We start from the raw sequence: 70,728 nt of genomic DNA, 5'->3' as shown, positions 1-70,728 counted from the left end.
AAGCACAGATAGAGCACAGCAGCATCACCTAGTGTCTGTGTGGGAACATGGTGCCCTGAAAGTAGGCCTTTGCAGGGCTTTGTGGTGCTTTTACTGCCTCCCACACGGCTGTAACACTGCTGGATGGTACTAGGTAGTCAGATGTGGGGGGGTTTTCGGGGGTCTTTGCTGGGAAGAGGGAATGGGGCTGACAAGGGTAAGGCTAGGGTGGACGGGGGAACACTGTTGTGGAATGCAGTTGGGGGTACCAGGACGTAGGCACGATTAAGTGACCCCCAGAGTGGGAGCAGTATGGTGTATAATCCAGTCAAGGATACCAGAGTGTGGAGGTGAGTACAGGAGCCATTTGGAGGGACAGCATATTGTGAGGTGCAGTCAGGGATACAAAGTGTGGGGGTAAATAGGGAACCCCCCCCCAGAGGGGGTTGGGCAGCACAGTGTAAAACCATTGCTGCAGTTAAGTAGGGTTATCAACCCAAATCATTTTTTTTTCATCGATTATCTCCAAACATTTTTACTATGGTTTGAACCCAGCCCTTGTCTAGGGTCTTCCAGAAGGGCTACATTTATACTATGTAAGACATATATCAGTAAAATAGTTTGGTCATCAATGAAATCTTTGCAGTTTAACAGTGACAAATATTGAGTTGGCAACCCTGTTAACAGTGTTAACATTGTGTGGCACCCCATAGCACCTTTGAAAAGATCTCAAATCACCCCTGTCAGGGGTCCTAACAAACACGCCAGTCTATTTGCCTAGTTGGCTACACCTGCTTGGCTCTTTGACTACCAGTGATTCTAGGTGGCCACTGTTAGGCCCTTCTGATAGGCTAACTGGGGCAGGGAGGGGAGATTCTGCTCTGGTAAGCCTTTCTGATCCTATTGTCTTTGGTTTCTTGACCCTACTCAACTCTCTGCCCAGACTCTTGCTTTTTGGATTTTCTCTTGGATCTGATAACTTGATTTCTAACTCCTGAACCTTGATCTGGCCTATTACCTGGACCTGCTCCTGAATCCCCACCTGGGATTGGGTAACTTGGTATTTGACTTCTGACCCTGGATTTGGCCGGTGTTTTGGATTCCATCCCTGCTTCTGTCCCTCCTTTGATGGCTTAACAACTAGGTCAGACTGCCCATGACTCAGCCTGTTTCAACCCTGATTGTAAATCACTGATTTAAGAGCTTTGACTACAGACACAATCAAATGTTTGCTGCAACACTAAAATTACACCAGAAAAAAAACTTAAAATATGAACTAGACCCAATACTAGAGACTCAAAAGTAGTTAGCAGGCTCCAATTTTGGTAACAGCATTGCGTGTAAACAACAAATCTGCAACTGGAGTGAATAGGTGAATTCTCAGAAACTCACTGTCAGCAACCTAGTAACACTGTAAGGAATTTGCTTAAACCTAATTGGGACATATTAAAATTGCATCCAGGAGGAGCAGAAGGCACTGAAAAGAGTACCCAGCCTTCTTCACGCTGCTTGTTCACTCACAGTCAAACAAACTCTGCTAATGTCAGAAGAAAAAGGAACTGGGAAAAAGGGAAAGGAAATGGTATGCGTGTGTGACATTTTATTTGTGCATAGCTCATGGTTGATATTTTGCTTTCAAATTGACTTTGACTATTTCTCATCTGGTTCCCAAAATAACCTCTTAGCTGCTGGGGTTGGGTGCTTTCAAAACTTATTTTGAAAGGACGTTCTAGTGAAAGCAGGGCAAGACCTCAGAGATGCACATAAAAGGACAGTAGCTGCCTGTCAAACAGACCTCACACTGCTGGAAACAGTAAAACAGGTACAAATGTATTCCAGTTGCTCCAATTTTCCACTTCTGCAACTGAAGTGACATTTGGTTAAGATTTTATTATTGTCAACTCTTGCAGGTGTTTTCTTTCTTTTTCTTTTCTTTTTTTTTCTTGAGAATCTCGTGGTATTTTGAAAAGGATGAGGCCAATGTTTTTTAAAAAAAGGAAAGTAGAACACTCCAGCTTTCAGTTACAGAAACCTGAATACTGCGATCTGAATATACAAGGAAGACTCAAAATAAAAGAACCCCGTATTACTATTATTTTTTTGTCATGATTTTTAAGTCTCTCTCATCATTTTAGAATCCTGACTCATGATTTTTGAATGTTTCATCTTGGCAATGGCAGTAAAAGGTCACTACGTTCTCTCCTCCCAAATTTTAATTTTTGTTTCTAGTTCTCTACTACTTCAGGTATAGCAGCTGTCCAGCATTGGAAGTTATAGTGACCATAAGCTGCATACAAGTCAACAGTATGCCAAAACAAATAACAAAATAAATAACAAAAAAACCAGTACCATACTGGCTTGTACTAAGAGGAGTGTTGCAAGTTAAAGGAAGTGACTCTCCTGTTCTATTCAGCACTGGCGAGGCCTCACTAGGAGTACTGCATCAAGTTTTAGGCATTGCACAAGAAAGACACAGACAAATTAGAGTCCAGCAGAGGACAACTAAAATGATTAGACATCTGGCAAACCTGATTCACAAGAAAATGTTGGAAGAACTGGGATTATTTAGTTTGGAGAAAAGAAGTCTGAAGGGTAGATATGAAAACAGTCTTCAAGTACCTGAAGCATATTACCCTCCTCTTTGGTAATACACTGTTCTGTGTGGCTTCAGGGGACAGGATGGCTACATCTACATGAGATGCTGACTGTGCAGCGGAAGCATGATGTGATGCTACTGTGCAGCAGTCACGAGCTACTGCACAGTCAGCGTCATAAAACAGCCATTCCTTGGCATGACTATGCAGTAACTCCAGTTACTGCAGTCATTTAGTACTTGTTTCTACTTTTACAAGTATAAATAAGTACTAAATGACTGCGCAGTAATGAATACACAGTCAGAGTCTTGTCTAGATCCTGCGAATAAGAAATAATTGTTTTAAATAGCAAGAAGAGAAATGTAGGTTAGGTATGAAGAGAAACTTAGGTTAGGCATTAGGAAGAACTTTCTCACTATGATGGTGGTTAAGCACTAGAACAGATTGCCAAGCAAGGTTGTGGAATCTCTATCCTTGGATGTTTTGAAGAGTAGATCAGGATAAACACTTGTCTGAAATGGTTTAGACTGGGATGATTCTGCCTTGAGCAGGGGGTTGGACTGGATGAACTCCTGAGACCTTCCAGTTCTATTTATCTCTCAATCTAGCACATACACATTGTTCATGCCATTCAGTCATTGCCCTGCCTTCTATTTGCAAATGCACAAAGTTTCTGAAGTGGGACCAGTTATATTGTGTGACATGACTCATACCTGGGGCTGAATTCTTATTTCTGGGTGAGCTCTGCTTGGGACATGAACTACATTTGGGGACAGCAAGAATGCTTTGACACTTCCAGGGGTGTTGGTTGTAGTTGGTTGGCTTACGGACATAGGCAGACAAGGTTATTAAGGTAAACATGAAATCTTTTATTAGATCACCTCTGTGAATGACCACAACACATCATTGCTCTGACCATGCCCTTCTCTGTGGCAAGAGCTCAAATGGATGATATACTTACATTGGTATGGCCAGCTGTTACACAGATGTAAACAAATAGTGGATAGATGATGTGAACAGTGACTAAACTTACTGGAGTCCAGGGTAGAGTTACCATCAAAGGGAAACAAAGTATAAATAAAATTACACTGGTGTCACCTGACCTTAGCTAGGCCCTGGATTTACAGGTAATCCTCAGATTTATGACATAATTGGTTTCTGATAGCTGAGTCTTAAGTTGAAACATTGTAACTCAGAACTGTTTTTCCCATAGGAAACAATGTTATAAATGGGGAATGGTTCCTGAACCAAAGCCCAATGCCCTATTTTCACTAAAAATAACCCAGAATTTTGTACTCAGTCAATTATAGATGAATAATATACCTACATTAATGTATTTATATTGTAAATATGAATCATATTGATCTGGAAGGACTTATTTGATGTGACCTTGCTGGACTTTTTGAAGGGTTCTTGGTTGGACTTTTGAAGGGTTCTTGGCTGGAGTCTTCTCAGGAGTCTTGGTTGCAAGTTTTTCTGGAGCCTGTTTTCCTAAAGAAAGCGTCCAAGAAAGTTTGGACAGATGCTCTCCAGGAAGATGGATGATGCAGCAAACTTGTTCGCTGATGTGGCATCGCATCAGATCAAGCATTGTAAAGTCGACACTGACATCAGAAAGTAGAAACAGTGTCAATTTATAAACGTTGTAAGTGCAAAACGTTGTAACTCGAAATGTTGTAAGTCGGGGACAGCCTGTATTTGCTATCTACACATCTTTACCCCACTGCCACCTAGTGGCTAGACACTGTAATTGTGCCTAATGCAAACAGCTACCCTAAATGCCTGGTTGTCCGTCTACACAGGCATACTTTACATTGGTGTAAAAAACTGATGCAAATTACACCCATGTAAACATATCATGCATGCAGGACTTAGATACAGTTATTTTATTGCCCCTAAGGTCTGCTGGAGCAACGCGATAGAGACATAGGCTGGCAGAGAATCAGCTCCACAATCATGTTGGAAGTGTGACTGTGACTCACTTTCACAAATTATTGCTCCGGGTTCTGCTTCTAATAGCTTGTTCTTACAACAGTGATTTCCTTGTACACAAATAATGACCTTATCTAGGTGCTACAGTGATGGATTAGGTTTATTAAAAATTCCATAGGTCAAGACAGGCTAACCCAGAGCAGATTTTGTATTCAGTGCTGAAGTTTCCCTAGAGTTCTGCAATTGTCACAATGTTTTTCTTTTTCTGCTAAAAACTGGTGAAATGTAAGCTAACATATTTGTACAATTCCTATATCATGAAGCATCAAAGACTGCCATACATACATAAAACTCATCCTTTAAAGTCATGTTTTTTCCACCTGATTGCACCAAGGGCTGAACTTGACTCTCTACTACTGTCTATGTTGTGCTCACTGAGTACACTTGACTATGAGTGCCCTTTAACATGCTGATGGAAAAGTTATGTTTAGGAACGAAAAGCTTAGTCTCCAACAGTCCCTCACCTTGCTGATGTGCCAGCTATTGCCAGCAACATGGGCATTTGCCCACTACAAATTGTGCTTGATATCACCTACTCACATAGCAAATTGGACTAGTTATAGATTTCATGCAATACCAAGAAACCCATTATGACCAAAGGCCCAGTCCATGCCTTGGAATGATAATACATGTGGCCACATCTTCCTGCACCTACCACCATTAAAGAATGCTAAACACTGAACAAGAATATATTCATCGTCTACCATGTCATGACAATTTGGTATACAATCTTTCAGTGCAAAACAAAAGTGTGTGGCTCCCTCTTGTGGCAATTATACATGAATAGATATACTGTAATTCAGGTATCTAAGTTGCTTTCAGTAACTGTACAGTTTAATTTAGTTATCTTTATTTTAAAGGCATTCATTTAGCATATATGTATTTAATGTGCCAATAAGCAAGCCAGTTAAATGAGAATTTGAATAGTTCAGAATTTCTAATAGTTAAATAATTGGGCATGCTGACAGCCAGGCTAGAACAGTAAACAAGATGATGCTGTTCATTAGGGCTATGCGAAGCTTCGGTCTCTGATTCGATTCAGTGGAGATTCGACTCGATTTGGTGGCTGAATCTCTGAATCTATATTGAATCAGAGGACCCTTTAATTTCTCTGAATTGAATTGGAACCCTCTGAATTGATTTGTAGAGATTCAGAAAGATTTGGCGATTTGGACATAAACACAGCTTTAAATATTTTTTCTACAGACCTCTAGTTAGCAGGTGGCTCATGAACACTGCACTGCTGGGGTGCATGGAGTGTCCTACAGAAGCATGGGGATATTTCCCAGCACACTTGGCAGCAGACCTGGAAATTGACCACTTCCAGTGTCCACTTCCGGGTCTGCCTGGAAGCACGCTGGGGGCCCCCAACCCCCAGCTTGGTGACTGGTGCCTCCTGGGTCTGGGGGGGGCACCTGAGGTCCCCCTGTGGCCGATCACCAAGCTGGGGAGATGCAGGATGGGGGGGTCTCCTAGCACGCTGTCCAGCAGACCCAGAAGTGAATCAGAGGTACTTCCAGTCCACTTCCTGGTTTGCCGCTGAGCATGTGGAGGGCCCCCCCACACTACTGTGGGACACTTCATACGTCCTAGCATCGCAGCAATCACAAGCTAAACCTGCTACCTCAAGCTATGCAGAAAAGTCTTTTAAAGTTGTGTCTATGTCTGAATTGCTGATTCTCTGAATCAGCATTGAATCTTCAGATTCGGGTGTATTGAATCGGGGACAGTGATCCAAATCAATGAATTGAATCACTGTCCCTGATTTGGGTCAAATCTGAATCAAATAGGGCCCACTTTGCACACCCCTACTATTCATGCATCTGAGTTAAGGAGTTGTTCTGTTAGGTCAGCCACAGCAGGGTGTGAAGCAGTAATAGTGTGATCAGACCATACGGTGAAAAAATTGTTAAAAATAGAATTGTAATCTCTTTAAACAACCAGTCTAAGTGGTTTAAAGCAGCCTTCACCAGGTCCTGTGTTTGAGAAGTCACCAGACACCATTTAAAACAACAGTGCTTATATAGCTCATTGTAAGCAGTTAGTACGTATGGCTGTTTGGAACCTGGCATTGTTTCTTCATAATGTAACTCAGTGGGCATGTCTACACATGCAATTAATGTGAAGCAATATACTCTGGTGCTTATCACACCAGAGTATATTGCTTCCGGGTGCCATGTTTACACATGCGCTCGGGACTGCTGCACATGGAACTGGGTGGGAGCAACCCTGGCTGGCAGGAAGCCAGGGAGGGTCAGTCTGCCAGCCTGGGGCTGCTCTGACCTAGCTCAATGTGCTGCAAAGGCTGGGGCACAAGTGTGCTCCAGTGTGTGGCTAACTGGCAGGCAGCCCCTCACTGAAGCACCCTCATGACCCAGCCAGCTCCACTAGTGTCTACATGTGTGTTGCTGTACACTAAAGAACGTTGCTGTGGGTTAGTACTTGTATTTACAAATACTAATGCATGGCAGAGTTACTTAGTTTCTTGAGGCCTAATAGGGATGCACATGTAGATGTAGAGACTATACAGCAGAGCTAATTAGGCAGCTCCACAGTAAAGGTCTCATATAGATGCACCCAGAGTGTGAGGAACTCAAAGCCCCACAGTTCATAAGTAACTGATTTACCAACAAATGTAGTACTGATGGGTGTTACAGGACAAGTCTACATGTTCATGTATGTGCCTTAGATACTGTGCATTTAGTTCAGTACTTCCTTAATGAAGTATTAACTGAGGCCTTGCTTCCAGTGTTGCAACACTCACACAAGTGTACCTGTATTTGTATAGGTGGTGAAATGTGCATCAGCATAAAGCAGATGACAGCGGTGTACTTTTGAACTAAAACACCTCAGAGGTGCTTTAGTTCAAAAGTGCACCACTGCTGTTTTCTGCACATTTTGCCACTTATACAACTGCATGTGGTGTGTCACAGTGCATGTCAGCTCGTGTGTAGATTGAGTCTGCTACGAAGCGGCAGATCTCCAGCGCATCGCAGAACAATGAGGTACATGAATAAATGCCCTGAATGCGCAGTAACTAGAGTTACTGTGCAGTAGCACCAGTGCACAGTTTTTTAGTGATGCTTACTGTGCATTAGCCTAATGACCAGAAATCCTGTTTTTACGATTAAAACAAAATCCCATATTTTCTGATTTTAACAAGTAAACCAAAATCCACTTTTTCCCATGACTAAAATGGGATGTCACATATATATATATGTATTATATTACATTTTTGTTTTGCACTGAAAGATTATATACCAAATTGTCATGACATGGTAGACGATGAATATATTCTTGTTCAGTGTTTAGCATTCTTTAATGGTGGTAGGTACAGGAAGATGTAGCCACATGTATTATCATTCCAAAGGATGGACTGGGCCTTTGGTCATAATGGGTTTCTTGGTATTGCATGAAATCTATAACTAGTCCAATTTGCTATGTGAGTAGGTGATATCAAGCACAATTTGTAGTGGGCAAATGCCCATGTTGCTGGCAATAGCTGGCACATCAGCAAGGTGAGGGACTGTTGGAGACTAAGCTTTTCATTCCTAAACATACATTTTCCATCAGCATGTTAAAGGGCACTCATAGTCAAGTGTACTCAGTGAGCACAACATAGACAGTAGTAGAGAGTCAAGTTCAGCCCTTGGTGCAATCAGGTGGAAAAAACATGACTTTAAAGGATGAGTTTTATGTATGGCAGTCTTTGATGCTTCATGATATAGGAATTGTACAAATATGTTAGCTTACATTTCACCAGTTTTTAGCAGAAAAAGAAAGACATTGTGACAATTGCAGAACTCTAGGGAAACTTCAGCACTGAGTACAAAATCTGCTCTGGGTTATATTTTCTTATTTTGTATAAAATATGTTTATATATTTCATATGTAAAGAAATATTTTATATAAAATGTATAAAATAAGAAAACCAGGATCCATGCTAATAGCATTGCACGGTAGTGTGTCATGGCAAAAACCATGCTAATAGCTTACTGCAGCGTTATTAGGCTAATGCCCAGTAAGCATCTCATGTAGACGCACCCACAGACAGATATATTTAGTCCATCTTAGATAAAAGAGGCAAATAACAAAGTGGAGGTTCGACTGAGTAGAAAGAAAAAAGGATGATCACCTCTTTAAAAAAATTCTCAGTCAGTCCACGTCTTTAAATTGTCAGGTTTTTCAGAAAACATTAGAATTCACTACCAGTGGTGAGTGATAACAACTGGTGGTACAATTAAGGTCTGAGTGATATAGAGAATCACAGACTGATGATATGAGAATCTTGGTGTTAAAAGTTCTCCCACTCTTTCAAAAAGCATATACCTTATGCAAGTGTAATACATATGCCTGGTAGTCCCAAGAGTAGGGCATGGTAACCATAAATCACCCATCACTAGGCGTGTCCTCATCACGTAGAGTCACGGTCCCTCTTACATTATTTCTCTCTGGCCTCTTCAACTCTATATCCTTTTCTAAAAAAAAATGATTCACCTTTGATAACAAGGAAGAAGAATGACTCTTTGCCAGCCTGAGTGACAGGTAGGATGTTAGGACACTCAACAGGGAGATGGGAAATCTGGCAGGGGTGGTCTCCCTCAGTCCTAGCTAGCACATGAATTACTGCCAGGCTTCTCTCAGAGGGAGAGGTAACAGAGCATGTCACTCTCTCTGCATAAAGTGCCATGCAAGTTTATTCTACTCAGAAAAATGAGATATGTTAAAAATATATATTTGTCTTTCAGTAAAATAGATGGAACATTTTCATATGAGAAAATTTTATTTATTTAATAAAGTGCTTAGAATCCCCCATGAGCACTCGTCATTTATCAGCTGTGCATCATATGTGAGTCACAGTGATATATTATCCTCCTACACAGGGATGTATTAGTGTATATCAAGATATTAATTACTAATGTCTCTAGTATGTGTTGGTATTTTTTGTTTTTTTAACCTGATCAAAGTTCTTTTGAAAGCCTTCCTATTGATGTTAATAGGAACTGAGTTGAGGCTTCTGTCAATAAACAGATTTACAAGCAACTGAATAAGCAATGATGATTACTGATATTAAAATTATTTTAAGCTGTCTCCATTCTGCCATGTCTCCCCTCCGTCTCTTCTCCCTGCTTCTCTAACTCTTGTTAGCTACTTTTACTGTCATTGTTGGATGGTAACTCAAAAGGACTCACTGCTGGATACTGATTGAAAAGAGCGGGCTCTGTCCTTGTTCTGCCTTCTTTCAAGAGCAGAGAGTAATCTAACAACATTTTTTTTTTATCCAAGTGAAGTCAGTTGCTTGGAGGCATCTCAGCTCACACATCCGCTAAGTGTAGCAGACTGCTGGCTTGCAGAAGCTTGTAGCAGGCTGCATACATCATACTAGAAGTCTGCAGGTTTCCAGGGGCTACCACCCACCTGTGGGCAGTGAGACCTGGCTGCATGTCTGCTCAGGAGGTTTGGGCCAGCTGAAAGGAATAATTAGCTGGCTGTGACAGAAGTATCGCATTCGGCACCTTTCTAGGAGTGACTCTGCCCTCCTGTCATGGGCCAACCACCTGCTTACTGTCCTGCCACACCTTGATCTTAATTGATTGATGTAATTAGCGGGAGGCTGCCCACTTTATGTGCCCCGGTGCTAGGGGGCACTACCTGCGGCTCCTTTTCCTCCTCTACACCGCAGCCCAAGCCTCACAGATGGTACTGACATAGTTTGACCTGGGCCCTGTTACGCCTTGGCCCTCTCCTTTACCTTCTTGAGGTTCCTCACAGCCCCCCTTTTTTTGGGGCTCCTCACTGCCCCCCTTTGCTCTGGGGCTGGGGTCAATGCACCCCAAACGCTGTGCCCTCTCTGGCGCCAGGGTCCCCACGCTACCATGGAGCTCCTATGAGGCCTCCTCCAACCCCTAATAGCCTCACCCAGTCCTCCGGTCAAAACAGTAAACACAAGAACACAAAGCCTCTGGGCTACAACATAAAAGCTAGACCGTCTGGTCAAACAACATTCAATCCCTACCAGAGAGAGATCCAGCCCCAGCAGCAACCAGGGGATGCTCCCACCATCAGAGTTCTCCCCTTCATCTGTACTAGCCAAGCTCCTCCTCTCTCAGTTGTCAGAGAGGAACTGGCCTCCCGCCTGGCCTTTAGAAGGGCTAAGCCCTGCCCCTTCCTGTCAGCTGGTTTCACTGGTTGCCCTAGCAACCAGCACCTGTGCTGCCCTGGTGACTGGCAGCTCACCACTAGGGGTCTCTCCCGAGCCATTTCTGCTTTCAGGCGCAGGGCACCTAAGTGCTCTGCGACACTGGCACAAAGGGAAGTTAAAAGGCTCCCAGGAAAAAAGGGGATGGAAACCTAAGAACTGAGGGAGAGACCTACCATACTAATAGCTGCATTGCCAGGCCAGGGTATGCTCTCAGGATCTTTCAAGAGAAGCCAGCACCAGGGAGCTCACTCCAGACAAAGAGAAGGGAGACTTTGGGGCTGAGAGAGCAGCAGAGAGCCAGAGCCACCTTCTCAGGGTCTGGGAGAACCCAGTAGGGACTATGTTTATGTTTGTTTATGGACTTGAGGATTTATGTTGATATCATATACCTCAACTTCCAGAAGGCCTTTGACATGGTATCCCATGAGGTACTGATCAGAAAACTGGAAGATACTGGGCTCAACTGCAGGACTGTCAAGTGGGTGCGAAAGTGGTTGCAAGGCAGGACACAGAGAGTCCAAATGAATGGATCAGTGCCATCCTGGTGAGATGTGGGCAGCAGCATACACCGGGATACTTGGCCCAGTGCTGTTCAATATCTTCATCAACAACCTGGATGAGGAGGTGAAAAGCCCATTGGCCAAGTTCGTGGACGACACCAAGATATGGGGTTGTGTGGACACACCCACAGATAGGCTGCAGATACAAACAGACCTAGACAGGCTGGCATGTTGGGCAGACCAGAACCAGATGAGGCTCAACATAGAGAAATGCAAACTTCTGCATCTTGGAAGGAAGAACCCCCAGCACACCTACAGGCTGGGCATCACTAACCTGGCCAGCACTATAAATGAAACGGATCTGGGGGTTACAATAGACCCCAGTATGAATATGAGCTGGTAATGCTGTGCAGTAGCCGCTAGGGCCAATAAAACTCTGGCATGCATCAATTGATGCATCTCCAGTAAATCCAAAGAAGTGATTCTCCCACTTTACTCAACATTGGTGTGGCCACAGCTGGAGTACTGCATCCAGTTCTGGGTGCTACACTTCAACAAGGACTTACTAAAGCTCAAGAGGATCCAAAGAAGGGTCACCTGCATGATCAGTGACTTGCATGGCAAGCCATATGAGGAGAGGCTGAGGGATCTTGGACCCTTCAGCCTAAAGAAAAGAAGGCTGAGTGAGGACCTGATTGCGGCTTACCACTATATCAGAGGTGTGCATCAGGAGCTCGGTGAACAACTGTTCACCAGGGTGCCCTGGGGGAAAACTAGAAACAATAGCCACAAACTCCTGGAAGATAGTTTTGGCTAAACATTAGAAAAAACTTCTTTACAACTAAGGTGTCCAGACTATGGAACAAGCTGCCCCCAGAGGTGGTGCAATCATTTACCCTACAGATCTTTAAGAGAAGACTGGACGGTCACCTAGCTAGGGTTGTCTGACCCTAGATGTCCTTCCTGTTCATGCAGGGGGCTGGACCCGATGATCGTTTGGGGTCCCTTCCAGCCCTATCATTTTATGATTTTATGTTCTGGTGTTTCCTGTGAGGCAAGTGTGCACAGAACAATTAAGAACTGAGTTGAATTATAAAGAACAATCCCCAACTTGCTACTGTAAGGATCCTAATATTATAAAAGCCTTAGCTTGTCTGTCTGTCTGTCCACAATGCTTTATTCACACTCTGATTGGTTGATGGAAACAACCAATCAGAGTGTGAATACATTACTCAGACAGGATGTTGTGGCATGGTGGGGACACAAAGGATGGAGGAGGGAGGGGGCAAGGTCAGAGCAGCCTCCCCTTTGCTTCTTGGAGGTGGCAGCGGTAGCATGGGACAGACTGGGGTCAGGACTTCTGATCTCTGCAGGTGGTGAATATAGAATTAAAACTATTTTAAGCTGTCTCCATTCTGCCATGAGGGGGGCAAGGCCAGCTCTGCTCCCTCTATCTCCCATGCTGCTCCCTCCCAACATGGGGAATGAGGAGCTGTGGGCCTGGGGCCAATGCGGTGGGGGGGGGGGGAAGAGGAGGAGCGGGCCTGAGGCAGGGAGAAGCCAGCCCACCATGGCAGTGGGTGTGGGGAGCAGTGGGCTCAGGTCGATAAGGGGGTGGGGTGGAGGGATGAGAGGAGTAGGCCCAGTCCTGAAATGGTGGCAGAAAGCGGGGGGGCATGTACCAGGCCCAGCCAAGCCCAGACTGGCCCTGAAATGGAAGCTGTGGGGGAGCAGCCTGGCCCAGTCTGGTCTGACCCTGAAACAGTGGGGGGGATGGTGGAGGCAGGGGCAGGCCCAGCACCTGCCCCACAACGGCAGTGGCAGGGCTCGCCAGGTCCAGCCTGGCCCCAAAATGGAGGGTATGGGGGCGGGGGTGCACTGGGCCCAGCACAGCCCAGCCTGGAAATGGCAGTGAGGAGGTTGAGGGGGTGGGCTTGACCCCAAAACATTGGCAGTGAGGTGTGGGGGGCAGGCTCGACTCCATGGCAATGGGGGAAAGGAGGGGCGGTTCCCCCCGCTCCATGGAGGAGATGATAGTGGTACAAGGGGGGAAGTGGTGGGGTCACCATGGCAAGGTGGGACAGGGGGAGTGGCCCTGAACCTGAACTGCTTGGGGGGATTAGGCCCAAAGCAATGGTGGGGTGGGGAAACAGGGTCAATCCTGATTGGGGAGGGTGTGGCTGGATGATGGGCACAGGGGCACAGGGCTGGATGCTCGGCTCTGTTCCTGCCAGCCCCCTAGGTGGGGGTGGGGGGAGTGGCCTTGGCCCTAAAGTGGTGCGGGTAGGGGAAGTGAGCTTGGCCCTGGGCCTCTGTCCCCACCCCCCCGGCAGGTGGCAGAGATGGAGCAAATGGAGGAGTAGGGCAGCAGATGGAAAGAGGAATGGCCTGGCCTTAGCCCCAAAGCAGCAGGGGGAAGAAGGGGAGTTGGCCTGGCCCTGAAGGTGGGGGGGGTGGGCTCGATGCAGGCCACCCCCTCTCCCCCCTGTCATTCTTGATGGGCAATTGGCTAATGTACTGTATATCACCATAGTGTCTGAGCTTCTAGGAAGTCAACAGCAATAGTGGAGTCCCTAAACCAGGGGTGAGCAAAATATGGCCTGGGTGTTGCATCTGGCCCACCCAGCTCACAGGACCCCTCCAAAAGCTGAAAGACCATTATCACCAGCCCTGGCCATCAGCTGCCCCTCTGAAAGCCAGCCCCTCCATACAGGAGGTGCCAGCATCCCGTGTGGCAGCAACTTGGATTCTGGTTGCTAAGCAGCCAACTCCCACCCCAGCCTGGCCTGGTCCTAAGAGGAGTACATAATAACTCTTATCATATAGTATTCTCATCCAAAAGGCCCTAATTTTATGAAGTGTTTTAAGATCGCATCATCTGCATCAAAGCGTAGCTGAGACTTTGATCTATGTTCTCCCTAAAAAGCAGGACTGTGTCAGTGGTTTGTAGCTTGCCATTCAATCTTTAGTGCACTTGGGACTTCATTCACAGCATTGAAGGTCATGGACTAGAACAGTAAACCAGTATCTGAAATGACTGACAGCCAGTGGAGGAACTTGAACAGAAAAAGGCAGGCAGTCTGCCATGTTCTCTTTTAGTTGGAGTCTGTGCCACATCATCACATTCACCTTCAGCTACAGTGAACTGAAGTATTCCAGCTTGAAGACAACAAATGCATGGATCACTATAGATGGGTCCTCATCTGGAAAGAAAGGGCAAAGTTTACAGGAAAGCTGGCGAAGAGAGGTGGCATATTAAGATATTGTTGATAGTTGTCAGCCAAGCATAGTGAAAAATCAAAAAGGATCCCTGTGAAGGGGGAAAAGGCAGCCTAGCATGGTCTGCCCCTACCCCCCCCCACATTGTCTACCTTAGGGCAGGTGACAAATGCTGGCAGCAAGCTGGCTTTGGCATGCTACTTCAGGCCCTGCAAATCAGTGGGGAGAGGGGGCAGAGCTAAGCGGCAGAACAGTGTAGCAGGAGGACGCTGGAAGCAAGGCAGGGTCCGCCGAGAGAGACACGCAGAGGACAGGCACTTGGCAGAGTGACCTGGGAGACAGGGCAGAATACCACGGCCCAGACACGCCACAGTGCGGCAGAGAGGCCCCTAAGGCAGGGCTGTGTGTGACTGCTGAGAGTGTGGCTGCTGAGATGTGCAGCAGCAACACGTGTGGCTGAGAGGTGAGAGGTGCCACGGTGAGGCGCATAGTGAAGAGGCTTCTGAGGCAGGACAGGGTCCTGTGGCAGAGGACCCAGACAGGAATACAGCAGGAAGCTCAGACTGGGCCGCCATCACTGAGGGGCTGAGTAGTGGCAGTAAGAGGGCCATGCCCAAGGAAAAGTGGGCAAGACATCTCTGGACAAGGCCAAGGTAGGAGGGGCAGCAGCTCACTTGGGAGTGCCCCGATAATACTGTGAGGAAGTAGAAACGGGCTGGAAGGCCTGCTGACCCCTAAGTAACTGGGAAAAGGGAAGCCCAGAAAAAACAAAGGGAGGCTCCCACCAGGAGCAAGTAAATCTGGGGAAGTATCTCAGGAATGCTACAGCAGATGCTGATCTTTTTTATCATTCACATTCTGAGTATTCATTCCTGAGTTGTTATCTTCAGACAGAGACAGTTTAGTTTTCCTGATTCCAACTCAAATCAACAAGAGACAGCCTGTGCAGAATTGGCCTCTGATACGGGCTCGTACCAAAGACTGTTGATGAAGGACGAGAGAATTATTGTCTGTGGCCTTAAACATCAAGACGCTGACATCAGTTCAGGCCCTGGATGTCATAAGGGCATGGTATAGGAGAGGCTGGAGCACCATGAAGAAGCCAGGGTGTGAGGTCTGGAGAGTCACCTATGGGGAACTGCCTCCCAAAGAAGGTAAGACCAAGTCATGGCAGGTGATATTGAATAGGACCTGAATACCTGGGTGACACACAAGGATCCATCCTGTCATTGCCAATGAATAGAGCATTGGCCAAGAGGGGGCCCAAGCCCCAACATGTATCAGCAAGCCAAGGCCATGAACCAGTGCAAATGGGGGATACAAGCTTTCAGTGGAAGGTGTGTGACAGACAGGTGATAGAAAGATCTCCAAAAGCATTTTCCATATACCATAAGAAGTGGCTACTGAAGCAATTTCAGTCAGATGATAAATATCCATTTGTTCTCCAGATTTTTGGCATCAGAATAATTGATGGTGATGATCAGTCTAGGAAAATACGGAAGAATGAAGAACAAGTGTTCAGCACTGCTCCGTACTTTCCTCTGCCAGTAAACTGCTGCCAACCATCCTGTCCTTCCCACATGTGTTTCTCCCTCTTAGATATTGCTGGCAGGGTCCAGTTCAAAGTAACTTACTGTGTCTGTGGAATTACCAAAAGAAGATAAATGTTCTAAGCTGATTTGACAGCTGAGATGAAAGCCTAGGTAGCCTGGTCTTCCACTGAACAGACAGGGCTAAGGGAATACCGTAGAAGGCAGCTGAAGTGCAATACACATTCTATTTTATTGTTTATCAGAAAAGTAACAAGTGTGTGTGTGTATATATAGAACCAAACAACACCTCAGCCCATGACAATAAATCATACTGGCAAGATCAAGAGGTTAAACTGGGATTACTTTAACCTCAGTGCAATATTTTCCACCCTGTTGTCACTTTATAAATAGCTGTTTCCTTCCAGAGGAGCAAAAATCAGGCACAAGCTTGGTAAAGTCACAGGATAACAAAAGAGAAAGAGATGGGATTGAAGAGGGAGAAATTCTCAAAGACTGAAACAGTAAAACAATGCTATAGTTCCCATGAGATTAGTAGAAGTGCCCATTATTATTTCAGCCTCCATTTATATTAGGAAAAGACATACACTACTGCACATAGGAAATATATAGCATAAATGATTTGTCTCCTCTTTCTTGGAGATGAGTATTCTAATATAATAAAAGCTGTGGCACTTCTGGCTGTGTGTGTGTCAGTCTGTAATGCTCTGGGCCAACTGCTCATGTACGTCCCAGAGCCTTATTGACAGACAGACACACAGGTGAGCTGGAGGCAAAGGCAGAGGCAGAGGCAGTGGGGACTAGGCTGTGCTCCACTGTGCGGGGGGGGAGGCGAGGGCCATGGCTTGTGGCCCTGTGGCGATGTGTGGCACATGGTGGGGTATGGCGTGTGGCTGCAGGGTGCTGCAAGGAGCAGGTGCAGGGTGCTTGAGCAGTGCCTGCCAGCTACAACACGGGGCAAGGTGCGCCCCCCACACCTGCTTTCTGTGTGGCTTTTTTTTTTTTTTCTGTTTTTTTTGCACCGGTCCTGGAAGCACTGCAATACCAGGTCAATGCATGGAGTGGATGGAGCAAGCTCCAGTTCCACCACCCAACACCAAAAAGAATCTGCTCAATATAGACCTCCGATGGAGGACATATCAGAGACAATCACCTGCCCTGGGGAGCCCGCCTACATGGTCATGGTGCTTCCCCTGCCAGGTGATCACTTTCATGGCACCCTGTGGCTGTGTGCCTTGCCCACGGGGAGCAACTGCCAGCTGCAGCTGTGGGTTGGGAAGAGGAGGGGGCCACAGCGGGGACTGGGGCTGAGGCTGCACCAGGTTGATGGAGGGGGAGGGGGAGGAGCTATGCTTAGGCCGGGCTGGGCTCTGGGGCCAGGGGAGTCCGGTGGCTCGTCCAGGGCTTGGGGATGGGTGGCTCCCACTGTGAACACCTCAGAGAAGCTGGGGGAGGAGGGCCCATGCTGCCCCCTGGGCTCCCCAGCGCCGCATCCCTGCATGACCCGGCCTGGCTGAGGCCCCAGTCACAGTGAATACAGCCCCAGCCAGGCTGGGCCATGGGACAGTCGGAGCCTGGTGGTTCCTACAGAGGCAGCACTGGGGAGCCGAGGAGGGCACATGGGCCCCGGTCTGTGCATGGGGCAGGGGCAGCTGCAGCTGTGACATCTGCTCCGCCTCTGCTCCTTGCCTTGCTGCTCCAGGTTTGACAGCAGTGTGATGCCATGTGAGTCCTGCTCCAGGGTGTGGTGGGCCAGGCAGTGAGGCACATGTATGTGGCATGGGGCTGGGTGTTGGAGTGGCATGTGACTGTGGCTGTGACTGTGGGTGTGCAACGTGCAGTAGAGTGTGTGTGTGTGGCATGTGGCTGGGTGTGTGTGTGGCATGTGGCTGGGTGAGTGGGTATGTCTGTGGGGTGGGTGTTGTTGTGGTGTGTGGGTAGGTGGGTGTGGCATGTGGCTGGGTATGTGTGTGGTGTGTGGCTGGGTGGGTGACAGGTGGGTGATTGTGTGTGTCTGGCATGTGTGTGTGTGTGTGTGTTTGTGTGGCCGGGTGTGTGAGTAGCATGTGCCTGGGTGGGTGTGGCATGTGGATGGGTGTGTGGTTGGGTGTGGTTGGGTGGGTGTGCAGTGTCTGGCTGGGTGGGTGTGGCATGTGTCTGGATGTGTGTGGGTGGGTGGGTGTCAGGTGGGGGGGCACATGGGGCCAGACACAGAGCTGTGGGGTGGGGTTGCACGTAGAGCAGCAGCAGCAGCCTGGGGCGATAGGTAATGGTGCTCTGTCTCCGCTGCCTGCCTTCATTCTTGTGGGCACTTCGCTAGTTCTATAAAAAGAGAGGGGGAAGTGTTTGAACATCAGCAAAGAGAAAAAGGTTAATTTGAATGAATTAACAGCAGGTTGTGTTGCATATATTGAATGATATATCATGATGGAAGACTTTGATTAAAAACTTATTCTTTGTGAGACTTATTGAAGCTAGGAAGATGCATGTTTCATACGAGCTAACTAAGAATGAGCAGAGACTTAGATTACTTTTTCTTTTCTGAGAAAGCATCTTGAGCTTTCCCTTTTGTGGCTTACTGTGTAACTCCAGTTGAAATTTCATCTTCCCTATCTGCTTCTGTACTCTGATGAACAGAAAAGTAGTAAAACATGGGGAAGTAAAACATGTGATTAATATGAATACTTGAATGCAGTGTTCCTTTTTCTGTGGAAGCAAGCTAGTTGAGCATGAAGGCTTCCTGCTATATACATTTCCCCTCTAACATACGCTTAGAGCTGTGGGGTATGAAAAACCTCCCCGTGTTGCAGAAAAATATCTAGCCCAGTGCATCTAGTTCTCCATCTCTAAGATGTCACACTGCCCTAGCTTTGTTCAGCAGTCGCTTATTAAGGATAAAGCTGGTCAAAAATACTATACACTTGCAAAGAAGAAAAAGGAAAGTTGAATTTATAGTTTTCAATAATTGAAAAAGTCAATCTTTGCTCCCCCTCCCCCCTCTTTTTCCCCCCATGTTTTCTCTCAGATAACTGAGTGGTGGAGGGTAAGGAGGGAGTGGAATCCAAACCCTCAAGTTTATCTTCCATTTTTTTCTTTCCCCTCAGATTTGCTTGAGATTTAAAAGTTTCCCAGGCTGGTTTTGTTTCACTCAAAGGGCCATATCTGGTGAACAGTGCATCCATGTTAACTTTCAACTGATTCTAAATAAAGGTGATAGGGTGCTCAAGGCATTTGTTGTATATCCAGAGGCATGAGTTTGAGCCTTGCTTCAGAAGTGTCCTAGAGATTTCTCTAGGCTGATTGAGATGTGAATGGGTACTTGGGAACAAAAGGTGGCTGGATATAATTGTGACTACATCACTGATTTATGTGTCCTCCAGATACTGACATGCCTTACCCATTCACTGGGTTGGCATGCGCAGCCCAGTGAACTACCCAAGACTGGACACTGGACTGGAACTCTAAATAAAAGCCAGTTTTAGTCACAGATTATAAGAAGGCATTATTGAACATCGCAAGTCTGACCTCCCATATAAAATGTGTAGATCGTCCTTGAATTATCTCATGTTTACCTAGAGCATAGGTTTCAGAAAAAAATCTGGTTCTAATTCAAAAATTGTCAGTGATGGAGAGCCTTCCGTAGCCCTTTGAAAGATGTTCCAGTGGCCAATTGCTTTTGCTGATACAAATTTGTATCTACTTTCTAGTCTTGGAGGAGTTACCTGGCTTCAGCTTCCAGCCATTGGATCTTGTTATGCCTTTGCCTGCTAAACTGAAGAACCTTCTTAGCAGCTTTCTGTTCCCCTCCCAGATACTGTGAAACCTGTCTAAGACGGAATCACAGGGGACCAGGGCATGGGGTGTGTGTGTGGCGGGGGTGGGGGGGCGGAGTTCTGGCTTTAAAAGTCTTCCGTCTTATAGGAAAAGCTTCTCTTTCTCTCTCTCTCTCTTCCCCAGCTTCACTGCTCTGTGATCTCACCATACACATACACACACAAAACAGGTAATTACTTCTGTGATTTAGAAGGTGATTTTTATAAGTTTTCTTTCTGTTTTTGCATTAGATAGTTTTCAGATTATATAGACTAACTACATATAATTCCCCATAAGGGATGCTGGGATTGTAGAAGTTTTTCAACTTTGAGCAGGATTTTGGTTTTCATAGATTCTGTCTTAGACAGGTTTTACTTTACTCATAGACATACCAAGTCACTCTTTAATAAACCAGAGTTAGCATCTTGAGTCTCCAATGGAAGACCTATTTTCTAATTCCTTAATCATTCTCATGAACCCTCTTCATTTTCCAGTATAATGCTGAATTACTGAAACTATACCTACAGTGGTTACACCAGTTCCAAGTGCAGAAGTACTGCAACCTCCCTTTATTCTTCTGCTTTTAAATCTACAGTAGTGCAGTCAAACTCATATGGTTATCAATATCTTAATCTCTTTTCAGAGAGATTTCTTGCCAGGCTAGGTGGCAGGGCATCTTTCCTCCTGTAACTATGGAATAAAGTCTTTTCCCAAAAGGTCTGACTTCAATTATGGCCATATGGGGGGGGAGGGAGGGAAAATCCCACATTTTTTTGCTAGCACCCAGTTTACCAAAATAACCAGATTACTCTGTATCAGAACCTGCCTCCTCCATTCTTTCTTCCACTCAAGTTTTTTTATGTTATCTGCAAGGTTGATGAATATTAATTTTGTGTTTTCTTCTTCTGGAAAGATCATCGACCAGTTCCTGAAGGAATCTATTACTAAGCACTTGGAGTAAGAGATGGTGATTAGGAACAGTCAGCATGGATTCATCAAGGGCAGGTTGTGCCTGACCAGCCTGATTGCCTTCTATGAGATGACTGGCTCTGTTGATACAGGCATTCCAGTGGATTTTACATACCTTGATTTTAGCAAGGCTTTTAATATGGTCTCCCACAACATTCTCTCAGGCAAGCTAAGGAAGTCTAGGTTGGATGAATGGACTGTAAGGTGGATAGAGGGTAGTAGTCAATGGCTTGATGTCTAGTTGGTAGCTGGTACCAAGTGGGGTGCCTTAGGGGTCGTTCCTGAGGCCTGTCTTGTTCAACTTTTTAATGAGTGACCTGGAAGGTGGGATAGAGTGCACCCTCAGCAAGTTTGCAGATGATACCAAGCTGGAGGGAGTGTAGATATGCTGGAGGGTAGAACTAGGGTCAGAGAGGCCTTGACAAATTGGAGGATCGGACCAAAAGAAATCTCATGAGGTTCAATAAGGAGAAGTGCAAAGTCCTACATTTAGGACTGAACAATCCCATGCACTGGTACTGGCTAAGCAGCAGCTCTGCAGAACAGGACCTGGGGCTTACAGTGGACAATAAGCTGAATATGACCCAGTAGTGTGCCCTTGTTGCCAAAACTAACAGCATACTGGGCTGCATTAGTAGGAGCATTGCCAGCAGATCTAGGGAAGTGATTCTTCCTCTCTATTAGGCACTGGTGAGGCCACATCTGGAGACTATGTCCAGTTTTGGGCCCCCTACTACATAAAGGACGTAGACAAATTGGAGAGAGTTCAGCGGAGGGACTTCTGAGGAGATGCTGAGGAAACTGGGCTTATTTAGTTTGCAGAAGAGAAGACTGAGGGGGGATTTAATAGGAGCCATCAACTATTTGAAGAGTTGTTCCAAAGACTGTGTTCACTGGTGGCAGATAACAGAACATGAAGCAATTGTCTCAAGTTGAGCAAGGGAAGTTTAGGTTGGATATTAAGGAAAACTTCCTCACTAGGAGAGGAGTAAAACAATGGGACAAATTACATACAGAGGCTGTTGACCTGTAGTCAGATCCTTGGAGATCTGACTATATTCAAAGCCTTTGCTGGGATGGTTTAGCTGGGGATGGTCTTGCTCTGAGCAGGGGTTTGGACTAGGTGACTTCCTGAGGTCCCTTCCAATCCTAATTTTCTATGATTTATAGGAGTATTAAATAGTATAGCACCAAGAACCACACCCCGCAGGACCCCATTAGAAATATACCATCTTGAGGATTCCTCATTTACCATTGTATTTTAAAACCAGTCAGGCAGTTTTTAATCTTTTAGTGTACTATGTCTTAATATCACTTGACACTCTTAATCAAAATACCATATGGCAGCAAGTGAAGTGCTGTATATAAGTCTGCACACAGTACATCAATACTTACCTTTATCAATCAAACATGTAATCACATTAAAAGATACCAAATTTGTCTGACAAGGGCTACTTTTGATAAATGTCAACCATTGTGTTCTTTATTAATCTCAGTTTTAGCCATAATTATCTTGGTTCTGTGGAAGTCCTATAACTGGTTGGGTCAACTTTTTAGTATCTTTAAATTTTGGCACAATTTGAACTTTCTTTCAAGTGCTCTGGAGTTTCTTTAGTGTTCCAAGAACAGACTGTTGATGTTGATTAATAAAGAGCTTCTCAGAGAGTTGCAATGTCAGTATTAGGATTTTTTATAATCCTTACATGCTTGAGAGAAAATAATTCTAAACTTTGCAGATCATAGATTATTTCCTGTTTCCCTTGACCTTCTTCCCTTTCCCCATCACAATTACTATCTTATGATTAACATTAACAACTTCTTTCTTTCATTTGTCTATCTACCAAATAGCTATAATGTACATAACTACATTTTATACACTATGTATGTAAGTAAGCATAGCAGCTAAAATAAATACAATACCTGCTTTAACTTTTTAGTTCAGTTTAAATTTCACCTTTGAGCTAAGCTGTTTTTAACTGCTGTGGCTTGTATTCTTGATTGTGGCTTTTGAATATTTGCTAAAATGTCCTTAACCAGTTCCTAATCACCATACAGATTTTTAATTTAAATTCTTGCTCCCAGCTGATTTGACCCACAATTGTTTTCAGTCTTGTCAAATTGGTACTTTTAAAGCAGTTATACCATTTGGACAATCTCCTGAGGATGAAAATTTTCTGAGATAAGAAATTGAATGTCTAAATTATAGATGAAAGACATTTTTTAATACTGGAAGTGAGACTACCACTATAATCACTCAGACTGATATTCTCCATGCTAACACAGCTTTTCCCTCCTATGCATAGGAATCAGTGCTTCCAGTCATCCAGTTAACTAGTTTGATTTGCATCTAGTCGGCATCTACTAGTACTCTACTTAGTTTTTTATCTGCTACAATATTGCTCTATAATTATTAGAGATCACTCGAGTCATTCTACGTTGTCAGTGATTAGGAAACAAGCAATGACATTTTTGACAGTTTAATTCCCTCTTTCGGATCCCAAGTCACCCATTCAGTCCTTCTTAAAATGATTGATTATAGACCATTTAACTTTCCAATCATGAAATTAAGTTCTGGTAACAACAAAGTTGAACTTAATCTCTAGATGAGTAATTCCAGTGCCTCATGTTTATTAGCCAGCCTCATAATTGAGATAGTACCAATATACAAGAATTTCTTCTTTGTACATCTTTTGATATGCCAGTATTTTGATTCTGTACCAAAAAACTGCTTGGTTGTTATCTCCTTTCACCTTCTCCTTATTCTGAACTTTAGAGTGGTAATTGATGCAAGACTGCAGAACTCTATATAGATGGGTGGCTGCTAGGATTCGAAATCCTGGCTAGGGATAGAAATTACACATAAACCAGTATAAGTGATCAGAAACTGGTTCAAATCTGTAATGAAACAGAAGTTCAGTGCCTATAAATTGCTTTCAAAATGGCTGAAACTGTTTTAAGATAAATGCAGATGGATGTAGTATCAGACTTAACGGGTTTAGGTTAAATCACTTTATTAAACTTCCGTCTCAAATCCCCTCCAGATTCAGATTAACTTGCAGTCCCCCAGGATGATTTCAATCTCCCCCACAACCTCCACCCTTGCAGGGTGGGTGGACTAGCCTTGGTGCAAGCTGTCTGCTCCAGCTGAGCAAGGAGTCATGCTCTAGCACCCCCCCCCCCACCCCCCCATTCCCTCTCCCAGCTTCTGGCCTGGGTCACTGCAGCTATGCGGCTGCATTTCTGGAATCAAAAGTGAATGTCTGTTCACTTGCTTATCAGTTCAAGCTACACAGCTTAGAGTGACCTGTAAAGATTGAATTGATTCAGCCTTAGGCTTTTTTGACTGTTTGTACTTAGCCCTTAAGTTCAGTCCAAAAGCAAAAATGTGAACCTGGCAAGATTTGCCAAATCTAATAGACAAAGAGAAGGAAATTGTTGGTATCATATAGGGAGTGCACAGCTTTGGTAATGCAGATCTGGAGATTTTGAAGTAATACTTCTGAAGTTGTCTTTCTGCCATAAAAGATAACTTCCCAAACACAGCTATACTAAAGATATGAAACATATTCTTTTACCTTTTGGGCATCAGGTCATACAGTTGTGGCTTCATTTCCCTGTGAAGCAGTGGCCTACCTGGTCTAATAGTAGCTCACACCACTCTGTTTGTTTCACATCAGAGTATCTATGTTTTCCTTACACTCCAGTGTTTGGGTTTTAACTGACAGGTTACTAAGGAAATCTTTCCCCTTCTTCAGGATAGCCAAAAGACCAAAACCAAAATATATGTTCTTCAATCCTATGACTTAGAGCATGCAAAGTCCTTTCATCCTGTTCATGCTTAGGTTTTTGGACCTGTTTCTGCAGTAGGTTTCAGCTTCCCCAGACTAACAAATTAAACAATTCTTCCTCTACCTCTTCTCTTCTGGAGAAGACACTTTCTCCCATCTTTTTATAAACTCTACCCCGAAGCTTCAAAACAAGAATCACATCAGCCTTTTAGATAGGCATTAGGGCTGTGTGAAGCTTTGGTAGCTAATTTAATTCAGAGGAGATTTGGCCTGATTTGGCGGCCAAATCTCTGAATCTGAATTGAATTGAGAGACCCATTAAAAGCTCTGAATTGAATTGAAGCCTCCTAATTGATACAGAAAAGATTCAGAAAAGATTCAGAGATTTGGAAGGCAAACATGTAGGAAACAGAAACTGAGAAGAGGGAGGGAGAAGGGGGGGGTGGGGGAAGCCTGCTCTGATATTGACGTCTGTAGCTGGCCAGTGACTGTGATCTTTCTCCGAGTTCCCTTCCAATCACAGTGCTCTGGGGGTGGGACATAGAAACAGCTTATAAGGCAGTGTGTGAACTCATCTGTATGCCTTTTGTGAGCTGTGTGTCTCTCTGTTGCAGCATCAGCAGCATCTGAAGGGCTCTGGTTTGGTAGTAGGTAGTCTCTTGCCACCAAATTCTATCCCATCCTTTCCTATTTACCCTTGCCTACAATCCTTATTGTTACCCATTCCTTTCAGCTTATTCTTCCCCCAAAATCCTCTTATTTGTTCTTGTTAACCTGTCTCCTCCTCCCCACCCCCACACAAAGAAATCTGTGTTTTCCCTGACAGTGTGTCATCACTGTTCAGGAAAGCACAAAATATATTACATGTTACATATTACATAAAGACACGCATTTTGTAGCACACCAAACATCATGAATCGTACAGGACAGGCAGGTGCCAGGTCTTCTGGCAGCGGAAGGAGAGGGGGCAGAGGGAAAGCTACAAGTTCCCCTCCCCACCCAAACATAGATGCACCCTCTTTCCTGGCAGTGAGGAGTCTTCTGCTGCTAGTGGGAGCAAGGAGGTGGGAGCTATGTCTGCACCTGCAGCACCACCAGTAACACCACTAACCACAACCAGCAGCAGCATGAAATTCTCCACTCCAATTTCAGTTGCCAGCATGAGCCTTCCAGTGTAAGAGGAAGAGCTGGATCTGGAAGCAGGGGAGCTGAGTGCCATAGCCAAGGATATTCTGGGGAAGGAGGGGAAATCTGAGTTTGTCCTCCACATCCTCATAGTTCTCCTAGAGGCCAATCTCCTTCTCTGGCAGGCACCTTGGAGGAGGTTGTGGGGGCAGGTGGCTCATCACCTCCTGTTGTTGTGCCTCTGCCTGCTGAGGAGGGGGATAAGGCAGGATACCCAGCCTCAAGCCAGAAGTGGATGGGTAGTGTAGTGTGGGAACATTTTGACGTGGCAGATGATCCCACATACGCTACCTGCCAGTACTGCTGAAAGCAGATCAGCTAGGACAAGGATAAGAATCATTTCACGATCACAGTGATGCTGCTGCATCTTAGGAGGCAGTACCCCTTGTCCTTGTTCTTTCTTAGCCTGGCACCAGTTGGACTGTGCCCCCAAAAAGTCTCCATCTCGCTCCAGAGCCACTGTCCCCAAGAAGCAGGGGCAGACCACCCTGGACCAGTGGGGGAAAGGTGGGCACACAGGAGGGCATGTTTCCAAGGTGAGCAAGGTCACCCAGAGCGTTGGGGAGATGCTTGCTGTGGATGGCCAGCCCTTCTCTTTTGTTGAGCACCCAGGGTTCAGGTGACTCATGGTGCTCATGGCCCCATCTGACCAAGCGTCTGCATGCACCACCTTTAGCAGGACAGTGGTGCCCTTCCTGTATGAGGCTTGCAGGGAATACTGGAAGGAGAAGCTTCAGAAGGCAGGGCCGCATGTAGCCTTGCACTTCACCTTGGATATCTGGGGCAGCCTGGGTGGACATCATGCCTACCGCTCCCTCACAGGACACTGATGTGATCAGTCAGGCCATTGGTGGGCTCTCCTTTAAGTGGAAGTGATGGATGAGTCCCACATGGCAAAGGAGATTATGATGGCCATGAACCTCATGGTGCAGGGGTGGCTCATTGGGCAGGGCAAGTTTAACCGCAGGTTCATGGTTACTGACAATGGGGCCAATATGGTCAAGGTGGTCCATGATGCCAACTTTGTTGGCATCCGCTGTGTGGCACACAAGTTTCACCTCATAGTCAGGAACAACTTGGAGAGGGACAGGTCTCCCAGTGATGGCACCATCAGTACCATGAACAGACAGCTCATTTTGAAATGCAGGAAAGTGGTGGGCTACTTCCACTGGAGCATCAAGGGGGCAAGATGCTGCGGGAAAAACAGGCAGAGCTGAGCATCCCACAGCACAAAATCGTGCAGGATGTGGAGACTCGGTAGAGCTCCATATACCCGATGCTCAAAAGGCTGGTGGAGCAACAGAAGGCCATCCATGAGATGCCCTTGCTTGGAGAGATTGGGATCAGTGGTCCCCTTAACAAAACTGAGTAGGATACCATCTCACAGATCTTGGTGTTCCTGAAGCCATTACTTGAGGCCACCGAGAGCCTCAGAGCTGGCAATGTCCTCCTTAGCCAGGTGATCCCCATAGTGAAGGAGATTGAGAATCAAATGGAGAAGGGCCAGGGGATCTATGGTGAAAGCAGCTTGCCCCAGCCAGGAACAGAGGTGCAGGCACTGTTGAAGTGGCTGAAGGAGGGCATCAAAAAATGTCTGGATCCATTGTGGTCCAGTATTGTCCATGTGCTGGCAGACGTGCAAATCGAGGGTGAAGGGGAGCATCTGCAGCAGCAAAACCTTCAATCACTGGATGGAGGTGCTGGTGAACAGAGTCAGGGAGGCAGAAGGGCAGAGGCTGGGGGATGTGGAAGAGGGGGATCCACTGTCTTTTGCCAGCACTCCAAGCCCAGCCAATCTTTTCCACCACAGCCGCTACCAATTTGGGCCATGGGTATGGCTTCAGTGTTAGGGTCCAGAGCCACCAGACCCCATCATCAGGTAGGTAGTGTGGAGGCCTGGTGGCTACCTGTCTTACCAAAGATGTGGAGCCACTGCAGTGTGACCCCTTGGCCTATTGGGCAACCTGCAGCCAGATGTGGCACGATCTGGCCACAGCTGCCTGGGAACACCTGTCCTGTCCACCAATCAGTGTTCCAAGTGTGAGGGTGTTCAGCATTGCTGGTGATGCAAAACACTTCACCGATGAGCCTATGAACTTCACTTCATCAACCTCCTTGATACAAAAACTTATGGACTCAATATAGACATTGGATTTATAACATACCATAACCTGTCTGACATCTGACTCCTCAGGTACCTCTCCACTTTTACTTGCTACATCCCCCCTTACCCCCAGCCTGTCTCTCACCCCCCCGATACCTCAATTTACATTTTCACTGACTGGCTTTCTTGCCTGCATACCAGCCTCTGGCTTCTTTACTATCCATTCCATCCAGGAATAGCACACACACCAACTGCAGATGCTTCCTCAACCTGACGAAGGGGTTTTAAACCCGAAAGCTTGCCAAGATATATTTCTCCAACTATTCATTTGGTCTAATAAAAGAACCTTCTACTCAAAGAATCTTTCCTGCCTGTTCCTTAGACCAACATGGCTACAACCAGAAACCCACTTAACACACACAAGTGACATAAGTTTTGCTTTCAACAGTTTGAGGTGCACTTTCACAGAAGCCCCTGAACCTATCTCCTTGAAACTTGGCAGGCTTCCTGCCCTCAGAAGGAGCAAGCATTCCTCCAAATTTGCAAAAAAAAGGACAAAGTTATAGGTATTTTAGTGATTTACCATTATAGTCTTTGGCCGAATCACCCAATTGGCTGATTTGGTGGCTGAATCTCTGAATCTGATTTGGCTGAATTGAATCAGAACAGTGACTCAGATCACCAAATCAAATCACTGTCCCCCTGAATCAGCCAAATCTGAATCCAAATTGAATACTTGCTGCTTTGCACAGGCCTATTAGGTACCCAGTATTGTATTGTCTGTTATCATTCCCTTCCACGCCCTCCTTCCTGACAGACCTTCCCATACCATCTCCTGGATGAAATGCTTCCCAAGTTCTCTTGGAAAACAGGCCCCAACACCAGTGAAGTTATTGTGAAGAGATTTCCTAAACAGGCTGACACTTTCTTCAAAGATCCCTGCAATTTGAGGTATGGTAACCTTGTACCCTTACTTCCTCTCCCATCATGCAAAGCATCCTTTCCTAAAAATCCTAGGCATTCCTCGAAGAACTACATCCTTGGTCCTTAAAACAGGAAAAAGTTCCATCCAGTCCTTCCCTTAATGGGACAGAATGCTATGTAAAGCAACTCTGAAAACTGAAGATGTTCACTGTAGACAGTGAATTGTAGTCTCTTGAAACAAACCAACAAAAGAGGGTAAATTTTAACACCTAGAAATTGTTATGCATTTCATGCCTTTTTCTTTACTGTACCTTTTGGCGTTACTATAGATGCATCACTCTCTTATTGTTTAGTCACTGATATGGGCTGGTGAGGCATGTGTTACCAGGTATTGAACAGCTTATTTATACCAATTTAATAGCGTGAGAAAGCAAATAGTTGTATTCTCTTGTACCTGAGGACTAGTCTCTAAAAAAGTAAAAATATTTGGTAGTCAACCCAAATAATGCAAATTGTTTGACTGTTATAAAGAAATGTGACTTTCTTTAACCTGGGGAGCATTTAAAATGTGTAATACTAATTAGCAGGTTGAGACAGTGCTCACCTGAAACAAGTAACAGTCCTTTACCCCATATATTTTCACTTTTGTTAGGCTGTAGAGAACATGAGTTTCATAAATATTTGGTGTAGTCTTAATGGAAGTTTGGCTCACAGTGCTGTGAATTTGTATTAAATATACACAGGTCCCTAGCACTTTTCAAAGACCAGAAATTTATTTAGATTTTTTAAGCTGTAGGTATTTTACAGTAATTAAAATATACAAATTACAAGGAATAAACTCTACAAAGTACATGGTAAGAAAATAGAACTTGGATCATTCAAACAATATTACAATAACATTGCCCACTCTCAGCTTACACACCCTTAATCTCTCTCTCAGCAAAAAAAAGGAAATGAAATGAAATGAAATAAAGCATTAGGTGTCTTGTTGGTTGTGTACTGCTGGGATTTTTTTAGCATACCCTGAAGCTTTATAAATACAGTCCCTTGTCAGACAACATGAGGAAAATAAGTGTTGTAGCTTAAGAACCTGAAGACTTGTCTTGACATGTGACCTTTGTCTTTGCCACCAACATGGACCACTGCTGAGGTGTTTGCTTCAGAAGTCTTGGTCTCAGGCCATTTAGTAATTCCTGTTTCTTTTTCCAAAGGAAAAAGATTTAAAGGAAGTTTACAGGTAACCAGTACAGGCTACAGAGCACTAGTGTCATTAGCTCTGCATGACAGACAGCTTGACATTAAATACGACTTAGTGTCTGTATAGGCAGGCGCTCTCATGTTTAAAATTGTGCCAGTTAATTATTATTCTTAAATTTATGCTTCATGTTGAAATAGTGTGAGGGCTGTGATATCTGTAGTTTACAGGTGAGCTGTAATAGGTAGAGTTAGAAGCTAAAACACAGTCCTGCTGTGCAATAGCAGAGAGACTGAACAGCACAAATTTCAAACTGGTTGAGTCCCATACAAAGTATCTGGAGATGCTGGGGCGCTTTGGGCTGGATGCAGCAAATGATACATCAAGGCTTGTTCTCTAACTTCTATAATTTTGATATTTAAGTAAATGTAGATATGTGGAGGTTTTAAATCTGGGGCTGCTAAAAAGTGCACTAGACACCTCTAAAGTGCACTAGACACTACAGGAGTCCTGCCAGCCAGAGCTTTTCAGGAAGTGCACTAAATCAAGGAAGCTTGACTAGCACTAGCACAAGCCATCAGTTCTCATTTCCCCTCTTCCCTGCAAATCTCTCCAGACAGGCTTGAATGAAGGCTGATAATGCTAGAGGCTAAAGTGACTGGTATAAGGAACAGAAATAGGAGATATTGATGAGGGCACTGAAATTGAAACTACAGAGAAAATATGATATTTTCTTCAATGATACTGTAATATAAAGACAACATATTCCACAGGATGACAAAGTGTATCAAAGTCCAAATAAATATTGTAGGACTAGAGGGGGGCACCTCTGTCACTTAATTGGCAGATATTTCTTGCAAGACCATTCCTGTCTCTTTAATTTTTAGGAGATAGCAGGTTAAGGCTAGATTCACAAGGGGCTCAGGGTTTGCAGGGTTCAGCATTACAATATTATATTCTAGGTCCCCTGCCACTAGGTGGAATTCACAATCCCCAGGTAAGCACCAAGACTTTCCCATGCACTGCATGGGGAGAGTTTGGCATCTAAGAAGGGCTCAGCAGCCAGCACATTGAGTAGGGAATTGCCTATGGGAGTCAGTAGGAAACACATTGAGGTATGGGCCTTAAGGCCCTCGAAAAATGCAGGCACTTAAGTAAGGGCCAGAAAGAGATGCCCATGTTCTCTTGGGTTTCATAGCCATGAGCCTTTCCTGGATTTAGATACCTCAGGTAGGATCCTTTGTAATCCTGGTCCTCTTTCTCTAAGGGATGTGCCCTAAACACCAGGCTATAGAGTCCCTTTTTCTCCCTGAACTAATAGATATTTCAATTATTTTGATGCAAAGTGGAACAACTTCAGTAGATGAGATCATGGAGGAACTGCCTCAGAATAACTCATAGCTCAGTGGTTAAGACACATTCCTGGGAGGTGGGAAATTTGGTCGCAGTTGCCCACTCCAAACCAGCCAGAGGGAGGATTTGGACCTAGATCTTCTAAGTGAATATTCAGACCCCTAGATTACTGAAAAAAAAGAAGAATATCACCTCTTTCTCCTCATTCTTAATGGATTAGGGCCCAGTGGTAAGATATGTGTAGGAAACACTTTTTGAACTGTTTTGAGATTTAGGAGGGCTCTATGGCATTAGGGCTTGGGTAATTCTGTTTATTCCCAGTGATAGAAATTCAGTAGATTTTACCAGTGGAAACATAGGTACCTATATAGGCTATAGGATTAGGTGGCAGCTAACTGGCAGTTTATAACGCTGAGGACCCCTAAGCCACGCCCCCCCCCCACTTATGAATAAAGCCAAGGGACAAACTGATTTTTATGGCTATGGTTTCCTGTTTCTCAGGAAAACAGGCACATTGTGGAAAAGTGATAGGTTTAGCTCTGAATATACTCATATTAAACATGACGCATTACTGTAACTCATGCTACAGCAGGCAGATCTGCAAGAGATCAAACATCTGTTATAAATTACATTACTACTAGCATGTGATAATCTTTGTAATAGGATACCTCCCTTTCAAAGACATAATGATTGTTTATCATCAGATGAAGCTTTATCAAAGAACTTTTACTACTCAGACTTTGATATCTATTGTATCGTCTTTTTTTCTTCTTTGAATTGAATTGAATGTGTTTGCCTGGATCTTACATTGGTTTATGCATTGGAATATTTTTATTCTAGCACTGCATTTATTCTTTGGAATGCTTGCCTGAATACTTAACATTTCTTGCTAAGAACAGATTTACTACTTGTATAACAATGGCTAAAATTTTTACATTTAAATTGTGACTCTCTCTCCCACTTCAGGTTTTGAAACATAAATATTGTAAATGTCTGATTTTACCTCTTTTCCATTGATCATTTTATTTCTCAAGAGTCTAACTGGCATTTGATGACTTTGCAACCCTTTTATAATTAATGTAATATTTAATACTATGAAATACTAAACGTTTATTCATACACTGCTTTATAATATCAAAGCACTATATGATAACCTAATCAATCAGAAAGTTAAAAACTCCTGTAGAACAGGGACTTGTAAGTACCGTTGGCACTGAAAAGGCTAATAGAATAAACACAAATTAACAAACATCAAACTGATGCACAGTGCAGTTGTTGGTGCTTTAGTGTAACCAAATCACACTAAGGATTTCAGACAACAAAAATGCTTCAGGTATGGAAATGTTGACTCAGGTTTATTTGGCTTTTGCTTCTATAGGGTCTACATCTATGTCCAGGTCTGTCAGACAACAGTAGAATATCATCTGAACACTCTTTGTTATCATAGCTGCAAAATTAGAAGAAAAAGCATAGATGAAACAAAATAACAACTGAATGTTGATTTCCTAGAAATTTAGCTATCCAAGGTTTTCAGAACTATAAATGCATAAGCCTGATTGATGAGTGCAGATGAACAAACCCACTGGGTGCATCTACATGAGAAATTAATGTGACACAATAAACTCTGGAGCAGTTTGAGCCAAAGTAAACTGCTCCTGGGTGCAGTGTTTACACACACACTTGGGATAGCATAAGTTTAAACTGGGGTGGAACAGCTCTGGGCTGGCGGCAGGCTCAGGGGGCCAGCCCCGGGCTCCAGATGGTGATGTCAGGTTGGGGAGGGACAGGCTAGGACATGAGAGTGCTAAAGTACAAAACTGAGTGGCAGGCAGCCGCCATGCTTTAGCAGCCTCATGCCCCCCGCCATCCCTGGTCACCATTTACATGTGCATTTCATTGCACTTAACTCCGCTGTAAGATGGTACCACCTCGATAGTACTGTCTCCTACAATACTATCTTACAGCAGTTAGTTAATTTACTGCATCCTAATACAGGTGCATGTGTGGACAATGACATTTTACTGCAGAGCTAATTACTCAAGTGCACATGTAGATGCACCTACAGATACATAAACAGCCAAAGTGGCTGTTTTTTTTACTTTCTGATTAACTCTTTACTGAAATTTTCATTAAATGGTCCAAACAGAACAATCTCACAGGATTGGGCAGAGCTATGACAAGCTCCCTGAGGCTAATCCTTGGTTTATAATTTCCTCATTATAATTTCATAATTTAGTTAACATGTGGCTTTCTCTGACTCAGATTCTATAGAAACGTCCAGAAAGTAAAGCAATACAGTGGTGTAATACTTTCTGTCTCCTAGGATACCAAACTGCATGAGTTTGTCTTAACAGTCTGAGGCATTTTACTGAGCCAAAATCAATTATTTTCCCAAACTGACTTATGACAAAAATATTACATGATGTGATACATGGATATATATCTAAATACAGGAAAAAATTGTATAGTTGTGTGTGGTTTCTGGTTACTTCATTTTCTAAAAAAATACATCTCAGCATAACTTCATAACCCTGTACATGTAAGGGGAAAAGATTTTAGGAAAAATATGGAAGAAATCTCTCTCTCTCTCATTCTGATCCAGTTTTCTGAGATCACAGGCCCCACAGCTACAAAGTATTCCATAATAAAGAAACGTTTATGCTACCCCACAATGTGCCTCAAAATCTAGTAGGAGAAACAAAGGGGCTATCAATGCCAATACATTTATGTGCTTACCGGATAACCTTCGAAGAAATCTTGGTCTCTTTTCAGGTGGGAGATAAAGCCCCACATAATATACAGGAATTCCAGAGAGGGCTATCCCAATTCCAATAAGGGAATTAACTGTATCACTGTAGAGAGGAACCATGATCAGAAAAATGGTGCATAGACAGTATACTATAGGAAAGAAGAGGCTGAGCTGCAAATTAAAAAAGAAAAATCAATGTGAATAAAAATAAAACAATGGAAAATGTATTTGTATCATATTTTACATGACTCCACTTGGCTGGCTGCTTGTTAGGGCTGGGCAAAATTTTGACCGCCGTTTTGTTTCAGCAGTGTTTCGAGCATTTTGACACTCAGAACTCTGAATCTGAAATGATAAGGGAGACATGTCGAAACGTTTGAAATGAAATGAAACAACTTGAAACATTTCAAAGAAGTTTCAGCGTTTCAAAGCTGAGCTTTCAGGGAAAGAAGAAGTAAGGAGAGGGAGGGGGAAGAGCAGGGAACAGACTGACATCTATAGCTGGCCAGTGTTTGCCAACTGTCCCTGAGGTCCCTTCGAATCCCAGTGCTCTCAGGGAGGGACATAAAAAGTTTAAAAACAGCATATAAGCCTGTTAGTGTCTAAGATGTCAGCCTTTGTTAGCCTGTCTCTACCAGAGAGCAGCATCTGAAAGGCACCAACTCTGACTGCTTTCTAGCTGCTACTGTTTAGCTAAGGAGTATGTCTTCTACTTGCAAAAGATTGGATAGGATACAGCTTACTCTGACAGCTTAGCTATACTAGCCTAACTTCAATACTAATATTGTTATCACTATATCATTTCTTTTTTCCCCCTATATCCATTCCTTTGAAATTCTTCTTTTTTTTTTAACCTGAAGGAAAAGAAATCTGCACTTTGCCTGACAGTGTGATCTCTGGACACTGTTCAGGAAAGCACAGCACAGATTAGATAGATTGCATACACAGACACCTACATATACACACACTATACACAGTCACACACCTTTTCCAGCACAGGAAAACATGAAGCATGCTGGAAAGGCTGGTGCTGCCAAGTCTGGAAGGGGAGCAAGAGGGGGCAGAGGGAGAAGTATCAGTTCCCCGCTGCCCAAGATGAGATGCAGCCTCTTTTCAACCAGCCATGTGGCTTCTGCTGGTACTGGGAGCAAAGGGGATTGCAGCAGTGCCTGCAGCTGCACCCCCTCTGACATCAGCTGTGATAATAAACTCCAGCACCAGCAGCATGACAACAAACAGCACCAGCAGCACAGTCTCCTCCACCCCAACTGTAGGTCCCAACATGAGCCTCCCACTCCCAGTCTTAGATGAACTCAAACTTTAAGTAGGGGACATCATTGTGATAGCACAAGAAATTTGGGGGCAGGAGGGAGAAGCAGAGTTTGTGCTCCACACCCCTCAAAGTTCCCCTAGAGCCAAGTCCCCTTCCCTGGAAGGGACTGCAGAGGAGGCTATGGGGGCAGCTGGCTCAGCTGTTCCTGTTGTCATGCCTCTGCCTGCTGAGGAAGGGGATAAGACAGGAGCCCACCTGCACCCCAGAAGTGAGGGTGTAGTGTGGTCTGGGATCATTTTGAGGTGGCAGATGATCCCACATATGCTACCTGCCTGCACTGCCGAGCCAAGACTAGCCAGGGCAAGGGAGCGAAAGGCATGAGCACCACAGGGATGCTGATGCATATCCACAGGCACCACCCCAAGACAACCAAGGTCACCCAGAGCATTGGGGAGATGCTTGCTGTGGATGACCAGCCCTTTTCCTTTGTTGAGCGGCCAGGGTTCAGGCAGCTCATGGTACTTGTGGCCCCATCAGACAAAGTGCCCACACGTACCACCTTCAGCAGGATGGTGGTGCTGTCCCTGTATGAGGCATGCAGGGAGTACTTGAGGGAGGAGCTCTGCAAGGCAGGTCTGCAGGTAGCCTTACACTTCACCACAGGCATCTGGAGCAGCCAGGGTGGAGATCACTCCTACCTCTCCCTCATAGGGCAATGGTGTGACCAGTCAGGCTGTCAGTGGGCTGTTCTTCAAGCCAAGGTGATTGATGAGTCCCACACGGCAACTGATATCATGGGGACCATGAACCACTTGGTGCAGGGGTGGCTATTTGGGCAAGGCAAGTTCAACCATGGGTTCATGGTCACCGACAATGGGGCCAATGTGGTCAAGGCATTCTGTGATGCCAACTTTGTTGGCATCTGCTGTGTGGCATATAAGTTCCATCTCCTTGTCAGGGACACCTTGGAGGGGGACAGGGCTGCCAGTGATGGCTCCAGCACCACCAGCAAGCTCATTTACCAAGGCAGGAAGAGGGCTACTTCCACTGGAGCATCAAGGGGGCCATGATTCTGTAGGAGAAACAGGCACAGCTGAACATCCCACAGTGCAAAATCATGTAGGATGTGGAAACTCAGTGGAACTCCATATACCTGATGCTCAAGAGGCTAGTGGAGCAACAGAAGACCATCCATGAGATGGCCTTGCTCAGGGAGATTGCCCCCTTAGGAGATCTGAGTGGGATACCATCTCCCAGATCTTGGTGGTCCTCAAGCCTGTCCTCAAGGCCACTGAGACCCTCAGTGCTGCCGATGTTCTCCTTATCCAAGTAATCCCTGTAGTGAGGGAACTTCACTGGAGTTCCAGGGGATCAATGTTCCTTGCTAGGGCAAGCTGCTGTCACCAGATGTGGAGGCACTGGTGAGGTGGCTGAAGGAGGACATCAGGAAATGGCTTGATCCCTTGCAGTCCAGTCCAGTCCAGTCCACATGCTGGCTGCCATGTGTGACCCGAGGGTGAAGGGGAGCATATGTGGCAGCAAAACCCTGGATCACTGGATGGAAGTGCTGGTAAACAGAGGCAGGGAGGCAGAAGGGTGGAGGTGGACATGGAAAAGGGGGATCCACTGTCCTGTGCCAGCATGCCATCCATCAGCCAGTCTCCTTCTCCACCACAGCTGCTGCCAATGTGGGCCAAGGGCATGACTTCCATGGTGGGGTCCAGAGGCACCAGACCCCACAATTAGGCAGGTAGCAATCAGGCTTTGGTGGCTGCCTATCCTGCCAATGATATGGAGCCACTGCTGTGCAACCCCTTTGTCTCCTGGGCAAGCCACTGCCAGAATTGGCAGGATCTGGCTATGGTTGCCTGGAAACACCTGTCCTTTCCATTGACCGGGATTCCAAGCAAGAGAGTGTTCAGCATTGCTGGTGACATCCCACCGCATCTCTTTGGATCCTGGTTTGGTGGAGCAGCTGGTGTTCCTCAAGGTGAACCTCCCACTGATGGGGTTCCCCCAAGCTCCAGGTGCAGACAGAGTGAGTGCCACCCTCCTCACTCCATCCATACCTATTTCCTTTTGGTTTCTGATTCCCAAACCATTTAATGCCCCACTCTCAGAGCTGGAGGTGGCACTCACTGAATCACTAGCCAACAGGAGAAGAACATGTCCCTGCTGAGCTCCCATGCCAGGACAAATTTGGTGGTACGGACTGGGGCTATGGGGAAGGAGGAGGCCCCAGGTCCTGGGCATGACCTAAAACTACACTTTTCCAGGGTAGGGAGGCCTGGTGGGACTGCCAGTGGTGTGGCAACCTTCAGGACATGCCAGAACTTAGGACCTCCCTGGTAAAAGGTGGGTAAGAGGTGCCTTATAACCTCAGCCACCACACGCATGCACAGTCCTGGCTGGGGAAGCCCCAGACCCCTAAGCTCTTTGAGACGCCTGAGGCTTGCTGGTTGCAGTGGAGTTGTGAGACTCCAGGTGAGCTCAGCTTAGCTGCCTGGGATGCCATCTGTGAAGCATGGGCCACGGTGTAGGGAACATTCCCTACTTAAAGCTGTGGAATTGTACACTAGGCAGACATTGGAATTATGACACAATACAACCTCAGGTAGCTCTCCACTTTTACCTGCTACATCCTCCTTCCCCTCCTACCCCAGCCTGTCTCTCACCCCCTGATGCCTCGATTTCCATTTTCACTGACTGGCTTTCTTGCCTGCATTGCATGCCAGCCTCTGGCTTCTTTACTATTCCTTCCATCCAGGAAAGAGACATACACCAACTGCAGGTGCTTCCTCAGCCTAATGAAGGGTTTTCAACCTGAAAGCTTGCTAAAATATATTTCTCCAACTATTCAGTTGGTCTAATAAAAGATATCAGACTGACCTAAAGAACCTTGCCTGCCATGTCCTTAGACCAACACAGCTGCAGAAAAGGAAAGAGAGGCTCTGTGACAGTTTGGCTGCCTGAGATGCTAATGCTACTGTGCTGTTTACCTGTTGTTATTTAAAGTGGTTGACCAGACTGAGGTGTAGGGGAGGAGGAGGCCTCATTGGGGCACACTGCCTTGTTGTGTAGAGGCCCCAGCACCAGTGAGGGTGCAGCGACAGGGGCATAGAGAGCCCAGGGACAATAGAAGGTAGAGTGAGACTGAGACCTTATTACAGGGACAATATCAATATACTATCTACGAGAAATGGGGTGTGGTAAGGGGTGGTTGGAGCCATGCATCTAGCCCATAAGGCTTAGGGTGTCCCCTTGAGGCACCTACTTAGAGTGGGTCCCAGCAAGGGGCCCAAGAACCTACAGGGTTTAGTGGGATCCACTAGGACCATGATTGATCTGAAGCTGAAGGGCAGCCTCCCTATATATTATCTTTTCCAACAAGACATGGTGGCAGGTGAGAAGAGAAGGCACCCGCAAGGCGAAGCTCGTCACAGGGACCTAGGGGTATCATGGCCCCTGCTCCACCTTAACACACACAAAGTCACACATCACAAGTTTTGCTTGTCAGCACCTTGCAGTGCAGTTTCCCAGAAACCCCTGCACCTATCTCCTTGAAACTTGGCAGGCTTCATGCCCTCAGATGGGCTACCATTCCTGCAATGTTCATCAGAATCAGGCAAGACATGACAAAGTTATAGGCATTTTAGTAATTCCCTATTATAGCCTATGACTGGAACACCGAAACAGCGTTGAACCAGCATCAAAACTTGAAACAGCGACTCAAAACACCAAAATGAATCGCTGTCCCATCAAAATGCTGAATCCAAAACCAAAACAAAACACAGGCATTTTGCACAGCCCTACTTGTTATGTGCAGCACTCCTCAGGACCTACAGAAAATTTAAGTCATTACTTTCTAGATGGTGCACACAGTACTAAAACACCTGTTAGGCACCTCCCTTAAATGGAAGATTGCATTTGGATGAAGAGAAGTAAACTGCAAAAGGAGAGTCAGAATTTGTGTCTGAGGCATGATTGCTGGGCATTGGCGATGTGTAGGGGGTGCATGCTGGTGACCATGCACCCCCTGAGATTGGTGGTACACCCCCCTGTGAAAAGTGCCAACGACACTGCCCCCCTCACCACCGACACCACTGGTAGCATCTGTGGGTGGTTCCTGATCTCTGCTGGCTGTGTGTCACTCCCCCCCCCACCACTGACACCGCCATGGCTGCCTGTGGGAGCTCCCTGTGCCCCACCCCACCGCTGACACCGCCATGGCTGCCTGTGGGAGCTCCCTGTGCCCCACCCCACCACTGACACTGGCGTTGCTGCCTGTGGACAGTTGCTGTGCCAACCCCAGCCTCCAGGGGCATGTGATGTTTATGTTGCTGGGGGCTCTGAATTTCATAAAGTGTATGAGCTCTTAGCAAAAAGTCAGAATATTCTTGAAGTCCTATGCAAATATGTGACTGTGTACATGAAAAAGACTTTTTTATGGATGAAAAATGAACTTATAAAGGAACTTATTGACATGTCTGTAGTAGCAACACTATAATTTATACACATATAACCATATACATTAGCTGGAAAATGTGATTTTCCATTTATACTTACTTTAATAGGCCGAGGCCTATTAGGCTGAGTGTATCTCAGGTATATTAATCCTGCAATAGACAGCCCAACAAATAGCCAATAGTTGAAGCAGTAGTAATTAATAAGGAGAAAGACATCCTCCACAAGAAGGTAAAGCAGAGTCATTAAACCCTAGGGACAAGGAAAACAAAGGCCTTTTTATGTAAGCAAAAAGAAAGAAAAAACAGTTCTTATAAAACATACAGGTTGAGGCAGAGATGTAACTGTGCTAGGGCAGGCCCCCCTTCTTCCCCTTGTACCTCTTTGTAGGGCTCTGGCTCTGGAAGCTCCAGCAATGAGCACTGCAGGAGCCCCAGCTGAAGTTCATTGCTCTTGAGAGGAGATATCACCTCAACTTGTTTCCATGTTGAACAGGCAAAAAATTCCAGTTTTTTGGCAGTAAAGAATGAGGTGTCATTTCCCCCCATTCCCACTGCAGCACTGGACCAGCAGCAAACTTTAATGCTGCCCAGAAAAACAATATTCCTTACAACACTGTTCACTCCTGACATGCTCTTATGTGGCTGGTAAGTGAAGGGAGAGCAGGGTTTGGGAGGGGGAGGGGGGCATGAGAGAATGAAGTGCCCCCACCCCATTCTGGTGCTCTTCCCCTCCTCAGCCAGCATTCTGGGGCTCATGCCCCATTTGTCACCCATCCTGTACTAAGGGCCTAATTTTCAGTAGTATTTGGCTAGATTACATAAACCCATATAAAGACTTGGAACTCTTTATACTGTCATGCCTTTAAAACCTTTTCTTTCCTAACCCAGATTTCTTAATATTAGACTAATTAACATTGCCATATTTACCCAAATCCAAGAAAACCTCAAATTTAAGATCATCCCCCCAATAATTAGATGATAGACATGGACAATTATAAATGTGTTATATTTTTCCATGGCTAGAATCTAATTGTTGGAGGATCATCTTAAATTCATCTTCCTAAAACAGTGATACAGGCAAAGGGCTAGACCCCTACCCCTTGCCTCCCCTGTCTGCCTCCATGCCTCCTGTTCCGCTGTTCCTGTGCCTTCCCCTGGTGCCCCCCCACCCCCACCCGATGTCTGCCCTCCGCCCTTCTCTTGCATGTTGGGCAGCCCTGGCTCTATCTCCAAGGCAATCAGCAGCAGTGGCCACCCCGGCCCCAGCTCTGGCCCACTTCAGACAGGCAGAAGCAATGGCAGCAGATCTGGGCCTGACCAGGTTGGGGCTGAACCAGAGCTGGAGCTGAAGGTAAGCAGCAAGGGGAAATGCAGGAAAGCTACACTGTCTCTGCCATGCTTCCCCCCCCAAGCCACACACTGGGGGTCTCCCCAACACCATGCCCACCACCCAGTCTCCCTCCACTACACACCACCTTCTCAGCCACACAAGCCAACCTGGCCTGGGGCAGGTGGAGGCTTAGATCTGGCTTTAGCCCCAAGCTGAAACCAGAGCTACGCTGCTGCTTGCCCTGGACCAGTACTTGAATCTTCAGCACAGGGTGGTGGGTGGTGGTGCAGGTTGGTGGGTGGCAGTGGCAGTCGCCGTGTCTGAACCCTTCCTACACATCCAGCTGGCTGGCTGGCTGGCACCTGTGCAGCCTGCAGAGAGGGGCCTCTGCCTTTGCCCTCTTCCGTCAGCCCTGCTCTTGGGAGAGGACAGCATGGGGTGGTTGGTGGCAGTGGTGGCCAATGCCTGCGAACCCCCCAACCCCACATCTGTTCATAGAGGGGTGCCTCCTTGCCATTGGCTATTGACTGAGGGCAGTGGCCCAGCGGCCAATCAGAAGAGCGATCTGAGGTGGGGGGTGAGGCACTGTGGTGCACTGCACATGGCCAGCGGCACACAGTGTGCCCATCCCCACCCCCCAGGTAAGAGGAGACATGTGAGAACATACCGGGGTAGATGCTGACACTGTGCCCCAGGGTGCACTCCATTTCCACCCACCCACATAACCCCTATGACCTTTCCAAGTACCCCAAGAAGATGTATATCCCGGGTTGACAACCCCTGATCTACAACATTTATTAATTTGATTTCAAAAAATATTTTTGTCCTGATTTATGAGGGCCCTGAACTCTTGCAGCCCAGGGATGCAGCCGGGGGCCACGTAGTGCTATAGCAGCTGGCAGGCAGGCAGGAAAGCAGTGAAATCTGTGGCAGGCATAGGCTTCCAGTTGGGGGATAAGGGGTGGTGGGAGGGGACTGGGAGCGGGGGAGGGCAGTGCTGGGCTGGCCTTGCTAGTGAGTCCCCCCAGCTTCCCCTGGGTCCTACTGCCCCAGGCTCCTATGATCTTTGACAGGCAGCCAGGAGCAGATAAATAAACATCTTCTAAATTTTTAGGTGCCCTGTAGGCTGTGTAGAATGGCCTGGTGGGCTGGATTCAGTCCATGGGCTGTATTTTGCCCTCCCTGATGTAACTGGTTGGGCTGGACTTACACTGGGTTAATGTTCATTCATGGTATGGCCACACTGGCTTTAAAACCTGCAATCATTTTGGGGAAGTTTGACCAATGCAGTCAGGCTTAGAAAAGTCAGGGGCAAAAATGATTCTCAACATTTCATTTCTCTACTGAATCCTAAAACAGTGAGAACTGTTACATACATTGAAGAGAAGAGCAGGGACTGGGGTGAAACACTTCACATGAATCAAACTCAAACTGTCAGGAAGGTGTCCTTCTCGAGCCCCAACATAAAACAGCCTAATGCAAGAGAAAAGAAAAAAGCCTAATCAGTCAAACTGAATCCTGCTGTTTTTACACAAACCAGCACTAACTGTCTTATTTCTGTGCTATAAACTTTTACTGTCCCCATAGGTTCCGACTTGGTGCTTGCAGACATAAAAAACAGAACAAAATGGACCTTCATTTAAACTTGGAGTGCTCCTGTGCTGAGTCTGGTGCATGCCCCAAAGAGGCAGAGTGTTATTTCAACTCAGCTCTGGTACCAACATCTGTAAAGATCAGGTACTTTAGGGGGCTCCTTTGGTGCTTTTAGCCAATAGCTGACTGAATCAGCTGAAGTACCCAATCTTTACAGATGCTTTAGAGGTGGGTTGAAGTAATGTGCTGCTACTTCTGGTAAAGCGTGTTTTTTAGGTTTTTTTAACGTCTGCAAGCAGCCTGCGGACATGGCTTCCGGGTGCTGAGCACACAATATTTTTTTTGGTGGCTGCTTGAGCCCTGGAGCACCCTCGGAGTCGGTGCCTATGACTGCCCCTAAATGCATTGTTGTTATAATCCTTTTGTGCACCCATACCTTCACTGAATGATAGCCCTAGGAAATGTACCACAGTATGAAAATTCTTCATTATTAAGGAAGGACTTACTGTGACAAGTATTGACCATGCTGGTAAATAATCTGATCATACTAGAAACCTTATCTGAGTGATACTTTGCCACTGATACCTACAATGCTACTTCAGTGCAAGCATTGTGTGTTCATTGCCCTTCTGAAAAAACCCCAACATGCCTGCACCTTAAAATAAAATGAAAGTTATTGCTCCTACTATAGCAATAGCTCCTACTGGGATTATCAATCACCACCCAAAATATTTGGAGATGGGCAATACTTAAAAGGAGACACCTCAGACAAATCCTCTGTGCTATCTTTATGGCATGCACAGCTCTTGCAGAAAAGCTCCATGCAGTCTCTCAGACTGTAAGCTCTTTGGGTCAGTGATTAGCATTTATTATATGCTTATTCTGTAAATAGGAAAATGAGACTTTGACCTGGTTGGCCACAACAGCCGGTTTATACCTAGAACAGAACAGAAGTTTCGTGCGCACAGACTGGTTTAAAAATGGTGGGACCCAGTCAAGGATTTGCCCTCCCCTGCTATAGCAAATTTAATAGATTTCATAGACATTAGGAACCTCATAAGATCATTGGGTCCAGTCCCCACCGCTATAGGCGGGAAGTCAGTTGGGATCAAGTGATCCCAGCAAGAAATATATCCACCTGTTTTTTGAAAGAGTCCAAAGTAGGTGCTTGCACCACCTCTCTGGGGAGTTTGTTCCAGACCCTGGACACTCGCATCATAAAGAACTCGTTTCTTATGTCTAGTCTAAATTGGCCTTCCTGGAGTTTGTGGCCGTTAGACCTTGTTATCCCTTGGGGAGCCCTGGTGAACAGTTGTTCTCCCAGGTCCTGATGTATGTTCTGTTCATGGTCTATCTAAGCTATGTCGCTTACAGAAAACCATGCAACTTAGATCGATTCCACCTCAGGCTTTTTGAATATCTGTACCTAGCCCAAGTGTTCCCATGGTGTTGTTACAATTATTATTTTCATCATAAATACTGTTATCAGTATAACATCCCAAACTGAGATTAGCATTGGGAGGGGTGGAGGAAGATAAGAATGCAGTATTCAGGAGCATTGCCATGTGCTGGGCTCTTCTCCTAGAGAGAGTTCTTTCACAGCTTCTGGGATTACATCTGATTTTCATTCACTGACTTTTTAATATCAAATGTACAGACAGTCCTAGGAGCAAAGACAAGAACCCAGGATTTCTGTCTAACTAACTAGTCAGAGCCAGATACAGGCACAGCTGAACTGGGCGGCTGCCTGGGGCCCAGATAGAAAGGGGGCCTGAAGATGGTAATTTTTAAATTATTATTATCATTACCTCTGGCGAAGGGGGGCCTGATACTAAAAGTTTGCCTTGAACCACCAGGAGTCTAGGTATGGTGGTGCAGCTAGTTACAGAGTCAGGCCCATTCTTGGGCTCACTCATCCTTGCTCTATGATTCTTGTATTCCTTTCTAACTAGTGGCACAGCTTCAGTAGAGGTCACAGAGATCATGTCCTCCTGCCTTTTTCATCCCCGTTAAGCTAACTTATAACTTGGTGTTATGTCACTCTTCTGGGATGGATAAGGAAATGTGGGTTTGAATCTCCTCAGACTAAGTCAGGCATAGAACCTCTCTCTTCACTCCCTATGCAACTGTTTCAGCCACTAGTTTATCATAAATGGTGAAGCATCACCAGCATCACCTCCCACTCCTGAATTTTAAAAGAAAAGTGAGAGTCGCTCAGTCCATTCAGAGAATGTTTGTATGCGCTCAAAAGCATATTCAAAGATCTGAACCCCAACTGGATGGAAGCATCTGACTGCAGCCCTGATTCAAGATGCCTAAATCATGGAGAAGGACAGTATTTCATACAGATCCCTGTGCTTAGTGTTTCCTATTTGCTAGCTCTAGGTAGCGTCCAGCTTAGCACATGGGTTTTTTGGATCCCTCTTTTGATTGTAACCCTCTTTATGCACTGTACAAGGATCCTAGGCACTTAACTCTGGCTTCTGGATTCCACTTTGGTGTAGTAGGAGGCTACAGTGCTACAAGTTAGGCACAGCATCACGTAACATTGCCTAATTAGGCAATGTTATGTGTTGCTGTGCCTAACTTGTAGCACTGGCCTGAGGCCCCTGGCATAATATTTCACTTAAAATGTGATTAACTAGTTAAGCTTGTCTTAAGTGGTTACCCAGCCACATGTTAATGCAATGAATGGCTTGATAACACAAGGCATAAGCTACAAAGTTGACTGAGGCTCCCAGCCATAGGGGATCCATTGGAGTCAAGGGCTCCTATGTGCTGCTGAGGCTGGAAGCTACAGTCAGCTGTTGCTCCCAGCTGCATGGATGCATTGAAGCCCTTGACTCCAATATGCTCTCTCGGCTGTGAGCAGTGGCAGATCAGGGCTCCCAGCCCCGTGGTGCAGCTGGAATCAAGGGCTCCACTGTAATCCTACCTGCCCCCCCTGCCCCCCCTCCCATGTCTGGGAGCTGTCAGCTGACCCAGGCTCCCAGCTTTGCGGGTGTGCCAGGCCTCCTGTGGCTGGGAGCCCTGTCAGCTGATGGGGCTTTCAACTGTGAGTGCATGGTGCACCCCCATGTCTGGTAGTCCCATCAGCTGTTGGGGATCAGGATCCCGGGCTCCCCCTGCAGCAATATGGTGTGATGGGATTGAATGTGTGATCCCACAGTTACACTTCCTGCCATGTACGTGTCATGGCAGGAAGCACAATTGTTAGGACTGTGCATCAGATCCCATTGTGTCTTGAACTGCACATCTGGCAGAGCCCCTAGATATCTTGTAGCAAATCTAGCAGGCAAATAAGACCAAAGTGACAGAATAAACTCTGTTACTCTTGTTTAACTTCTGTTAACAATAGTCTACAAAGCCAGAATGAACGTCTATTACTCTTACCCTAGAATATTAAATCTCTAAAAATAAAGTCTAAAGGGGAGATAGTGACAGATCCTTAATTTCAGCAAGCACCATTATAATGAATTTTTGAATTATTTAATTTGATGCTGAATGATGTCTTTTGAGCACTGTCTTCTTTTTACATGTTTCATACCTGGAAGCTGCAATAGCTGATGAGTTCAATCCACTATAACATGACATGGCCACTGCAATTGGAATTATCCACTTAGCATAACTAAGGCTTTCATTACCAAATGTCTGCAATAGAAAAAGAAAGAGCTTGAGACTTCCCATGTTAAATATACCAGTTTTAAAAATGCTATATAAATTTATCACCCTGAGTACACCATTCCCTAGCCTACATTTTATGAGAATGATGATAATGACCAAGACAGTCAGTAAATAGATGAAGGAAATTTTGAAAGAATGAAACAGGTAAAGGCAAAACCAATATTTTTTCAATTGGACTTTTTAAATTTCTGTAGATTGCAATTGAAATGGCAAGAATTCAGATTAGGGTATATGTGTAAAATATGCCAAACTATATGCATATGTTTGCATTTCATATGAACTTCTGATAAATCTTTTAGCAAAATTTAGGTTTTTACAAAGGAATATGGAAGGATAAATGTATGTTAGTTCACAGCATATATGCCTTATATGGGAGCCATCATATATTTTGATTTTATTTCACATAAATACGATGCACAAGATTTAATACATACACACACTGGACATATCTTAATTAATTTGTTAAAATATGCTATATAGGGGATTTTATGAAATTCTTCTATAGCATGATCTATATTGTACCATTTGATTAATAACTGCATACAACTTACCACTGCCACTGCATCACTGGCTAGGAGAGTGCCCATGTCCAGTACTACATAGTATGCTATGTTAGTCAGCAAGTAAATAATAGCCACAATAGGCATTGAAATTGCAATTGAAATTGGTAGGTTCCTGCATATAGGAAGATAAGGACACTGCATCTTATTAAAACAGGACATTTTCCTCCCACATACAAGAACTGAGAAATGCATGTCTGCATCATGTCATTCTAAAGACTACAAAAAACAAACTTTATAAGATATTCTAGACATGTCTATGAGTAATTTAGTTGACCACTTGGATACACTTATGGACTCATTCTGTAAAGATAATCATGCTGAAGCATCCACACACTGAGTTCCTGTAAAAGCTTACACAATTCCATCTTCACACAATGTCTGTATATGAACTAATCTCACTAATGACCAAGTTTAGGAGAGCAACAAAAGGCACAGACAGAAGTGAAGCTCCTCATTTTAACTCATGGCGCTTCACAGCTGACCCTTGGGGAAGAGGGGTGGGAGGGGGCTCCAATCCACCCACCCCACCCTCCAGTGCCAGCTGAAAAATCCCAAACCAAACTCTCTTCTCTCTCTTTCCCCCTTCCCATTCTGAAAACAGTACTGGGGCTGAGAGGCAGCACAGACACAAGTTACTGAAGCTGCTCCCTTTTGGAGCATCTTCGTCTGAACCCCCGTGCAATGAGGGTTCAGATTTTTCTGGGATCAGGCTCTGCACCTGTGCACTTCTGTTTGGTTATGGCTGTAGAGTGCTTTTATGGGTCATATTGTATGAAGACTGTTACTTCTGCCTGCACCTAAAATGTGTGCTAAGTTCCATTAAATTCAACAGGATTTATATACATTTTAAAGAAGTGATGTCTTCAATAGGGATGCTGTCCTGACACAGATCCTTTTGTTGTGATAAGTGTTATAGATTATCTCTCCCTAACCTTATGAAGCATACTGTTCTCCCAAGGGCACTTGCCCTGATAGAAAATAGAGAATGTTTCTACTGCCTATTATTCTGGATTGTTCTCTTCTCTCAATTCTCACTCCCAAAGCATTAGGACAAACCTAATCCTTTTTGTCCTGACTCATTTCTGCTTTTGGTCTTGGTTCTTATCTGAAAGTAAAACATAACCCTGGCTGGCCCAAGCAATTCAGGAATTTTAGAGGCAGACAAGGTTGGGTGAATCTGATATCTTTTATGAGATCTAATTTATTAAAAAAATTAGATCTCATAAAAGATATCAGATTCTTGTCTGCCTATGTCCTTAGACCAACATGGCTACAACCTATACCCCTGGAATTTTAGAGGGGTCTGTAGAAATTAGGCACCCAAATCCTTGACTGTTTCCTCCCTAAAATATGAAAGCTGTGGAATTTTTTAAACTATAGCATTTTGTTTAATTTGAAAACAGAAAAAAATACTGAACAATCCATTTATCTTGGTATGAGTTTATCCTTTTACAATCTGTATAACACCCCTGGGGGATTTGAGAATATGTAGGTACCTTTCAGGATTCTTCATTTCCTCAGTGACATAATTCAGAGTATCCCATCCAGAGTAGGAAAAGAGGGCTGAATATAGACCAAGTGCTATAAACCCTGCATCTGTTGTCGAACCTTCAAATGGAGCTTTCAGGTTTTCTGTTTCCCCTGTATAAATTTGGTAACCGGTTATCAGCTATGATGAAGTACATTTTCTAGAGAAATATGAAGTATCACACTGCAAGCTGAGACTCTCAGCTAAATAAGACAAGATAAAAGCTACTGCTCCTAGATTGAAATAAAAGCTCTGTAAAAATGTATAGATGATATTTACACAGCACTGGATACAGTAAAATATAGCCCCGGTTAGCTAAAACCGGATGTTTGGTTTCCCGGGGACAACCAGTGCCAGTACAAGGTGCACTGCTGCTAGTTGTCCCTGGGGAACATGTGTGCCACCACGCACTCTGGCATGCAGGAAGGTACCCTGGGGACAGTCAGGGAGGCTGGCCCAACAGTCTTGCCTGGGGTCCTGGAGGCCTCCTGGGGATTCAGCAGTGGTGATTCTGCCACTTGGAGCCTGGCTGGCAGCTGCAGCACAGCTCTGGGTGGCCCAGCCCCATTTTTGGGGCTGTACATGCTGCCCTTGCATATGCTGCTCCACCTTTTTTCTCTGCAGGTTTTTGTGACCCCTGGATATCTGTCAAAAAAAACCCCTCCATGCTGCTCCTTTGTAGCACAGAGAACAATTGAACATGTGGTATGTGGTGCTGCAAACGTGTCTGCTGCTCCACATATCACACAGCCGTACTCTTCTGGAAGCAGTCAGGCAGTGCATTTACATGTGAAATTAAAGTGAGACAAACTCTAGAGTAGTTTGAGCTGGAGTGAACTCCTCTTGAGTGCAGTGTTTACACAGGCACCCAGGACACCAGCAATTTGAGCTGAGGCAGAGCAAGCCCCTGGTTGGCTGGGCTGACTGGGTGCCATTTATGCCCATGGTCAGTCTCTGTACCTGCATTGCAGTGCAGCAAATTACCCCGCCATAAGATAGTACTGTCCCCAACAGTACTATTTTATGGCAGAGTTAGTTTACTGTGAATACCAGCACATGTATAGATGGTGATGCTTTACTGTGTAGCTAATTAGTCTACTCTGCAGGAAAGCACATGTGTAAATGCATCCAGGGTGTAGTAGTTACATTTTGGGTTGTAGTGTGGGAGGAACTCTCATGTTTATTTGGTTTGTTTTGTGTTTCTGGATGAGACTACAGCACTGGACTAACTAGAGCAATTGTTATATTAGCTATTTTAAGTCCCAGTAGCAGTCCAGCAATGCAGCAGGAAGTTCAAAGCTGAACACAGGAGTCGCAGGCAGATGAGCACAGCTGTATGGTATGTGTCACTGCAAACATGTCTGCAGCACCACACATTGCACATTCAGATGTTCTCTGCACTGCAAAGGTGCACTGCCTGTGTGCGCACTGCTCTGCTTTTTCTCCATTTTTTCTCTGCTTTCTATTTCTGTGGATTTTTTTGACCCCCTAGGTATCCGGGGGTCAAAAAAAATCCACAGAAAAAAAAAGCAGAGCAGTGCACATATAGGCAGTGTGCGCTGCTCAAAAGCAGAGCCAGGCTGCCCAGTCATGCTTTGGCTGCCGACCAGGCTCTGTGCTGCAGAATTGCCACTGCGGCAGCTTCAGGAGACCCCCCCAGAACCCCACTGCTGGCCCCAGCCTTCCCTACTGCCCCCAGGGTAACGTGCCATGCGCCAAAGCACATGTGGCATGGGCGTTCCCCAGAGACAAGTAGTGGCACTGCACCTTGCGCCACTGCTACTTGTCCCTGAGAACCAAACATTTATGCTTGTCTGGATGCTAGGCCTGTGCGAGTCAGCAGTGATCTGATCCAGCTTTGGATCTGGCCACTTCGAATGGCCGTGACCCGATCTGGATTTCCAGACCAGGTTTCTGCCTCGATCCAGCTGAAGCAGCTCCCAAGCTTCAGAGCCACCTCAGAGATCCAGCCACAGGGTATAATAGGGAATCAATTAAATATCTATAATGTTCTTGCTTTTTGTCTGATTTGGATGAAACATGCAGGAATGGTAGCCTCTGCTGAGTGCATAAAACCTGCCAAGTTTCAAGAATATTGGTGCAGGGGTTTGGGGGGAACTGTACCTCAAATTCTTGAAAGCCAAACTCATGTCATGGCTGTGTGTTACACCACAGGGAGGTGAAAACTGCAAGGGTGCCGGCTCCTGGTCAGGCCACAAAGTCTGCCAAGTTTCAAGAAGATCGGTGCCAGGGTTTGCGGGGAACTGCCCCTCAAGCTGCGGACAGGCAAAACCCATGACATGGGTGACACCGTGTGTGATAAGGCGCAAGGGGGTGACAGCTGAAGGGATGGTAGGCCCTGCTGCAGCCAGATGCCTGCCAGGTGTCAAGGAGATGGGTGCAGGGTGGCTCCCGGGCCCTGCACTCCTAGCTGCTGACAGACAAAACTGGTGCCATGGATGCTTGTGCAACTGTATCTGTCTCTGTCTTGGGCAGTTGATCGTCTGCTTTGATTCCTTCCTCTCCTTATTCTGGTTTTGTACGTGCTAATTGATGACAATTAATTGGCTACATTAGCTAGGTGTGTGTATTGAGCTGGTCCCTGAGTGAATCATGATTGACTGGTAACTGGCAACACAGTAGTTTCTCAGCCAGGCCTGCAGTAGTGTCTCCAAGGCCCCCGTGACAGGAGTTTTGCTTTCAAGGATTTGGGGTACATTTCCCCCAAAGCTCCTGTACCAATCTACTTGAAACCTGGCAGACTCCATGGCCTCAGCATAGGCTACCATCCCTGCAGTTTTCAGCCCCCTATCTTGTAACGCCTAGACGTGACATGAGTTTTGCTTTCAAGAATTTGGGGTGCAGTTCCCTCAAAATCCCTGCACCGATCTCCTTGAAACTTGGCAGACTTCATGCACCCCACAGACTCTACCATCCCTAAAATTTCATCTGGACATTTTATTTTTTCCCCATTAAACCCTATGGCTGGATCTGGAGGTGGCTCCGAGGCGGCTCTGAAGCCAAAGGAAGTGGCGCTTCCCCCTGGACGTGCTGCTTCTGGCCCCGAAGCATCCGAAGCTTCCCAGACCCAAAGCTCTGCCCAAAGCCTCTCACAGCCCTGCTGGATGCAGCCAGGGACAGCAATTAGACCCCAATGACAGAATCCCATTTTATTTATCCACCTAATGGCAGTTACACAACTATCAAAGTGCTGTTTTTGGCACTTAAACACAATTTTGAATTCTATTTTGTGTTCAGGTACAATAAAATCATCCTGAACAGGAACCTGCCAGAAACAAGGAAGAAGAAGAGGAAGAGGAGGAGGAGAAGGAGGGGGGCCCATACATGTTTTAACTCAACAGCCAAGAAGTAAGGGCATTCACTCAAGGAAGTGGGAGACCCTCTTCACCCAGAAGAGATTTCAGCTGATATTACCTGCTTTCCCGTAGAGTACCCTAGCCACCAAACCCCAGGTCAGGCGCCTTCTGCATCCCTCTCCTAGAAGCTGACCCATTGCACTTTGCATTTAACAGCCACTGAATAAAATGGATGGAGAGTTGTGCAGCATAAAAGTTTCCACCTTACCAGGAGCAAGGACCTATGATAGAACCAAGGGCTCCATCCTTGGTTAGCAGCTCTCTCTACATCACACAACTTTGCTTCTGGCCCTGAATATCTCCCTCTCTCAGCTTCCTAGAGAGACAGCTTCAAGGGGAGCAATGGAGGGGTGCTCAGGGTACTTAATTTTCAGGGATTTATGCATCTTTATACATCATGTATGGTGCCACATATCTGTCTGGCCAGAGTGTAACCCTACTGAGCATGTACAGTAGCATGCTTGCACTTCCCCACTATATCCACAACAGTTTACATACCACAATCCAAAATTCAACAGAAACCAAAATTCCCACAAATGCCCCCAAAATCACATACCTTGCTGAGTAGTTGCTATTTAGGCAGGTAAAGTGAAACAGGCTTTAGCCCCAAGAGCCTACATTTCAATATAGCTGTCACCTCTCTTGGAAAGCTGAACAATTCTTTCATAGTGATATAACATATATTAAACTATGGATTCTGATACTTTTGTCATGCCTCAGATATTGCTAAAGTTTTAGAAATTCATGTAACATTTAGTAAATTCTTACCTTGAGAGATTTTGTAAAGACCAACAGCTATGATTACAATAAGAGCCAGAATTTTTGCGTATGTGAAAAGATCCTGTACTCTGGTTCCCCATTTCACATTGACACAGTTAATAAATGTTATTGAACCTATTGAGAAAACAAATACAGACAAGATGATTGCTGTGAGTTATGCACCGCATTGGTTGTCTTTCAATAAATCATCTGCAGACGAGACATCTACATTTCAGAATTATCTGAACACATCAAAAGCTGTTTCATGAAAGATGAAATGTTTATGGGTTGGGTGCAGGTGGAAAAAAAGTAACACTCTTTAGCTTAACAGTGCACTGGCCTGGGGCGTAGATGATGTGGTCTGAAAAATTGTGCTCTTTATCATGCCGAGCTGGAACTTTTTTATCCCAGGTCAACGTTCTAAACATGAGACTACCCATACACTCCCCATCCAGCCTACAGTACCATCCTCTTTAGGGCAGATATAGAATGAAATCAAATGCTGAAGCCATGAAAGCTGCCAAAAAAACAAAACTGCCATCCTCCACTCAGCTCTACCACTCAGTGCCTAGAAATTTCTGATGGAAAGAAATAAATGCACACCCTTCATTGGGAAGCCTGTCCTATTGCCATGCGTTAGTCATTCCAGCACTCCCAGACCAGACAATCCTCCCTCCAGTCTGAGCTCAGCATGGCAGACAGCCTGCACTCTGGAGGAAAGATCTGGAAAGGAGACAGAGATGAAAGAGCTGCTGTTTATGGGGGGAGCATGTGGATGAGCATTTGTCAGATGGATTATCCATTAGCTCATCCAATCTGTCCTTGCCAAAGCACAGTTTTCCCTATGCTATCCTCTCGAGCACTAAATTTATTTTAAAATGATTCAAGCAATGAGAATACCCTGAGGGGGTTTTCTGAATCTCTTTTGAAGCACACAGGTCTCCCCATTCACCATAATGAATCTCACATGGCCAACTCTGGGCTCTGGACTCCATTCAGAGGACCAGGCACATAAAAGTTAAACACTGTTCACCTCACTTAGAGGTGTCTGAGTCCATTATTGAGTCAAGCCCCATTAAGTGCGCAGAAGGGAGTGGCTGCTCTATCCCAAGGGGTGAATAACCTTATTCCCTGCCCTGGTCATGGAACAATGAAACACATTCGAACTATGTCCTAGTTTTTCAGGATTTTATCTTGTGTATAATCCATACCCCATTTTAGTTTCAAAATGGAAAGAAAACTACTACAGTCTAAACTGCATTTCACTTTAGGAAGTATAATAAAGCTAGCATCTAGTTGTTAGATCCCATTTATACAAACATTTACACAGTGGCTGCAGTTCATGCTCAGAAGCAGACCCCTTTAATGTAACTGTGCTTTCTGGCAGTATAGTGAAACATGCACATGAATGCTTGAGGATTGAGGCCAGATTCACCACTGCTTTTCATGCTGGAATTACACACTAGCAAGTGATTGGAATAATGAGGCAATGGCTCCAGATTTTGGTCTACAAACATATCAGCTCTTACAATGAATTGCTCCAAGACAAATATCAGATTAGGACATAATCTTAAATATCTTTGCTAGTTAAATGATTGCTATAAATCCTGACTTAACAAATGTGGAATGTACAGTAAACTAGTATTTCATTTTCTAGAAGCTGGTAATTTATAGTATTTCTGATTTTTAAGGATAGGGGTATAAAGTAACAACCACTATATATATATACTAGGTTGGTCATTAAATATTTATTTTACATTGTACACTTTGAAGTCTAACATGTACCTTCAGGCAATAAGTCATGATGAATTATCACTTGTAAGAATGAGGTTTTAAACCCTACAAAGCACAAGTATGTGTAGTGCTTGAGCTGTTAAGTATTCTTAAAGTCAATACAATAAGATTTTGGCATGAATTTCCCAGTAAATTGCATTCAATATTTGCCCCTCAGTTCCAAACAAGCTCTCTTTGCTGAAGTGGCTCAATGCCAATTATATCAATTGGATCATTATTTCTGCTAACATTTTTTAGCACTTACAGAGTAGGAATACTTGTGACGACTAAATCATATTCATAATAAGCTATTCATCATTACACACAATAAACTCGGCCAGCTGTGCCAATTATAAACTTGGTTTGTGGTGAAGCAGATCATTTATTGCATGGAACAGTGCCTACCAGCTGCCAGCAGCTCAGGGAAAACTAGCTTACAGCAAACAAAATATCACAGACCTAGCAACTGTGCTCCATAAGGAATACAGCAAAAATTCCCAAGACAAAATTCAAAATGTACTCTTGAAGAAGCTTCTGTATGTGAATATGATTCCCCCACCCCCCAAAATAAGTAGTTCATGGGACAACATTAGGTCAGCTGGGGAGAGAAATTTACATGTAACACTGTATTTACCTGAACTCAAGATGACTTGGATTTTCATGTTAAGAATGTAATTATTGGAGGGTCATCTTAAATTCATCCCCACCACAGCTACAGGGTGGAAAGCAGTGGCAGGGGGCAAACAGTGGGGAAAGCAGTGGCAGGCGGGCAGGCAGCTTGCCCCCTGTTCCCTTGTCTGAGGTCTTGCAACTTGACCCCTGCAGTGCCTGCCACCCTGCCACCAATCCTCTTCACTACTTACCTCCCCCACCACTTACTCCTCCCAGTGCCTGCCGCCTGTAGAGCCTGCCCCCCTTGCCACTTGCCACCCTATGGTTTACCTTATACAGAAGCTCTGGCTCCAGCTCCAGCCTGAACCATGGAGCACATGGTAGCTCTGACCCTGGCTGGGCAGCAGTGGCAGTGATAGCTCCAGCTGTGGCCCAGGCCTTGGATCAAGTTAGAACTGAATCTGGAGCTCGAGCCACAGCAGTTCCTGGGCCACAGTGCAGTCTTCCTGGGCTCCCTCCACCCCATGCTTCATTGCTGCAGTTGGAGCTGGAGTTGCAGCAGCTGCCTGCCTCGGCCGTACTTGAATCCAAGATGAGTTTCTTTTCCCCATGTTGTGGAGGGAACCTTGTCTTGGATTTGAGTTTAGTATATCCTATGGCCCATTCAAACAAGATGTAATCTAATCCGTATGTAAGTTAATCAAGTATATTCGAATGTAACTGGATAATTTAAAAGTTCTTAATGTTAAAGACTATTGATGAGCTCAGTTTAAATTCATGGCTTCTGTTGTTCAGAAGTGAACTTCTTGTCTACCTCAGTAGGGGGAATGGGAAATATAAATAATATTTATATAAAAATCATAGAAGAGATTCTTGCAGAATCCCTGGTATATAAGCACATGAAAATACTACTCCTGTTAATTTACTAGGTGGCATTTGATAATTCTTTTTATTTTGCCTCATGATTAGTGGCCACAGAATCACAGGAAAATAGGTCTTGACGGGAATTCAAATAGCCACCTAGTTTAACACCCTGCTTGAGGCAAGATCTTTCTTGTCTACACGTTCCAGGTCAAATCTTTGTATAACCTGCACCTAACGTCTTCCACTAATAGAATTCACCATATTTATAGTTTTTTTTTTCCATTCCAGTGCTTAACCACACACATAGTTAGAAAGCTCTTTTTAATGTCTACATTAATTTTCCCTGGTTGCAATTCAAGCCTATCATAGTTTGCACTCTTCCCTGTAGATATATAAAAATGTATCACCATATTCTTTATAAGGACCTTTTCATTTGAAGACTCTTAATAAATCCCTCCTTTCTCTCCTGTCCCCTAAATAATCCCAGTTCAGCTCTTCCAACTTTTTCTTCCACCTTTCTAGACCTCTAATATATATATATATTTAACTCTCATGTGGTTTCAATGTTTCCACATCTTTCTTGAAGTGTAGTGTCCCAAACTGGACACAATTCTGCAGCTCCATATCCCTGGAGTAGAACACACATAGCTAATCTTGATGAATAAATGTGAACTAAGGACAAATCTAAAGTATAAAATCAATAACAACCATAAAGTTCATAGTTGGACACTTCCCAATTTTCCGGGCTCAATATTTTGCTTGCATAGTTTTTATTTCTATTTTATTTTTACATTTAATTCTTTCTTCTTTTTTTAAGGGGAGCAAATGGAAGGAATCAAGGTACAATGCTTTGTTCATTTCCACTCCAAGTTCTGACAAGCAGTCACTGATTTATTTGTGAATATTTGGATATTTGAGATCTCAATAGAAGGCCATTGAAATCAACAGGAGTTTTTCCATTGGCTTCAATGGGGTTTTGGATCAGGCCTGTGATCCACACTAAAACAAGGTGGCCTCTTAGCAATTGTAGTTTCTCTCCATCAGAATATTGTACACCTCTACTCCCAAAGCAATATTATCCCCAAAGCAAAAGAATAACCTCTTATAAATTCATCCTTTGTAGAAATCTATTATAGTCACAGAAAGGATTGGGAAGTAAACATCTGAAAAACTTTAATGATCACCTGCAATTCAATTATTCTTAGGAATCACAACTTTACTTACAGATACAAGCAGCTGCGATCAACCTGACCGCGTCATATGGTGGTTCACAGGATGGAAATACTGGTTGAACTATGTAATTAGCAAATGTAATTGCTATTACTGCCTGTGTTGTTGGTTCAATAATTAGCAGGGAAGACCACAGTCTGATAAAAGCTATAAAAGCACCAAAAGCCTCCAGTATATAGGCAAAACTAGCCCCTGACTTCACAATGGATGTTCCTAATTCAGCATAACATAAAGCTCCAAACAATGAAAAGATCCCACCAATAGCCCAAAGGACTAGTGAGAGTCCATAGGAGCCACTGTACATTAGAACGCCTTTGGGTGAAACAAAGATTCCAGAGCCAATCATGTTCCCTACTATCAAAGAGACACCATTCAGCAAAGTAATTTCTTGCTTCATCTTCATTTTTCCTTCCACGTTTTCCGCCACATTGTCCATTTCAGGCATTCCATTCTTGGAGGTGGTCTTTTTATTGCAGCATACTGTCCAGCGGCCTGTCATTTTCACTTATCATTACCTGAAAAGAACAGCAGAGTGATCATTTTTGTAGTGCATATTGCAAAAGGGAGGAAATATACATGATGAATCAAATGCCTCTCTAAATTCATGGCAAATAGGTGTTGGCAGCACAAAATCCTTCATTGTGATTGGTACTTATTGGTAGCAAGGAATGAATGGACATATAAACTGAATTACTCTCTCACCCCTTTTGTCTTCTATGCCAGGATATAGCACACTGGGAAGGAAAAAGTCCTGTCCATTTTGTAATTAATGGATGATTATGTGAGTTTATTGTTTCTGACTACGTATCTTGAACTTTTCATGCACTCTGAGCTTACCTCTTATTAAATATTTTATACAGTCTATAAACCTACATTAAGTGTAACATCCATAATAGCAGAATGAAGGAAGAAATACCAGATTGTCAAGAAAAAACAACATGTTTTAATATAGCTAAAGTACCACAGATACCTTTTAGCTTACACCACTCCATAAAAACTTTGTTTAGTTTCCCTGCCTCTCACAAAACATACCTGTTTACAACCCAGAGTAGAGAACAAGATAGAAAAGACACAGATGGATTAGAAGTGTTACAAATCTAGATAGTGCTATTACAAATGTAATAAAGCAGAAAGGGAGGTCACTGAAGGGAGAAGTAAGAGGAGTAGTGAGAGAGGGAAAAGGAAGATGAACTGAAAACTGAGCTGAAGGGGGTAGTTAATTCAGGTTAATTCAGGGATTTGAAAAGGAGTTTGAGGTTGTTAAAGATTTTAGCTGTTCTTAGAAGTGAGGTCCCTGTAGCAATGAATAACACATCCTGTTTAGCTATTAATCTTGCAATCCTTCTGCATAAGAGACACTAACATGTGCATGGACTGCATTTTGAACAGTGTGTTCCTGGAACAGTTTATGTGGCAGAGTCCAAAAAGACACATGTTTGTAAAGAGCTTCAGCTTCACATATAACTTGCCTTCCACCCTCCCACCAGTCTACCCATGGCCAGTGCTTTCTCTCTGCCCCGGAACATCCTGAGTCTTGGACTTAGAAATTTGGAAAAATGTAAACACTGTGCAATGCTATAATTTCTGGATGCCTCAAGTGACAGAATATAACACTACTAACATCATCTTCAGGAGCCATTGACTCTCTATTAGAGTTTGCCAACAGCTGAACAAACTGCATCAAATTTAAAATGACCAAGGGAAATATAAATACAGCACAACAAATCTTGATGGGCATTAAATTGTATCTATACAATTGTCAGCATAACTGGGTCACAATGCTATTTGAGGCTTCTAAGGTGATTCTGTACTAATAATTTTTCTGTGGAAAATTTAGGCTGAAGCTGCACTGTGATAGACACCATGCTAACAGATGGTTGCTACACCCAAATCTTTATAATCCTAATATAAACTGATTTATCCTAATGTTGGTGAATGGCACTGGCATTGATTGTTACCTAAATGTGACAATTATATAAAAACAGACACTACCATCATTGTGGCATCTGCGCAGATTAAATTGTTCATGACAGAAAGAACACTCACTTAGTGTGTATATTATGTACAACAGTCTTCCCAATATTCATAAAATATTATTAAGATTCAAAATTAAGCATATGTTTCAGGAAATTCCAGAATCAAAGTTGTGAACTGGTTGTTTTGGGAATTTAACTGGGAAGTGCTTACTAATTTCTACTGAGAATTTTGAAGGCTTGGAACTTGATCAAATTTGGTGAGGTTTTCATAGATAAGTCACACACTTCCTAGCTTAGTTTAATACAGTATAACCTCATAAATCTGGCATGCTTGGGACTGAGCATCTTCCAGAAATTTAAAAATTCCAGATTTTTTAAACCAGAGCAGCAGCTGGTCATGAAGCAGCGGCTACACGCAGAACAGCGCTACAGGGTGGTGGATGATGACGACAGCCATGCATGCAAGCTTCCCTTTTTGCTGCTCTGGGACTGGCCACTGCTACTCCCTGATGTAGTGTACTTTTACAAAGTGCTGGATTTTTGAGCATTCAGGATTTTTGATATCTGGATTTATGAGGTCATACTGTATTCAGCCGAATTTCAAGTTCCTGATCTAGTTCACCTGGCACTACAGCGTCTCAAAGTTTTTTAACATAGACCTATTATGGGCTTTTTTCCATTTTTAAAAAAAAGAAAAAAACCCCTTACTTCAGGTCTGAAAGATGAAACATTTTAAGCCCAAATAATTAAAACTTGGTGATGGCTAAGACCCAGCTTTCAGCTGCTGATCAATGAGAAAAAGCTGGGATACTTTAGTATGCTATGAGCCCTACCTAGAGCAACTCAGTTATAGTTATGGACTAAGCCAGGGGCATGCAATTATTTGGGCCCATGGGCCACATAGACAGTTCTGGGGATCTGTCACAGGCCAGTTATCACCCCCCACCAACCCTGCGGCTCTTCCCTGCCACTGTAACCAGCACCTAGCAGCAGCTGAGTGCACAGCAACACCTCCAGCCCTGGCCACCCTGCGTGCAGTCCAGACTTACACCGGCTGGAATGGATGAGCTCTGGACCAGCTGGAACCTGTGTGCGCAGCCCTAACCTCAGCCTGCTCTGTGCCTACTTCAGACCACGTGCCCTTGCTGAGCAGCAGCAGCAGCAGCAGTGGCAGATGAGCAGAAGCTGTTGCTACATGCAGGGGAAAAAGTGTCCACCACTTGCTGCTGCTGGGTCCTTCTTGCTGCAGCTGCCTGGAGCCCACACGTGGGCTGCCCTGCAGCTCTTCTTCGCCACCATCACCGCTGCCTCTGGGCTGCCCAGCAGAGCAGTAGTGGCAGTGGAGGGGAACCACAGAGTAGCCTGGGTGTGGCTCTGGGGGGCTGCAGCAAGAAGGGCCCAGCAGTGGTGAGGGGTAGGCGGCTGCTTTTCCTAGCAGCAGCTTCTGCCCAGCCATCACTGCCATCACCACTGCTAGGCACGGGTTGGGTGGTCTGTAACAAGCATGGGGTGAGCCGGAGTCAGGGCTGTGCATGCGGGTTCCCACCAGTACCATAGGGCTGGGGCCAACAGTGGCAGCACCTGGAAGGAGCTGCTGCCACGTGGGCTGCCTAGAAATGCAGTTCAGCTGCAGAGCTTACCCAGTGTGATGCACCACAGGCTGGTGTCAGGTGCTACTGAGGGGCTGAGGGGCCTAGGGCGGGCTAGACAAAGTCCATCCATGGGCCAGATCTGGCCCATGGACTGTATTTTGCCCACCCCTGGACTAAGCAGATGTTTGACAAAAAGGCAGATGTTTGAGGCAACAACGGTGCCTGGGTTTAAAACATCTTTTCAACAGTTCTCAAAACTACCTATGTAGGGATACATGTGGGGAGTGCCTCAGCTATTAAAACCATTCACAGGAAAAGCAGCAATATAGAATTGAAAGGGATTTATAATACTAGAACCAGGAGTTTAAACTGCATCATGCAGCAGATAAGAGGCCAGTGGTGTTTCCCAAAGACAGACATCATTTGCTGAAATTCATGCATTAGTTTAATGCATACAGGCACTAGTATTCTGCTCTAAAGCTTAGGAGTACTCTTTCAAACTAGCCACACTGCAGAAGTTCAGCTTTAAGGCTCAAAGCTATATGTGCAGATACAGAAGGACCCAGATAATTCATAACCAGGTGGCTCTGCAATCCAGCTTCAAAAGAGGCTGCTTCTCTGATCAGCTGGAGCTCATCAGTGGTTTTACACAATTGATTGGAGAAGTGGCTTGAAATAAAAGCCACAGTAAACATCTAGGCCACCTCAATTGTCCTGTATTTCTATCTGCTGTAGGTATATAAGCCCCTAGCTGGTTTGTAAATTGGGGAACTCAAGGTTGGATGGATGGTCCAAAAACCTTCCCCAAACTACATGGATCTGGAAAGAGGCAAACACCAGATGGAATCACAAACCCTACCATTTCCTTTAGTATGTTTCTCTTGGCCAACCAATATCTCTCTCAGAGCCTCAGTCACTTCATTTTCACACATGGTTCACTCTCTTCTAGGAGGTTAAGGAAGCAGAACGCAGTGGGTCCATACTGATGGAACTATGGCCTCAAATGCATCGGGCTTTCTCCTCTGAATACTAAATAGCAGGAGTGTCAAACTCACTCTGTGCCCTGGATTAGATCCAAACCATGGGGCTCCTCTTGGGCCTGACCTGCAGAAAGAGCCAACCCTAGCAGGGTGTGGGGCCTGGGGCAAATCAGCCTATGTGGGGCCCCTTTAACACTGCATGGGGCCATGGGACCCCCCCAAAGGCAGGGCGCAGCAGTGCCGTAGCAATTAAATTTGGTGCTCGGGGCAAAGAAGGTCCCACACACCCTGGATGAGCCACTCTTCAGTGGACATGAAGCCAGCAGGGTGTGGTGAGTGGTCAGACACTTCTTCTATGGCGTGGGGCTGAGCTGCCAGCTACAGGCAGGCCCCGCGGCCGCTCTGCAGGGCCCCCCAGTGCATGGGGCTTGGGACGTTTGCCTTGATTCGCCCTACTCAAGAGACAGCTCTGCTTGCAGCCCAAGCAGTAGCTAGGGTGGAGTCAGTGGCAATGGGATGGAGGCACTAGTGGTGGCAGGGCAAGCAGCTGCTTGTTGTGGCAGGGTTGACACAAGCAGCAATGCCAGTAGTGCCGAGTGACTGCAGGCCAAGAAGCCCTCAACACAGCCCTCACTCACTCCTCTGCCACTGAGGGCCATGTTCAGTGGGACCCCAGATTCTTCAGCAGGTCCCACACCCAGCTGGCCACAGCCCCAAATTCCCTAACTTGCCAGTAATCCAGTGGGCCAAGAGTCACTCTGTAGGCCAAATTCAGCCCAAGGGCTGTATGTTTGACAGCCCTGCTATATAGGATGCTGTCTGAAAAGGATATGTAAAACCCCTCTGTATCACAGTCTGCTTAACTGGTAACAAGATGCTTTTCAAGACAGCACTCACTACAGACTATAAACCAAAGTGCTTTGTTACACAAGGGAGAGAAACAGAAGGGAAACTTGCTAATTAAAGACAGGAGATAATATGGGACAGAAGGTCCCCAGTAAAGGACATCCTTTGCCACCTATGTTTGCGCTTAGACACCTAATATCTCATCATGCTTAAGTCCCTGGAAAACCATTAATGGAAAAGGTGGCTTGGTCATCTTCCTTTCTGTTGTGACTTCATTTAAGGCCAAGATGGCAGTGTATTACAAATATAGATGTGTCAATGGATTTTCAGGGACTTCATTTAGGCAACTCATTGGACTAGGATTTGGCCTTTGGTTTATAAACTCTTCAGGGCAGGGATATTCAAAGCATTTACCATAGGTCTGGGCACTCTGTAATAATACATAATAGCTTTACAGATTCACAAAAGTTTAGGGATGGAAGGGACCTCATGAAATCATCAGGTCCAGCCCTGAGCAGGAAAGACTGCAGGGGTCAAATAACCCCAGCAAGGTATGCGTCCAGACTCCTTTTGAAGATCTCCAAGGTAGGTGCCTGCACCACCCCTTGGGGAGTCTATTCCAGAGTCTGGTCACACGAACAAGGGGATGCATTCAACCTGTTCCAAGTGATCAAATAGCGCTTGGTCAGGGAAGTGTGACATTCTTGCAAGTGGTCATTTAGACTGAGATTTTCAAAGGGGTGTGAGGGAACTGGGTTTAGTGGAAGTTAGCTGCTGCTTTCCTTAGGGCCGCTTGAAATTCCTGATTTTAATGGAGGGTGGAATGTAAGGCTGTGCTGTCCAACATCTAAGTTGGTGGCTACATGCTCTGCAGGCCACATGAACCACACAAGAGTGAGGCAGTATCTTCCCCAGGCTGCATGCTATGTGGACATTTCCCATGGCACCACACTTGCAAAGGTGCTTCCCACCCACTGCTGCACTGTGCACCTGTGCAGCCCTGGTTTTACCCTCAGCTGCCTGTGCCATGCCACACCTTCCTAGGGCAGGGATAGGCAGCAGCAACATGAGGAAGGAGGGGAGTCTGGAGACTCTGGGACCCTAACAGCTGCAGTGATACAGGGAGAGGTGGCTTGATGGGAGCTGCAATGCAACTCCTCCCAGGCTGCATGCAGCCTGAAGGCTGCCAGTTGGAGAGTCCTCATCTAAGGCAACCAAGGATGTAGAGCACCTCCCATGCAGTGTTGACGCCCTGAGCCGCTACTGATTTCAGTGGAAGCTCAGGGCAAAGGGTACCTTGGAAGGTCAGACCTGAAAAAGCTGAAGAGCTGATGACATGTTTATTCTTATTTTTATATCATCTAAAATAATTTCATCTTTTTTTTTAAAAGATGCTTTTAGCTCAATAGGTATGTTTGGCTGTCTACCATTAAACATCCCAAATCAGAGACTTCTGCTGTATCACACATGAAGTTGCCAACAGATCTGATGACAACAAATGCTTTCCAGTTCCAAATAGAAAGAAAATGATATAAAACCCCTATGGTTTTATAACCATTTCCCCTATGGTTGTTTAGTAGGTTTAGAAAGCTATTTTAAAAGCCATCACAATGTCTCTAAGTCCAATGGAGTAGATTATGATTTAAAACTACAGAAACATCTTTAAGGCATGCATAGGTATACTTATGTTTGGTAGGAAATAAACAAACTGACATTAGATGAACCATGGCTGTCAAAATCCTACTGTGCAGGTCATACTTTTAAACATTACCAGGGAGCATGAGCTACAACAGACTCTAAATGAAGCATTCATGGCATGATCATTGCTGACCACATGACAGGCAAACAAAACAAGATTATGCACTGGGAAAAAGCTATACGCAAACTAAAGTTCAGCTAGGAAAACAGATGTCTTCTAAAGGGAACACCTATCTATTTGGTAGGAAATTTACCACAGGTAGGAAGGGTTATACTTTTAAAAATATGCCACAATATAATGCTTAATGTTTTCCTACGTGAATGCTAGGCTTAAAAGGCTACTTTTTTTAAACATGACATTATATGCTCTATCCCTGCTTTATTGTCACTACCATGAAGGACAAAGAGAAACTGTTTCTGTAAAAAAGGAAGGAAAAGTAGAGAAGGAAAAGTAGAAACTTACCAATATACAGTCGATGTACTCCTTCCTTTAGGGTAAAGGCATCTATAAATTAAAGAACTGAGGCACGACCCATCTAACTTCCATCTGCTTCTATACAAGTATGCATCTGGTTGACTGAGATTGTAAGTGATATAAATACAAATAGACCTCTCTCACTCTCTGCCCCCTCCCCCTTTTTCTCAGGTTCAGTTTAGCCTTGCCTTCAGATGCTATTTTTGTTACTAAAATCAACAACAGCCAGCAGGAGAGAGGATCTGACTTCTGGCATGTGATTCCTCCAAACAACCCAGGTTATCAGCCTGCAGAGGCAGGCGGTGTAAAGATCAGATGCCCTGTTATTGCTGAGAATGCTCTGCTGGACGAAAGTTGTTTTTGTATTCCTTGCTTCACAGGTTGTGGAAAACAAGGATCTTGTCCAAAGGTGACAAAAAGAACATCTTTAAAACAAATGTAATAGTATTTATTCTTGTCTTCTTTACTGAAAATGATCCCAGCGAGCCTTCCAAAACAACGTGCTAGTGGAAAAGTCATGGAAGGGCCAGATAAAAACTTCTGTTTACTGTGTGGGTGGGGAGAGAGGCTGATCCCCTGAGTACTTGGTATGCTAGCTGGCAGAATGAAACAGGTTATTAAAAACACAGCTTCCTCTTTATTATGCATTCATATTCATCTATCCTGTTACTTTTCACTGGTCCACCTTATCAATTCTAACAATTGTTAAACTACTTTAAACCACTCTGAGCATCTGTGCACCTCTTGTTTTAGTTATGCCTGCTTTTGTTTCATCCAAGATATTAAAATAAGTAAAGCAAGAAAACACTTACCTAGGGGGCTCAGATTTGTCTTCTGTAGTTCAATAGTGGCCTCTTTATAAAGTGCTCATGGAAAACAAGGGCTGCGATGAAGCAAGATACAAGATCTAGCCAAAAAGGCCAACCAAGGAAACACCCCGCAAATATTGTTTGTTGAGCAGAATGGTAAGTTAATGAGTGCAAGAGCACTAACTTGGTATTCTTGTTTCTTATGATGAACCAACTTACTGGGAGGCCAATGGGAGGGTGAAAAGTCTGTACTTGGAAGTCAAAGGGCATTTGGAAGGAGCTGATAAAGCAGATCAAGTGTCTTTGGCCACTGGACTGAGTCAAAGCAACTGATAATGGGGATTCATAGGAATGCAGCTAATTTGAGTAGAACAATAAAGTACTTGAATTAAAATGTGGCAATTTTTACTCATACCTTCACAGCCTCATTAAACCACTAACACAGAAAGCATAATGGTCAGCTTGTATTATATTACATTACAAATAATAACAAAATTGTATTCAACAAAGCTGGTGATGCTCCTGAGTTTTTTTCTTTTGAAAATACTCTCATGAAAAACAAGTTTCCTATGACATATTATGGCATATTTCTCAAAGAAAATACTATTCAGGTTGGAACAAGTTTATAACAAATGTGACATTGCAATGGTTGCACTACTTAAAAGCAAGCTTAAAGGAAATCAGCACATGCCAATCTTTTTAAACAAATACTTTTCAAGCTGATGAACTGCCAGTTTCTATTCATCAAGTTTTTTTAAAGTTTGCTAATGATAGTGTGGAGACTTGTACGGGTTGCACAATTGTAGCTGACAGTATCTTGAGTTACACAAGTCTCTGGTAACATATGCTACAGTATATCAAGAGTTTTTTTGGCAACAGAATTGTTTTGTAGGCATGTTGTTTGTTCTCTATAAAAAAAAGTCAGCCCCATCTTGTATTATTCCTTAACGAGCAAAACTGTTAACTTTTCATTTTGCCAGAGCTGTGTAAACAGACTTTAGCATAACTGAGAATCAGGCGTTTAAACTTGATTGAATGTTTAGCTATTTTCTCAGTTCAGTTTTGCACTTACTTCCAAACTGAATGCCTGTTAGAGAGCTCTTTATTATAAGAAATCTTTTTTCATACAAGTGTTTAGCATTTATGAGCATATTATGAGTATTATAAGATTATTTCAAACATGCATACTCAAAATTTGCCCTCCATTTGCCTTCAGTATGAGTTGCAGGGGAAATTATTTCTCACCCTTATAAAACAATTTAAAAAAATGAACTCCACAAAACCTCCTATATTTATGTTGCAGCAGTCCAACCCAGGCAGCAGTTTAGATTACTCACAAAGATAATTTTTATTCATTTTTTGCTGGCTTGTGCAACTCTTATCTTTAATCCAATTTTTCAATTGCAACAGCTGTAGACTACTCTTGCCTATCTCGTGCATTATAGCTATCCAGACTCATGTTTGCTTTTGCAGAGATGAAGAACAGAATAATGTTTGCCTTAATAAACACTCCCATATTTTTTTCTATGCTTGCTTATACAACTGCTGCTGCTCAAGAGAGCTCCCTTGATACTTTGCTCCTGAAGCAGTGTTCTAGATCACGCTAAAAGTCGTGTGTGCTAAAGTCTCGTCCACACATGCTAACCCCTACTCAGCTAGTGGTGTGGCTGCACCAGTACCAACCCCTTAAAAACAGAGAAGAGCAAGGTAATTTGGTGATCCCCAGTTAACCAGTGCAGGTTCCCACATGTCCCTGTCTATGCCTGGGGACTGTCTCTGAGCATTTTTACAAAATTACTATATGCAGAATTAGGCCTTGTCCGCTCAAAGCTTACTTTCGACTGAACCATCTGAGTCACCCCTGCAGGAATGCCTGGTGTGCTAGTGTGTTGGGTTTTTCTAAATATCAAGTTCTCATTGAATTCAACAGCAGTTTGCCCAGGTAAGGATATCAGGGTTTGGCCCAGGAGCAGTTAAGATTAAAAAGTCTTTCAGATCTTTATTCGGGAAAATCCCTGGATGCTAACTAGTTCTGTTTAGCCCTTCAACTTCAGAAGGACTTGTTCCTAGAAAGAGGAGGGGGTACTAAAATGCTAGGGTATATATTCCTGGCTGTTCAAGGTTTTTAATTTAAGAGCTGAGTGAAAAATGTGCTGGACAGCTACACTTAGAAGATGTCCGAAATAAGTCCCCGGGACAGACATACGTTTAGAGAGGGATCTTCCTCCGTTACGCAGCGCAGGTGCTGTTAAACAGGGCAGGATTACCTGTGGAATCTTGCTGTAGGTTTAAAAGCGGTCATTCCAAAAGGTAAATCCAACTGACTGCTGCTGGTTACTTCTGAGCTCCCTCTGGTCTCTCTGAGGGCAGCCCCAGGGTGTCACGTCTCCTGCTTTCACTATGCTAGGGCTGAGATGCTGCAATTCTGGCTGTGGGTCAGGCCGTGTCAGCCAAGCTTACCCATCAGGTTTGAGCATTTAGAAGAAAGGGCTTCAAAACCCCAGTATACACCTCTTAAAGGCTTATTAGGCTTGGGACCTGCCAAATGGAATTGAAACAGGTGTCTGAAGGACTGTCTGAAGCACAACTTCCTCTCTTCATTGCTGGCCTTTTTGTATTTCCTAGAGCTCTTACAACTCTGTGCATCCCTGGGCCTTTGGATACCTCTATCTTAAATGCTTGCCTGCTATGGCTTATCCTCTTTAATGCCTCAAATCCCACAATTAAGCCAAGCCAGCATATTCATCCAGTAAACATTCCCATAACCAGATCACATCCTTTACACAAATTGTTACCAAGCAGCTCCAGTTCCTTTACAGATCCAGCCCTGACTGGGGGGGAGGGGGAGGGGAGGGTTTAAAATCTCATTTGAAATGACCTTTCAGAGACCATGGGGGTGCCCACTCTGTGCTAAGTACTTTCCTAGCCTCAAACACCTTGCAGTCTGTTGCCTTTCAGGAAGAGCCAATCTGAAGTTAAAACTGTACCTGCCAAACTGTTTCTCAGCGCCTTTGTAATCCCATCCTCTGGGCTCATACCAGAGTTGTTTCTTTTTCAATTCTTGACTGGCAAAACAGTGAGCAGGGGGTTGGGAGTGTAAGGGAGGCGGGGGGCAGAACTGAAGTTTAACCTTCTGCCCAGCCTGAGCTACAGTTTACCGTCCCATGCGACACTCGCTCTAGAACCAGACAGAGCAGGTGCCAGAACCTATCCCCAAGGCACAGCAGATGCTTTCCTCACTTCCCTAAACCTTTTACAAGTAGAGTGCTGTCAGAAACTGCGAAATACATGTTCATAGATTCATGGATGTTAGGGGCTGGAAGGGACCTTACAAGATCATCGGTTCCAGCCTCCCTGCCATAGGCAGGAGAGACTGCTGGCATCAGATGACTCCAGCAAGGTGGTTATTGATCATGAAGTATCAGCTACCATGAAAAGCAACATCCTGATGACGGGTGGGGAATAAGTACGTGGCAATAGAGCATTACTAAGTATTAAAATCCTACTTTAAGTCAGATTGCTTCAGGATAATCTCAGAGTAAGACAGGAAAAAACTGTATCTCCATCTTCATCCTCCCCCCATGCCATTAAGTACCATCAGGCTTTTGACTACATGAATGTATACATTCCTAGATCCTCTGCCTGTCATTTCCATATATTAGGACACTGAGTTAAAAGTTTGCTCATCTTTCTACCAATGCCCTGCAGCGAGACTCCCGCCAAAGCTGCCAGGGCTGGCCCTCTTGTCTGTAAGTCTGTTCTAAAGATTCTTCTTTCATTTTATTTCTTTTCAGTAAAGCCAATGAACCAGATAAACAGCCCTAAATCCTTAAAAGCAGACCTACAAACTCTCTCCCTATTTTCCAAGCATGAATGTTACCTATTATCAACTGGAAACTCTATAATGCTCTAAAGTGTATCAATTTAGATAAAAACATTGTTGATCACATGCCTATGGCAACTCCCCCCCCCCAAAAAAAAGCCCCCCAAAAAACCCCAAACAAACCAACAAACCAAAAGCCCAAAAAACCGGACACAGGCTTGTCGTCAGGGTTTTTTTTTAAGATACTGGGAATGGATATATTACTCTAAGAGAAATTAAATCACAATTAATCATAAAAGTTAAGACCTTAACTAGCAAAGCACTTAAACACATGCCTAGTTCTAAATACATATGCTTCTTCCAAATGATTGCTTGGCAAAATAGACCTGGGGCAGTATTGCTCAACTCTACATTAGGAAAATAAAGGCTTTGCAGAATAAGAGCCAATCAAGTAACACACATTCATGCAACAAATCTTTGAGTGCATGAAAACAGGTCTAAACACCTATGTTTGTTTAATAATATGTGACAGCTTCCAGTGGTCCTAGATATCACTGTAAACTGCATTAGACTGGAGGAGCCTGGTGGCAGTGTGGTAGGGCTACTTGTAGTGGATACCTCCTATACACCACTGTAATATTGCAACCTCCAGAGTAGGGCGACTAGAGCACCTCAAAACCCTAACTCCCACTTCCATGTGGGTACTCCTTGGTTGGAGAAAGGCTAAGGGACATCATCCTGATAGAAACGTGCCCTCGCTAAGGCGTTAGGCACTCAGCAGCAGTTCTTCCCTGTTGCTCTCTGGCAGAAACTACCACCCTTGAGGCACTGAATGTCTGGACTCTGGATTTTGACTCAGTGGTGTAAAGGGAGGATGGTAGATTTTGGGCAGCCTCCACTCCTCTACACTCTTTCCTAGGTAGACACATCAAAGATCTTGGTGTGATGGGCACAGGACTTGGTATAAGCAGATTCATCAGGCACCTGACTAGTCCTCTTATTCATACACTATGATCCAGAGGAGCAAAGTTGCTTACTATACATTCCTAGGAACTGGTCTTTCCAGAAGAAGCCATTGGCAACTGCTGAAGATATTAAAATGTCTATGTCAAAAGGTAAGTGAACTAATGAAGAGAAGAAAGAGCAAAATACTACATGACATGACTGTTAATATTTTCTAGATTTCCTTTGTAAGCCCTGCTGAGATTTCTTTCTTCTTTCACTGAGATCTCTGAAGCTGAAAAAAAGGAACAAGTAATGGGTGGGGTGGGGTGGAAGTGTTTGTATAGTTTACTCTGCAACGTGGAAACTATGTTATTACTTTTAAAAAAATCAGGGAAAGGAAAATTTCAGAAAATTGTT

At 44.7% G+C, this 70,728-nt stretch overlaps 1 protein-coding gene and 1 pseudogene across 2 annotated transcripts; both read right to left on the bottom strand.

Annotated features, from left to right (window-relative positions):
- Positions 1–17,046: 17,046 nt before the first annotated feature.
- LOC149869429 (U2 spliceosomal RNA) lies at positions 17,047–17,205 on the bottom strand (annotated as a pseudogene).
- A 12,364-nt stretch (positions 17,206–29,569) lies between these two features.
- Positions 29,570–65,704, bottom strand: LOC149869428 (Y+L amino acid transporter 2-like). 2 transcript variants are annotated; one of them, XM_090040281.1, is made up of 10 exons: positions 65,547–65,704; positions 57,162–57,682; positions 52,698–52,823; positions 48,521–48,665; positions 47,013–47,136; positions 46,325–46,428; positions 42,561–42,657; positions 39,955–40,104; positions 34,103–34,286; positions 29,570–32,813 (listed from the first exon to the last, which is right to left on the bottom strand). In XM_090040281.1, the coding sequence occupies exons 2-10, from the start codon at positions 57,664–57,666 to the stop codon at positions 32,722–32,724; spliced, it is 1,527 nt and encodes a 508-aa protein (XP_089896407.1). In that variant the 5' UTR covers positions 57,667–57,682; positions 65,547–65,704; the 3' UTR covers positions 29,570–32,721. The 2 variants fall into 2 exon arrangements, with proteins under 2 accessions (XP_089896407.1, XP_089896406.1); XM_090040280.1 differs by lacking the exon at positions 65,547–65,704 and adding an exon at positions 64,723–65,212.
- Between the last annotated feature and the right edge of the window lie 5,024 nt (positions 65,705–70,728).

The sequence above is a fragment of the Crocodylus siamensis genome, chromosome 3 (assembly GCF_052110815.1).
Source record: "Crocodylus siamensis isolate JL-2025a chromosome 3, ASM5211081v1, whole genome shotgun sequence".
NCBI lineage: Eukaryota > Metazoa > Chordata > Crocodylia > Crocodylidae > Crocodylus > Crocodylus siamensis.
This window is presented reverse-complemented; position numbering and strand designations above follow the sequence as displayed.

Excerpts from the sequence above, each read along its gene's own strand:
- LOC149869428 (XM_090040281.1), bottom strand. The coding sequence starts at position 57,666 with ATGACAGGCCGCTGGACAGTATGCTGCAATAAAAAGACCACCTCCAAG. Across the intron at positions 42,658-46,324 it reads TCAGCTATTGCAGCTTCCAG|GCTGTTTTATGTTGGGGCTC; the intron begins GTATGAAACATG and ends CTCTTGCATTAG. Across the intron at positions 34,287-39,954 it reads ATAGGCCTCGGCCTATTAAA|CTCAGCCTCTTCTTTCCTAT; the intron begins GTAAGTATAAAT and ends TTTAATTTGCAG.